This window comes from Echiichthys vipera (genome assembly GCF_963691815.1).
Source record: "Echiichthys vipera genome assembly, chromosome: 17".
NCBI classification, from domain to species: domain Eukaryota; kingdom Metazoa; phylum Chordata; class Actinopteri; order Perciformes; family Trachinidae; genus Echiichthys; species Echiichthys vipera.
The window spans coordinates 7,042,110-7,114,198 of record NC_139842.1 but is presented as its reverse complement, the minus strand read 5'-3'; the positions used below and the strand labels follow the sequence as shown (position 1 = coordinate 7,114,198).

Here is a 72,089-nt window from a genome sequence, read left to right as displayed (position 1 = left end):
ACTGTACGAATTAAATTCATTCTTTGCTAATTTTAGAGTCAAGCTGAACTTCTGCCAAATTGGTTGTCATTTGACGTGCAGTTTGAGGGGGCTCACAATGCCTCTTTCATTGCCGGAACAATCACCTTTCTGGCTCTCCGAACTTTTGGCTTTGCAATTTGAGCAGATCTACAGTCCCACATGGCTGCTGTCAAAACATCTGTTATAAACGGTGATGAGCATTGTTTAACTAGAATACTAATTTCCATGGTGTGGCTAAAACTGTAGTCTTGAGACTGTTGTGATGGAACAGACTGTAAATCTACCCAGACATCTGCGGTGGATTTGCACAAAGTACTAATTCTCTTCTCTCATTTGTCAACATCATTGAGGACGTAGTTGTCTTGTTTGAATAAACTTTATTGGAATTGTAAATGGACAAAACCAACCGGGTGTTCAGTGTTTTCATTCAATCCGTTCTCATCTACACATACGGCTGCTTCGTGAGGAAGCTCTTGGCGTCACCTGTCAACACGCTTGTTAGCCCTACCTGTCAAACTTCTCCACTACTGTAACTGTTTTACTGATTGGAGAATTCATCGGTAATGTTGTGAATACAAACAAAACTATGTGGTCAGGATTATGAAGACTGTGGGCTGGGTTAAATTCAGTACATTTGTAGTGTAACAGTGTCGCATGGGACGCACAGATACCAACCCTTGTCTCCTGGGAGTCCTGTGTTTTTTTGACCCATCCACTGTGCCGGACCTCGTCCCAACACAGATTTTAACACTCTACTTCTGGAGACCTTGACCTGAGCATCTAAATATGCGGCGGATGGAGGCAGAGGGTCGTGACAAAACGGCGGTATTTGAAACATCCTGACAGCTCAGCTGATCTGTACCAAATGAGCATTTAAAGTGCAATTCTGCACGCTCTCATGCTTCTCTCGTGGCCAGGCACTTGGGCACGGGTTGGAATCCGAAAGAACACATTATTATAGGTGGTGCCTTAGAGGCTATGACAGTCATGACTAATCACATTTATTACTTCCACACCCTTTCATCACAGATCTCTTCCAGTCATGGAAGGGAATCCTGTCGAGTTTTCCTGAGAGAGAATTGTTTTTAAACTGTTTTGAACCCGTACAATCTCTGTCACATCGTGTTGCTCATCAAAGCCACACATCTGCCTGTATTATATAAAGAAAAAGTGGAGATCCAGACGCCATTTTGACCAGCCTCAATTAAAAAAAGATGACGCAGGCAGACATGACCCCAGTTACCCGGTGCTCAGGATGCAGACACCGCTTAAAAGGCATGAAGGGAGATTCCTGTGGGAGTTATAAGCGGAGCAAGGAGTTTTAAGTGATACACAGTTCAGTTGCTGTGTCAAATGTTCTCAATGCATCCACCTCCAACACATCTGTTTGATGTGCAGAAGAAACTGTAGAATCATTCGGTAAAACACATTTGCACATAAGCATGTGAGGTTCGGTCATTTGGTCATTTTTACAACCATCTGCAGAGTTTCCCCCAAGTGTACAGCGTTGTGGGGGGGGGGGTCAATGACAAAAGAATTTAAGGAAAGACTTTAGCGGATTGCCTGAATGTTCTTTTTAGCATGCCAGTTGGTGTTTAATCAAACAATTTAATGGTTCAAAGTTCATATTAAAGGTCAATGCCAACATGGATAAATGAATCAATGTTAAAAGGCGTTAAAAATCACCAGACAGAAGGAACACAATTATACAACAATAATCAGAGCCACAATGCAAACTCGGCTTAAATCAGTGGATCACACAATAAGCTACACTCGGCATCAAAAAATGTCTTTGAAATAATCAATGTCCAAAAGGTCCAAATAATGTTCCCCAACAGAAACAGACTAAAGTTAAATCAAAAATCAACAAAATGAAGAAAGAATTTCAGTTTGTTAAATTCTGTTTTAGTTGTTTTTTGCAGGAGTGAATCATCTCCTCAAACAAAATAATAAAGGATCTCTGATAAGTTTCAGATTAGTTTTTCCCCATTAGGAGTGAAGCATCTTCCCAAAAAATTTATTAAAAGACCTTTGAAAAAGTGAATCTCCAACGCTGTCGGTGTTTTCTGAGAATTATAAACGCGCAACCATGTAGAGACCGAATTGACATGTTGTCGTGTAAATAAGATAAATAACATAAGGCTGTTTAGTTTGTTTTGCTGAAAGGACAAAGGTATAGAGCTGTTCTATAGGAAATGGATCCTTAACTGACTCCTGTTGGGATCTGACGCTATTCAGAAAATAGCCTACAATTAAAAAAAATTAACTTGACTTTCAAGGGGGGCGGGGGTCCCCTTATATAATGGTTGGGGAAACACTGATCTGATGCTGGGTGCATAGAATGTAACCAGCATATCTGCCATGCATAATTGCATTGACAGTGTGAAACATCACTCCAGTTACAGTTAGAGACCACAGATGGAACAGATACCTGCCGACGTCAGATATCCAAATTTAGTTGGAGTATGCAGCCTCATCACGACATGCCGTCTAACGCTCAGTGTCCAAAAACAAATTCCTTTGACATAAACAATGCTACCGAAACTCCATTTTTTCAGCAAACCCTATACTGTACGTCTTCCACATACATATTTGTGTCTAATAGTATCTCAAACATTAAAGATACAAAAGGAAAAAGTTATCCAAAGTAGCACTGTCTCACTGGAGGTTTTAAAGCCATTTCTGGACTCTCATCATTGCAGCTCTTAAAATAAAAGTTTCATTGGTGGATGAATCCCCCCCATGCGGGCCAGCTGGGTCTAATTCCCGTCTGTGACACTTTTTGTACTGCGATCCCTCTTTGTCTGCAACCCTCTCAGCTTTCCCTCGTCTTCAATCAAAAGAAAGTACACAAAGAGCTCACCCTGCCTCTCCCTTGTGTCAGATAGAAAGAAAAAGCCTGCTGTGAAAGGAGAGCCCTGCTCTAACCTCTCTGTAAGACAATGTGGGTCAGGTTGATATAAAAAGAAGAAAATCTATTGGGTGTCTTGAATTTCCTGTTGTGTTTTATTATTGGAATGAATACATTTGGAGCGGTGCTCTACTCTGTATCTAGTGTAGTGTATGTACTATCCTCTATTTCCATAGTATCTCTCTTTCCACTATGTTCCTTTGTAAGACTACCCCAATCAATGACCACTGCTAATGTAAACCGATCTTTATTCACAGCAACTTTGATTTCTATCCATAAATTAATGACCTCCTTTCCATTAGAGAAAATGTGCTGTGGACTCGTTCATGTCAGACTGCAGGAAGGAGGAGGATTGGCTGATTTGTGGCACATGAGGGTCATGATTGATTGTCTATACTTGTGTCCATACTCTTCCCTCTTCTTTTCTTATCTGTCACTGCTTTGGTGTCTGCCATTGATGTGAATAGTTTGTGTATAAATGTTTGTGCCTTGTAACAGACATGGTGCACCTGCTCTATGTGCGCTGAGATAGGCTCCATCCCCATGCAACCCTGCAGAAGCAGGTACAGATGAGAGATAAGCATGAGTCAGCAGGGAGCGACCAATAAGCTAACCAGAAGGAACGAGCCACCAGGCCGGATAACTAGTCGTGCAGTCAGCCAGCAGTCGTTACGGGTGGTCAGGTCCATGTCATTATTATTCATCTCCGTTCCATCCTAGTGCAGTCTGAGTCCCCTGCAAAGCCTTTCACTGTGTGTATCTGTGTGTCAACAGGGACAGCCGCAGTAACCCAATCAGCCAGTCAGAGATGAGACCTGTCCTCAGAAAGAGTAACAGAGTGAAGAGAGATGTAGAAAAAGAGAGTGTTAGGGAGAAAAACATAGACGGAAAGGTCGCCCAAAGGTGAACAAAGAAAAGTTAAGGTAGTGTTGCTGACATGGGGAAACAATAGGGAAGGAAAGGAGCTGACGGAAAGGGGGGATTTAAATAAAGGAGGTGCACAAATGTCAGGCATGGACAGATAATGAGACAGTCGGCATTGGGTATAGACATGTAATAGGCCCAGAATTCTCCTGAATAAGATCCACAGATTAAAACTAAATTATGGTTATAAATTTGACATGTCTTTGTGGTCAATTGGTGTTCCTATTAGGGATTAGCGTGAGTGATTGAAGGAGTAGTCCTTGTTTCAAATGAACTCAGTTGGTAAACAACAGTACTAGTGTGTGTACCACTTTTTAAATCTCATTTTTCTCTGTAAATGTTTTGTGTCTCTTTTTTATTATTTGGGTCTCAGTTGTCATTGTTGGCGTGTTTTTGGAGATGTTTCAAGTCTCATCATAAATCTCTTTGTAGTCATTTTGCATCTCTTTCTACAGTTTTCTGTTTTTCTACAGTTTTTTTTGTCATTTAGCATGACTTTCTATTCCTTTTGCCTGTCTTTATGGTCATTTTGCATCTCTTTCTATTCTTTTTTGCATCTCTTTGTAGTCATATAGCATGTATTTCTATTCATTTTGCCAGTCTTTGTTGTCATTTTGCATCTCTATTAATTTTGCATGTCTTTTTGTTCATTTTGCATCTCTTTCTATTCTTTTTTTGCATCTCTGTAGTTATTTAGCATATCTTTCTATTCTTTTTGAGTGTCTTTGTGGTTATTTTCCATCTCTTTCTGTTAGTTTTGTATGTCTTTTTGGTCATTTTGCATCTCTTGTAATATTTTGAGGTCTAGTTTTGCATCTTTCTGTGGTCATTTGAGGGTTTTTGTCATTTTGCATTTCTCTGTTGTCTTTGTAGTGGTGTTGCATCTCTGTAGTCATTTGTTTAGCAAGAAATGTTAACAGTCACTTCAAACAGATGCCGTCACAGGGACCCAATGACCACTAGGGCCAAGGGCCTGTGCTGGGTAGACCCGTTCAATAATCCATCTAATATGTCCAAACTGGAAATGAGAGTTGGCTAGAGTTGCAGGAAGGAGACCTTGTTGATGCAGAGACATTCACACTTGCCCTCGCCTGCTTCTTCTCTCTGCTGCTAAAGTTTCTTGACACAAAGCGGATTTGTAAAATCCAGTAGGCCTTTATTGTAGCTCACTAATCTGTGCATGCATGTGCATACACAAGTGTGAAGACTTTAAATTAACATGTTTGAAAGCTATACAGTGTCAGGTCTATAATTGACACATCTATTATCAAATAGTATATTCCATAATTAATCTCTTGTTCATCTATGCAGGCACCACTTTGGTTTAAGTACGCGTCTATGCTGTGTGTGTGTGTGTGTGTGTGTGTGTGTGTGTGTGTGTGTGTGTGTGTGTGTGTGTGTGTGTGTGTGTGTGTGTGTGTGTGTGTGCGCGCGCAGTGAATATGTGGATTTCAGTGGATTAGCCTAGTTTACGGCTGATGTTTTCGTCACCGAGGCTCCTAAACTTGTGGATGACTCATATCTCGTCCGGTACAGCTGATGACATCACCAATCTCAGTGCTTTGCCCTGGAGCTGTTTATCCAACTCTATATTTATCATCTTATCGTATGTTGAGAAACACACTCCAGCGTTTGCAGTGGATTACCTACGTGCCATGAAGAGCCCAGGAGCACCTTTAAGCTTTCGTGAAGGGCTGTAAACTAGAGAAAATCCCATATATTTTAAAGCGTGTAAATACATGATATATATTGGAAAGTAAATTGCCTCTGGGAGGATATTTTTCCTGATCTAATCTAAAATGTTCATGCTGAGATGGCAGTATCAAAGTCAGGGCTTCCTCTTTAATTTGATTCTTTAAACTTCTTCAAAGGGAAAGTCGGGGCAAGGAGGCTTATGGCAATGCCCAAGTTACTGAATTCTCTTTTTTTTCTTGAGGAATGAAACTATCAGAATGTTTAATGGTTGACTTCGTAATATGAACACTGAAATATTCAAATTTAGCCAAAATTATTCATTGTGTCCATTCAAATATTTATTCAAAGAGGTCCGGTATTCATAATTCATCTGAACAGTCCTGATTTAGTCACCATATGTGTGCAATTTGTAATTTTGGGCTGTAAACGTCCAACCCATCTCGTGTCAGTGAGCAGTGGGAGCTGAAACATGTCTGTTTGTTATTGTTTAGAAACGATGTAGTCTCCAACAAAGTAGCGTGAGAGCACAACTCTTGCAGTCTGAGATTTTGTAGCTACTTTACCAAGAGATATCTCCTTTTATTGGCTAGAGAGGATCAAAATACTCCACAAGGTAACAATGCATATTGTGTGCACCAGAGAGTTATTAGGAACAAAAGTGAGTTTGTGGTCCCGGTAGATCCCTGATGTTGATAAGTAACTGTTTTCCCCTTTCTTTTCCCATAGATAGCATGCTTTGAAAAGAAAAGACTTGTTACACTAAAAGCACCTTGGGTCTAACTGGATTTAACTCCTACAAAGCCTAGTCTCCGTTTCTCTTTTATATTCCAAACCCGTTGTCTTCACTTTGCTCCGAAGCTATAGGAACAACCACGGAAAGGTTTTCTTCCCCATCATCAAAGTCCGCCGCACTGACCTCATTATCCCTTTCAAATTTTTAGGCTCTTCTGAAATGGGTTCATCACAAAATCTGTCTCCACCGATCACAAACAATCTAAATCAAAATCATGAAATGAGGTTCTCCAGCCACAGAGAATGTCCTTGTTCCTAGAAGAGGAAAATGGATGTTCACTATTAGATTTGATTTACAGTCAATTGTTGTGCACACAGCAATATCCATCTGAATACAATCTTACTGTAAGACATGTTTATTACTTCTTCAAACCCCACAACTGCAAACCAATTCAGATTATCATGTTATTTGCATCTCAAGTGTACGCGTTTTCACTTAGACCATTTATACAATTAAAGTGAGACATTTTAAGACTAAACGTATTAGCATTGATGTATTGCTCAGTGTATTGCCATGACACTGAATCTTCACTGTGTGTCCATAATTCACCTGCTCTACAATACACCTGCACTGAGACATTTTGATCTGACTCCAGTGGCAGCCGGGTGCATACTACAGGGGAGCCAGGGGAAGCTCAGCTCCTCTGAAGAAGAAATGAGCTCCCCTGAAAACAATGATTTGAAAGATTGGCATGCATGCTATTCTTGTCATCACCATCAGAGCGCGCAATATAAATCAGAGCGCGCAATATAAAAAACTTCACTTACGTTAAAAAAGGGTATAGGGGGGAACGTTCCTAGTCCCTCTCAATCTGCGCACTGAATCGCCATTATTAATTTCTCTGCTTTGTAGTCAGGATACAAATATGCCAAAAGAAAACAACGAACCTTTCTTGCAAATTTTGGATTTCCTAAAAAAAAACCTAAGCCAACCCACTGAAAAGCAACCACAGGCAACAGCATCCTTTACCGCAATTATTATCAATTGATGCTACACCTGCTGGGACACAAACCCGCCAACGGACAGTATATGCGATGTTTGGCTCTGGTACCCATGTGGAAGTTTGATGTGGTAACTGATTATCATATGCTGTATCAGATGTGCTGAAAAAAGTGGGCTCCCCTGAAGGCCATGGTACACACATAGGGGTTGTATAAGGTTAATTGCTCATGTCCATTTACACAGAACAAGGCCAAAAACATATCTTGTTAAATTATTCTAGCAGTAATGCTGAGCTCCTAATCAGAGCAGGATGTACTGTATGTGGGTTTGGATTGTTGTCATATTAAAAGAACACTTGATGGATCATTTCTGTCTCAGCATGCTAACATTTCGAAATTTGCACTAAGGCTGAGGCTGGTGGGAATATCATTAGTTTTGCAGGTATTTTTTTGTAATAAGTATTTCAAATCTTCACCTGATGACGGCACTCAATGAAAAGCAAAGGGACCACCAAAACTATTACAATTCAACCTGATGGGGTCTTGAATACCTGTAGCAAATTCCATGTTAGCCAGCAGTAGTCATGATACCAAAACTATGAAACCTCATGGTGGTGCTGGAGGAAATGTCAGTGGATCATTAAAGTCAGTAAGACGAATCATCTGGGGTTGGATTTGGAGGATTGTTTGTGTATCATTGAATTGTATTGTTATACTGACAGCTGTTCCTATTAAATTGTCCACTCCGTTTAGATTAATGAGGGAATGGTAATTAACAGAGCATTATAATGCGCACGTCAGTTATGGCATTGCCTTCTGAGCTTGAGTATGTAGCTGCTGAGGGGATGGTGTAACCTCTTAATGCAAAGTATAAATGAAGCTTAAAAATTCCTAATTTACTTAATCCTCTCCGTCCCCTGTGGGACATGAGGCCACAATAAGCTCTTTCCATCATTCCCTATCCTTGGCAACACATCGAGCCAAGTTCAGTTGATCTTGGCTAGCTCGTCCGTCACAGTTCTGCGCCAAGCTATTTTTGGTCCTCCAGGTTTTATTTTCTAGAGGAAGTGGAAATGACAAAGAATATTTTCAAAGGGTTAACTAGTTATTATATTTCATGGATTACAATTAAGGCCTTCCTTAAGGTTTATATCCTCTTTTGAAAATAAATACAGTGGGAAAACGATGTAGTGCACTGGCCACATGTAGTGCACTGGCCACATCTGTCACTCAGGGGTCCTAAAGCAGATGTTTCACAGACAGACTCTCCTTCCTGACATCTCTCAGTGGATTTCACACACACACACATCGCAAAGAGAGCAAATAGTGAAATGTTATTTCCATCAGACAAGTCATAAGGAATTCATTGCATTCAAGGTAGGGGGTGGGGAAGAAAGGAGTGTTTGAGCAGACTGGGATGGTTTGTCTGGGAATCTGAAAATATCTTAAAAGAAGAATTACATGCTGATCAAGTGCATCATCTCATTGTTTCACCCGTTATCAGTGCAACATACTGCATAACAATAGATTAGAAATATACGATAAGATTGCACGTGACTTGGTGAGATGTATTCGACGCATCTTTATATATCACATCTCATTATGTGATCGCACACACACACACACACACACACACACACACACACACACACACACCTTCCATCAGTTTTCACACTCACACACAGGAACACACACACCATATGACATTTCTATATAAAGCATAGGAAGGTGTCTGATGCTGTGGATGTTTATACATGGTGTGTGTCTGCTTTTAAGCACACACAGTACTGCCTCTCTCACACATAACGTACACACTCTCCCTTTGTATCCAGTTAATCCCCAGAGCCATACCGTCATTAATGACCCTTACAAGGTCATTGTACTGTCTGTAATGATACAGAGATAAATTGAAATACACACACACACTTTCTCTCTTCTAAAGACCTTACATTTTACACCGCATGCATACAGGTTTATCGCAGCAGTAATCTGTAGTAGCAGTAATATAATCACATCATAGCCTCTGAGACAAATGCAACACACAATCCTTCATCATCATATATAGTCATCGTCATAATTGTTATTGATGTTTAAAGCACAGGGAAGGACTACACTCATGAAAGATCATTTAGTTTCAAGATCTGTTGAAAGAGCAGTAAAACAGTTTCCAATTACATGGGTGAACAAACTATGGCTGTTGTGTTTTTTTATGCATGTTCATTGGTGCAAAGAGGGGTTAAACATGTCAGAACAACATGAAGGGGAGAATCTGTCTCATGGGAAGAGTCACTTAACAACATGACATAATCAACCTCATCATCAGTATCCACTACGTTGATAATGGACAATGAAGGTATATCACCTTGATGAGGTTTCACTCAGAATAAGTGAATATTGGTTATATTTCTGTATTTATTGGTTCCTTTCATGAAAATGCCTATCCATTACATTGTACACACAATGATAAATTCATTTCACAATTACAATACATTTAAACATTTACATGAATGTAAAGGAGCAGATGAGAAGAATACAATTCTTATATTTGTCTGCCCCTTTTCTACATAACACAAACACAGATGACCTCCCCTGATTTCCCCGACCCTCGCACTGTTATCACCAAATTAAATACTAAACCTATAGAACAGTTTATACAACACGTACATCAAGCTAGTCGTCAAGTTGATATGATTCAATATGTTTTATTAAATACAATCTTTTAAATAGAAAAAATACTTTTTTATTCATCCTCCTGGGAATTCCACAGTTTTTACACCTTTAACAGATAAGCACATTTGTTTTAATGTTGTCCGTGCACGCTGATGTTTAAAGTCAAACTTCCTCCTATGATTTGCATTCTCTGATGTAAAAAACAAACAACTTTTGTATGTCCTCGGGTAGAATTCTGTTTCTAGCTTTATATGGAGAGTGTTAAAGTTGGTCCAGTTGGACTTTATAGTAATATCTAGTATGTTCCATTAAAAAACTCTCTAAAAACACTCTTAATAAGTATTCAGGTGCTTAAAATAAGTAAAAATAGCAATATTCTGTTTCATGTAAAAAAAAAAAAAAGATTCCAATAAATTACGCATGTAGTAAGTACTTAAGCATTATCAGCTAATGTGTTAATGTCATTTTCAAAAGATCTTATAATGCAGAATGGCTAGCTAGCTAACGACATAGATTGTGCCAGTATTTCCCCTCCAGCCCCACCTACCTGCACGCGTCTACAGAAAAACACACCATCAGATATACAGTAAGTGACACAGTTGTGTTTACCGGCCAGTAGCATGTGGCTATAGACGCAGGGTCTACCGTTGGCTTACCAGGAGCCTGCATGTCCACTGCTGGAGTTGTACGATGGAGAAACAACAGAACTGAGAAATCTCCTTTCCTGAAGACACCGCTGACAACATTTTGCCTCCCCTCATGTTCAGACCACAGGTTCAGACCATAAGCCACCCACAAATGCATGATGCATTCAGGTGCGCCTCGTTATTGTGGAATTACCATCAGTGCTGGGGGAGAAATGACATTAGAAAATTTTGAATTGGGACCATAAGATCAAAATTCAAATTCAATCGTAGATTTGGAGAATCTACCCCTATAAGATAGACTCGTTCTTTAAAATAAATGAAGCTAGGTAGAAGTACCTCAACGCAATGTGCTTAGTTATATCCCACCGCTGTGTCATCTGTCAGCCCTCACAAGTTCCTAATGCTATTTTTTTTTCTGAAAAACACAGTTTGTCTATGTTAAACATTTGACCTGAAATGACAGATAGTCATGGGCTAATCTCTGTGAGAAAAACTCCTCAGCCAGCAGTTAACCCAGGTTAAAATAACCCCAGGCTACTAGGTGTGTGTGTGTGTGTGTGTGTGTGTGTGTGTGTGTGTGTGTGTGTGTGTGTGTGTGTGTGTGTGTGTGTGTGTGTGTGTGTGTGTGTGTGTGTGTGTGTGTGTGTGTGTGTTGTATGAGGAGCTAGCTGTATGGCTGCTCATTATATATCAATAAGCAGACTAATTTTCCGATATAATGAGGTGCATATCGGATCCTGTGTAGACGTCGGGGACATGGGGCCTTGGTCAAATTGACGGGTAATTTCCATGACAGAGTTATTGAGATGAGGTCAAGAGGCCAGCGTGTGCACACGGAAAACTAAATTCACACTGAGCTCGTCCAACAGAGACCAGAATCCCGCAGCATCCTCATACATCTGCGTTCTCCTTATGAGTCAACGTATGTCAGGACAACAATTCAGTATCAAGGTTCATGTGCAAGGCTGAGGAGCTCTCAGTGGACCTTTATTCCTTCCTTTCATCCTACAGTTCAACTACAGTTCAATGCTTCCGATACATTTCAAAGCAAGATGTCCCGAGATGATGCCAGACAAAATGATACAGGCATGAAAGTAAAGCACATTATGTATGGATGAAAGTTGTGAGTCACCGGAAGATGTTTTCTCCTAAAACAGCCGTGTTTTTAAGGATGGAGATTAGCACTATGTTCACCATAAAGGAAAAAAACAACAACTATCGCGTCATTTCAGGAGCCATTTGCTGCGTACGTCACGGTTGATTGTCTGTATGGGAGACAGAAGGTTGAATCCTATCAGCTGAGTGTGGTGCGGGGATTTAGAGCGTGATTATATTTGACATCCTGCTAACAATCCCCCTGTTGGTGAAACCATTTAAAGGTACAAATAGCAAGATGTTTCACTTTTAGCTGGGGGCATATAACACAATAATAGCATCAGCTGTCAGCTGTGAGGACACTGTGGGGCGAGCGAGCGTTCAGCTTGTTGGATGAGCTGTTGAATGAAGGGAGGCGAAAAACACAAAGATGGATAAAGTGTAAAGAGGAGAGGAGCTGAGGGACAGAGAGGACTGGGTGAAAAGAAGGTGCCTTTCAGTTTAATTAGCGGTGGCAAATTAATTAGCAGCAGGATGTGAATTCATTTGTGTTCCAAAGGCAGTTAAAAGGCAGCGCCATAAGGAGCCACTGTCGAGGTCCCATAGGGCTTTACAGTTTGTTGCAGTCCAAACATTATCCTATTAATTAGCAATTAAATGCTTCTTGAATCCAACTTTCTATCAATCTCTGTGTTTCGTCTTTTCTATCTTTCCTTTTGGTCGCTGTGTTAACTCTACCAAACCTTCAGCAGACAGAAGTATAACCCCCCTTGCTGATGTCTACAGTGGAAGTCTTTGCAACTTGCAGTATTACACGTTTGTGCGACTCACTGATTTTGTTTCAGTTTATCCAAACAGAACTGCAAACTGTTTCCCTCAGGGTTTTTTTCAATAATAAAACAGCTAGAGCTCCAGTTTAAGAAATCCAGGGTTTTTAGATTTCTTTCTGAAGATTTGATATGCTCATTGATTTTTAAAAGCCATCTCATTTACCATTCTCTCACTCCAGCACTTTCTGCTGGCTGCTTTACAGCCAACATAACCAGGTTGACGTGTGTGAGTGGGTCAGTGCACAAGAAATTGGCTGGTTTAAAGAGAGGGGTCCCTGCTTTGGTTTTCACACACACACACAAAAACGATTAGGACTGCCGACGGTATTGATGCAAAGAGCTCAATTCAATTGCCTCACTTTACGGGATTCAAAACAGCACAGTGAGGGAGCATCCTGGGGCGTCTCATAGGGACAATGTGGTTAAAAGTTGTGGCTTTTGTATCCCATATCTCCCTCCTTTTCTCTTTTGCCTGCAATATGAAACAATGTGAAATTGATTTTACATTTAAAAGGATATCAACAAGGAGATATCAAATGGAAGTGTATAACAAAATATCTTTAGTTTCATGAATATACAGTAGGGGATAGGAACGGATCCCCCAGAGAGTTGCTGCTGCTGGTGGAGTAAAGCCTGCATGTCAATTATAGAAAACCTCAGTTAAATCTACATGAATACCCTAACGGGAATGATGATGGGTTGCAGAATAGTAGGCCTCAGAATTACAACGTTACTTAAACAAGACCAAGAGTACAGCCATAGTAGCCGCTCTGCACAACAGTGCTTTGAGCTTAATGCTAACATCAGCATGCTAACTTGAGCACAATTCTTGCTCATCAACTTGCTCAGTAGGTTATCCTCCATTCAAGTGATCGGTGGTTTGATCCCCGGTTCCCCCGGTCTGCATGTCGAAGTGTCCTTGGGCAAGACACTGAACCCCGATTTGCTCCCCGTGCTGCGCATCGGAGTGTAAATGTGGTGTGAATGGTTACATTAGATTAGATGGTATGTAGATGTCCACTGCCATCAGTGTGAATCTAAATGGGTGAATGTGACAAACACTGTGAAAGCGCCTTGAGTAGTCAGAAGACTAGAAAGCGCTATATAAGTACAAGTCCATTTACCATTTACCATTTAATATTTACCAGGTTAGCGTAGGGTGTTATTATGTAAAATGTTCATAATTAGCATTAAATAGAAAATACAGCTGATAAAGATGGTATTGTGTTACCAAATTAGTGGACAAACACCAATTTGGACCTGAGGATTTTACCAGAGGAAAAGTTAAGGGATATCCAAAAATTCATCCTGAGGGGAACATGAATAAGATTTCACAGCAATCTATTTCGATAGATGCCAAGACATTTCACTCAAAACCATAAATAAACCATAAAAACTAAGAGGAAAGTCATTAGGAGGATGCATCATCTGGGAACAATGAATGTCTGTACAGAATTTCATAGCAATTCAACTAAAAGTTGCTCAGTCTGGACCAAAGTAGTGGACTGACCAACAATGCCATCTATAGAGCCATAACGCTAAGAACAGCATCTGATTGGCACATGGAACGCAGGAAGAAAGATCATTTAAAGCATGTGTTGATGTCAGAATTGTGCATGTAGGGACTTTTACAGCGCAGGAAAGAGCAGAGCAGGAAGAAGTCAAAGAGGCTTTTTCTTTGAACACAGAGCATGTGAGCAGAGGTCAGAGGTGAGAATTTCCACTCCTTGCTCGCAGAGTTGTTAATCCCCCCTCTGCATGCACTGTTGCGCTGCAGTAACAAAGAGACAAGCTAGGGCATGCTTTGAACTCATGTTTGGTGTGTCCGCCGCGAACCTGATGCAGGAGATATAGGTGGCGTTCCAACTTTTAAAAAAATCCCTGCTCAAACTAAAACTCACTAAATTCCCACAATACATTTTCTTTTCTCAAAAGAGAAAACTGAGACTGTTGAGGGTGGATTGATAATACAAAAGGAGGTTTGTATTATTATAGCATCTAAAGGGAGTGGATTGGTGTTTTGGATTCCAGTGCAGAAATACCAGCTTTCATTTTCTGTGTGGGATTGATTTTCTGTCATCAGCTAGAAATGACTGCTGGGGGAAATGGATGCGAGAGACTGAGAATTGCAAGTTCACCTCACAGGCTGACACAATGCTCCATGCTCCATTGATTTGCTCTCCAATGCAATTATGATAATATATTTTGATGCCTCTGTTTACAACAAATACAGGCATAAATCTAGTGGCATTGGTGACACACACAGTGTACATTAGTCTGTTCTCCGGCATCTGTAGGTCATTTCAATGTACACTTACTGAACAGTACGGCTCATTGCCCTTCACTCTTTTCCCTTTAGCTCTCCTTTCTGTCTCAGCCATATTAACATTGTTTTTCTATCTTTCTTGATGATTATTCTCTTTGGCCCCACTTCGCCGGAGCATCATCCACGTTGGGGTCAGAGAGTTGAATCTGTCGTCATGTTCTGTTTCCTTCTTCTCTCCCTTGCTCAACCTGAAGACTCGGTGCACCCTCTGCCCTTCCTGCCGAGAGGTGATTGGTGGCTCTCAAGCAATGGCAAAGTCATCTCCATGGAAACCAAGACGACATAAAAGAGAAGAGGAAGGGGCTTTCTGAGATTTTCTCTTCTTACTCATTATTTCACTTGAATGTGTTTTATTGTTATTCATGTAGAAAAAAGATCAAAAACAATCTCTAAATGAAGGAGATAGAAGCAGTGAAAAACAATTAAAGCTACACTGAAGTAGACACCACCTGTTCAAATTGTAATTGTTCTTTTATGTTCAATTCACCATCAGCTTCACCAGCTCAGGCTACATGTTTTCAGCTCATCAAGATGAAGGACGAGTGTTGTGAACTAACCCAACTGAGCGTCAGGACTAATAATACACTTCCTGCCTCGAGGCATGAAGTTGCAGTATTATAGCTTTTAATTCCTAGTGAGGCAACTCTCTGCTGACTTTAGGAGAAAGTGGAAAAGCAGGCAGTATGTGTTTATTCCCCCCTTTCTGGATCAGAATCAATTTGTAAAAATTTAACAGGCTGTAGCTTGTCAGCAACACAGTGTAATAGGTTACAGTGCTCTCTTTCCCTTGGGGTCTCACATTTCTGAGAAGATATACAAATATTGTGGAGGTAATGAGGATCAGTTGTCACTCACTGCATCATCAGCCAACTCCTACTCTACTTTAAGACACTGATACAGCACAAACCCTCATGTAGCAACATCTCTTGTCTCCAGAGTTGTGTAACATCAGGCTGCAGCTGACCATCAGTTCTCCCAGCTGACCGTGTGCAGTCACGGATGGTGCCACCCAATCATTGACTTCAGCAGCCTCTGATCAATGTTATGACACTGCATGTGGGACATTGCCGCAACTTTTACACACTTTTTGCTCATTTAGCACTAGCACACGTCAGGGGAAAACTCCAGGGCAATCAATCTTGGATGCCTTTTACTGATCAAGGGATGCTGCTGATCTGTGTGCAGTTACAGTACTTCTATCTCTGAGACAGTACACAGACAAACACTCTAATAACAGTACTAGTGTCAGGATGCACTATATGGCAAGTCACTCCTTCTCTGTTGGTCACTACAAATGCTAACCTGTCTTCTAATGATTTGGTTTATATGCTAGTATAATTTTTTTCTACCTGACCATTGAGACCATTGAGTAAATGTTCTTAGTTTTTTATGTTATAAACATGTACAAAAAATAAAAAATAGAGCACACATGCTACTATTCCCCACACATTTACATCCTTCATAGGCTCTTCCGGTCAGTTTGACCTGCACACACAGAGACACGCGGAAAGAATTCTCACACACATATACACAAACACACACAAACATTCACACACACAGATAATGTTATATTATTAGTATATTATTAGCACAGAGGAGCTGTTTGCTCTCACTGTACCCTACTCTTTACCCTCCGTCATGTGACCACCTCCACCACAAAAATCAATCACACTTCCGTTGTTAATTGTGTGCTAGTAGATACTGCTTGCAACTATTAAACATACGTATATGTTATCTTTTCGTATATGTTATCTTTAAGACAATATATGTTAATATATATATTTTTGTGGTTTGTAAGTAAAATTTTATTTCAGACTGGTTTTTAAAAAAAACCTAATATGTCTCGGGAGGGTCCCAAAATTGAAGACCATACAAGGGCTAAGACACTGGGTAAAAAAAAGGGGTTCTGTTTAATTATTGAAGAATAAGGATCTTGTGTTTTAAGTTGCCTTAGCCTAATCTCATGCAGGACACGTCTACTGTCCTATTTACAATCACAATCCACCTCATTGAGACCACGAAAAATGACAGCATCACTTATTCCGACAAATGGCCCAAAACTACATATTTTTATCTTCAAGTGACGAATATCTGTAGTGCCTTCAGGAGTTGTGACTCGTGTCCATTGGGAGAAAAAAAGGATCTACTGTAGAGGGCCTAGGGTTGGATGACTGAATATTGAAGATGTCTAACTACATCTCTGTTGTTTTTTTATTATTATTATTTATTTATTTTATTATTTTCAACCGAACCATTGTTGGTGATTGTTGGAACAATGGAAAAATGTGCAGAGACGGTTTGGTGAGTTTAATTTGAGTTTGTTTTACAGCAAAGTTAACGTAGCAATTAAGCCAACATCTTAGTTCAGTAAAAGAGAGGGTGTACACTTGTATTTTTCCGTGTTATAAGGAAAATGCAAACAAATCTGCACGAATATATTGGCAATGGTCGTTTGCTGGGTGGACAATGGCCCGTTGGAAAACTTTAACATATTGCCCAACCAAGCAAAGGGCCACAAAGTCCACATACGGAGGATGTTGGACTGGTAAGGATGAAAAAATTATGGATTTTGACATAACAGACCATTAATTTAGCCATGACCACAAAAGTTATAGTTGTTTCAAACTTAGCCATAATCTTTCCCCATAATTGACATGATTGACATGAATCCTGTCCGCTGTTCACTGATTGCAGGGTCGGCAGTTCAATCCCCGGCTCCTCCTGTCCACATGGCGAGGCGTCCTTAGGAAAGACACTGAACCCCAAATTGCGTCCGATGGTTGACCAGCACTTCGCATGGTACAGTAGCTTGCTTCCATGAGTGTGTGAGTGAGAGGCTAAAATTGGAAAGCACTTATAATAAAAGCGCTATATCAAATCTGACAGTGTTCAAATTTTTGATGGAGATTGATGTCGTTCTGCCAAGATCAGGGCATCATATCAGAAAACACTTCATTTTAGACAAGGCAAATAAACAGAATTTAAGCCTATTTTTGACATTTACAATGATGTTTTTTCTTAAATAAAAACTCTAAAGGGCACCTTTACCATTAAATGATTGCTTGCGACATGCAAACATGTTTCTAACACTAAGTACATTTATGGGTGAATGTACTACAAACATACACCCTCTGCAATCATCTTCCATAATGGTGTTTATGTGCCGTCTCAGACTAAATTCTTATTAAATAAGGTAAAAAAAAAAAAAAAAACAGGTGCCAGGCCACCATGTCTGAGAGATTGGAAGGGATGAAAATAATACTGTACTGGAGTCAGCAATAAATCACAGACTGATAAGGTCAGCTCCTGAATAATGATCATAATAATAATGTGATGAGCTCCAGCCATGAGCTGGTGGAGAGGAGGTGTCACACACACACACACGCACACACACACATACTGTGGAACGGTGATATATATATACTGTATGTGTTTGTGTGTGTGTCTGTGTGGGAAGGGGGGAATCCTGGTGCATCTGTATATGGATTTGCATGTGCATGGCTGAGCAATTGTGCACTTTGGATAGGTTTACTGAGAAAGCTCAGTTTGGCAAGCCATGCGCCTTTCCCATTTCCTCCCCTAGCCAGAAAACAATAGCTTCTCTGCTAAATATAGAATGTCTGCATTTTACCTCACTCTTCTTTCTCACTCTGTCCCACCTCTCTCTAACACGCCGAACACACTTCTATCTAATTCTTCTTGCAATCTCTCATATTTTTGGCCACGATAGAGGGCTGGCTCATGGGCTGGTGATGTCAGCATGTGAATTCAACACTTGGACCTTAAGCTTTTGGATTGGCACGACATATGGCACAGAGCTTTACGGTCACCAGATGATAAATCGATTCAATGACACATCTTCCCACTTATCCATTGTTTTAGCTCATGACAAGATGCCTCAGAAACTACTTTTTATTAGTCCTAAATATTAATCACGCACAGTTATTTCAAATCATCGTTTAATTATTGTTCATGAAAGAATGTCAAACATTCACTGGTTCCAAATCCTCAAATGGGAAGCTGTGTTTTGCTCTTTTATATCATTATAAATTGAAAACAATGGCACAGTGCCTGTTCAAAACCTGCCTGTTCAGAGCGGGCTTATTGCTTGGCCTCCACAATTGCCACTTGCAGCTTTCTCAAGAAAGGTCCATCCCAACTACTCCACACAGCGCTTCCTTGGGTTCTGAGCAAAACACCCTCCATGACATAGTTGAATCCCCTAGCATTGCTACAGTATTCGAGTCATTTGCTTACAGCTAGCTATTTAGGACCAGGCTCTCTGCTGGAATAAAGCTACAATGTATCATCTCCAGCCTCTCTTTCTTTAATTGTCCTTGAATGTACTGTAGCGAGCAGTCCGTAGCGAATCCGACCCTGCATGCTGTTTGGCGGTGTTAACAGGATTCTCCTTTCAATAAATACAGTTTCGTGCACATAACGCACTACATCAAGATCACAGGAGCTCGCACTCAACACTGCACTTCCTCGACTGCTCAGCAATTCACCCGCCAATTGTGAAATCGATCGGATGAACGGATGACACACAGCGACTCCTTCCATTGTAGTGAGATTTGACTTGTGGATTGAATTGTTGGTCCAATAAATCAAGCAATTTAAAATGTCCCTATAATTCATTGTATGCCTAAAACATCATAAATTACCCCACACCTTTCATGCTTAACCCCTTTAACTTGTATACACGCGTGTAGTCCTTGAGAAGCCACTCTGTATCCATGCTAACATGTTGGTATTATTAGCATGTTAACTTGTTCCATCCTCTGTTTCTTCCAGCACTTCTCTGTGCTGTTGCAGAGCAGCGATCGGTGCGAGCTCGGCTTGTCGTCATAGCAGCCAATGAGGTCACAGAGATGCTAATAGCTTTGATGAGTGTTTTCTCGGAGCTCTACACTCAGTCCCACTGCCCCATTACCACCCCCCTACACACAGGCTGTGTCAGCATTTTCTCAGCCTGTATGCCGCATTGGCATGTGCAGGAGTAATGTGTGTGTGTGTGTGTGTGTGTGTGTGTGTGTGTGTGTGTATGTGCACGCATGTGTGTTCGGTTTTACCACTTGGCTGTCTGTCGATGCACATCGATTCAGCCGCATGCCATTTGCATTTTGTTTTGTGTCTGTGGTGTGGGAGCATTAGCCTCGCTGCAGCATGACATGAGGCACATGCAAAAATGAAAAGCAGCCAATTAAAAATAGTTGTAAGTAGGACAGCCTCCCTCATCACTGTTATGAGAACAAGAATATGCTGATGGGAAGGATCTCCAGTTTGGTCTTGAATTGCTTGCTGTTACAATTTTTCTCATTTCAGTTAAAGGTTTGAAAATAGGAGAACGTTAACTGCAACAATCATCCAATTTAATGTCATTTTCCTATGCAGCCATAACTGCAATCTTTTCTCTTCTCTTAGTGTATCTCAGAAATAGTCGAAACATTTATGATTCAATTTTGAAGAAAAAAAGTGTGTCACTGTTCACTGAGTGTGACACTCAGTGAACAGAAAGTAATGTGGGCCTAGAGGAAGACATTTGTGTCATGACAATAATGGAAGTCGCAGCAGCTACTCACAGCTTAGTGTGAACCTAATTGTCAAAACTCATATTTAGTCTCCTAAAGTATTGTTTTAAATTAATTGTGGCTGAACTATTGATGATGTAAATAAATGTGGCTGTAGAATTTACAAATACGCTACCTGCAACTTCCTGCAAGATCATTGTGGCAGTGGGGTGTGGTTAAGGTGTCGACTGCTGGAGGAGAGGGAGGAGTGGCTCGGCCGGTGATCAGACAGATGGACAGAATCAGGTAATCAGTCAGCTATATAAGCACGTTTGTAACCTGGTTCTGTCTCTTGCAGTAGACTGGGTCCTATGAGAGGACCAGAGCGGGGACCGAGTAAGAGGCAGCAGACGCCGGACCCCGGCCGTGAGAGGGACGGCTGCTCGTCCGTACAGCATTGTATGACGTTGAGTCACGTTTGGGGGGGAGAAGAAGCCGGGAATAAACGGTTAACCGCTGACAACGCTGTCTCTCTCATTTACCGTCTGTCCTGTGAGCAGGGAGGCTCACAATCATCTCTTACTCGTTAAATTACAAGCACCAGTGACCATCATTTTACACTCTGTTCCCACTTTATTAGGTAGATTTGTACAGTCTACTATAATATATATGTATATCTGTTCTGCCATAAAATCACATTACAACACATTACACAGCTCTGTAAAGAAAGAATTTGTATTAGGGCTGGGTGATATGGTCAAAATCTTTCTATCTCTCAAGGATAACGCTATACGTAGCATGTTTCCTGGTTATTCAATAAATAGTCTAGATGAAGTGACCGCATGGTAAAGCTTTTTTTGTAAACTCATACATATTTGACAAATGAAAAGTGTATTTTCTCATTGTATTAAAAACTTAGCAAAGCAAAATAAACAGTTCAACAGTTTCATTTGAAAATACAGAAAACTTTTTTTCCCCAGCTGTACGCTGACTGTTTACATGCATGCAGAGGAATACTGTGATGTAAAAACACCAAAACCGGGATATTCCCTCAAAATATTTCACATCAAATTGAAGAAATTCTGAGTTGTATGTGCTCGTTATTATAATTTTAGATAACGTAATTGTACATCCCGATATCTCACCATGTGATTTCATTACGATATGATTCAATTGAAATACCATAAATTATCATATTGAATTATTGCCCAGTCCCAATTTGTATTAAATTGCAATAGAACAGCTGTGCTTCATAAAATGACCACTAAAATGACCACTTTCACTTTAATGAAAAATTACCGCTGAACTTCTGACCATGTAAAGCTTTGATTGAAGAGTCACGCAGTGCCACAACAACTGTTGAGTGGAAGATTATGTGGGAGGAGGTGATGGTCTGGGACTGCAGAAGAAGAAGAAGAATTCCTTTATATGTCCCGCAATGTCACTCTATTATTATTTTTTTCATTTTACACACACACACACAGGCCCGAAATACACACACATGCACAGACAGGACCTATATACATGCAATTAATTTAGAGATGCCAGTGACCGGTGCCCCGAGCAGTTGGGGGTTAGGTGCCTTGCTCAACAGCACCTTGACAGTGCTCAGGAGATGAACTGGCACCTCTCCAGCCACAAGTCCACGCTACATTCATGGTCCACACAGGGACTCGAACCCCTCGAAGAAGCGGGGCAAAACAGACCTGAGACATGTGTGTTAACATTTTGGAATCATTATAATATATATATATTAGTAGTAGTAGTATCCTCACTTTTTCAACGTCACCATCCTGTCATGGATTTACTCACCTGCATCTAGAATAACAGCATTACTGTCTACAAGCTAATTAGCACATGCCGGTAAACCGCCTTAACAGCATAGTGTCGTATTCACCTTAACAGACACTGCAGAGGATTGTGTGTTATGCCAGTCTGTTTGACAGGCTCCATTAAAATGTGACATTTTGTTAGGTAGAACGGTAGAGAGGATGGTCATTTACTTTCCTGTCAGGAGATTTTAAATGCGATCCATGCCGTTAACAGAGCACAAACAAAAACTGAAGCTATTCGGAGAACATTTAGCCATATAACAACCTCCTGGAAAAACACAACGTATCTCCACATTCAAAATCTAAATGGTAGCAAACGGGAATGTTTTTGTCATGGAAATCTGTTAAGTATATGTTCATATGAATCAGATAGAGATCAAATGGTTGAAATACTTTGGTTTGCTGACAAATCCCGTTTATTCATCCACTTTCACTTTCTTTCCTTGTAGGCACAAACCTCCCTAATTTATAGCATGACAGAAGCACTTTTCAGGCCAGTATTTGCAATATTTTGATGCTGTGGCAGTAATCAGGATAACAAGCAGGAGTGGGTGAGAGGAAAATGCAGGCAAAACTGTTGGTTCCTTTAAACAGCAGGGCAACATTGAAGCAGAAAATAACATTCGAGAAAATATTTGTTTGACTGCAACAAGTGTGGTGACAACTAATGACAATCCAAGGTGATAATTGAAGAAAAAAAACCAAATAATCTTCTTTTATCATTCATTATGATTCTCATAATAAGAACCACTGAGACATACTGTATGCAGTCACACATGGGATCCTACACGGTTGCGTGCTAAATTGCAGCATCACTGCTAGTTCTACTGTCAGCAATAATGGGCTAAATTGGTACCTTAAGGGGTACATTGGCTCGTTACTGGGGCACTACCCTCTGGTACATTGGGTTGGGAACAATTAGTTGCATTGAGGTCCAATAATTAGCCATACAGAGTACATTAATGTGTAGATTATACCTTGGGGGACAGTAATGCTCGTACACTTACTGTATTTCTGACATGCACTGTATGTACTTGTGGTATGCCTGATACTGTGCTTGCTAGTTAAACAGCATGCTGTCTGGCACACATCCCCCTCTCTGCTGATGCATGTATTGGAAATCAATTATGCGCAGGCAAACTATACAGGCAGCACTGCACTTGGGCTTTCCAGTGTCCCTATTGTACCTTATGTGCTTGAGAGGTAAACACTGCTCATGATTGCCAGAATCATTATCGAAATGTCTGTATTAATCAACAGAGCAAACCAGACACAATAGCCATAGCCGACCGTTCAGTGGAGCTAAATTTGGCTCAAGATGATGGCAGAATGGCAGAATACAGAAAAAAAATATTGGACAGTTCCCTCTTTAGTTTGCTTGAGCCAAGATTGTGGCTAAAGTATCTGAAAATTGCACTGAGAGAAAGAATATAGTAGCAATTCGCTTTTACGGTCAGCACATTTTGAATTAAAGGATAAGGCAGCGGATATTCTATGGTTTCGTTATTACCAACAAATCCCATGAAAAGACCAAAACTAACAATAAATTGTTTGTCTCTCAATATTTTCTGACTTCCCTATTCTGTGGCGTGCTGCGAGCCCATTGGTTCCTACTGAAGACGTAAATCTAAAAAGGTTTTTTTTAGAGGCTAAATAATTTCCTAAAATGTTACACAAACTGTTAATAGTGTGTTTGTTGGACTCGTATTTACAGCACCAGGAGAGTGTGTGTGGGGTTGACTCAAACAGGTTCACCTTAATAAGGGAAGATGTCACCTAGGTCTACAGTAGTGCAACACTAAGACTCACTCAGCCTCAAACAAGCATGGCTGTAGACTCTTACAGTCTTAAACTTAGTCTTTTACAGTATATAGTATATCATGCTTTAGCTAACTTATGAGAAGAATCACTTAATTATGGTTTTGGTCTTTTCATATATGTTTGTTCCTTAATGGCTAAATCTGCAGCCTCCTAGTTTAGCCTTTGTAATGAGGTTTCACTTAAATGTTCATTAAATTCATATTAAAATCAATGCTTCATGTCACTGCACACTTTTTCTTTTTTAAACCAAGGCCAGGACACAAAACTAAACCAGGTGCTACCAGTGCCTTAACACAACCATCAAAATGCTCAATAATGTTGAGATACCTTGTGAAGGATGACTGCTTTAAATGTCATTGATCCTCCTGAACACACCTACATTTTTTTTTTCTTCTTCGTTAAGTTTGTTTACCTTCTAACATCATGCAGATTACATTCACATTGCAGAGAAGCAAATACAGGAATGGTAACAATGGCTTTTGTTTCATACATCCCAGTATGTTCACGATTGTTGGCAGTAGGTCACATTAGTTTATTTCACTTCTGTACAGTCACACTTGGTTTGCCTTTGGATACGTTTGCTTTGAGTCCTTTTACTTTTGACTTACCAGTGGTGAGGGTGATACTGCTGGTTGTTGCAGCTGGAGTTGGAGGGAAATCTTGTCAGGCCGAGCAAAAGATGCACTCCCTAAAACAGAGCTTTTAAATACAGGAATCAGAATCAATCAGAATGTACCACTTTCACACCACATGATGGGGGAAATTGGGATTTACAGTTTGATATTTTCTAGTTAAAATGATTATACTCATTAACTAGTTGTCATGTTTTTGTTCCTTTTGAAACGTAGTTTAGGTGTATAGTGTCTGTCTACAGTAGGTGCTACCCTGTGTTTTAAAACTGGTTTGATCAGCCATCCTATACAGCAGGGCTGCCCAACCCTGCTCCTGGAGGGCCACTGTCCTGCATGTTTTAGGTTTCTCCCTGCTCCAACACACCTGAGTCTAATGATGTGCTCGTTATCAAGCAGCTGAAGCTTGTCACAGGTTTGAAAATCGTTAGACTCAAGTGTGTTAGAGCAGGGAGAAACCTAAAACATGCAGGACAGTGGCCCTCCAGGAGCCGGGTTGGGCAGCCCTGCTATACAGTATATGTATGTTCCCCTTGCTGTTCAGTTTCTTGGGTGTCTTTTGTCTGGTTTTATTCAGTTCATGCTAAGTTTGCAGGTTAAGTTGACCTCTTTTATGGGTCCAGAACTTGTTATTTTTGGGTAATTAAAACACGGTGACCCTTTATGCCGGTGAGTCTGATCCCTCACAAAATCTGATATTTTAGGAAAACAAATGAAATTGTCATCGTCGGTGAATGCTGATCTGTTAATTATCAACATATTTGAGACTTGTCAGAAGCATTCATTTGCAACATTTCCTCATTATGTTAATAGAAAATATAATCTGGCCAGCATAACATTTCCTTTGAAACATATTTTCTTTTGCAAATTAGTGTCTATAAATATGATTTAAGGAGACAGGGCTGGAACAGAAGAGAAAGACTACAGTTGAAAATTAGCCAGCTGGCTAACACTGGCACATTTACAGTAATTCTGATTAATGTGTTTTGTCCTTATGAATAAAGAAATGAAATGAAATCATGCATCTTGACTTGTTCACAAGCTTTGCTCATGTTATGAAGCTAATGCCATTGAATGTAACAGGGAACAGAAATTTCAATAAATTACAGCTCATGGACAATAATAGGATATTTTCTGTGCTCATTGAGCCTTACCACAATGTTTTACTCTCTGTGTCCTAGAATTACATGGCAATGATACATGCAGCCCTCACTTACCTGATTATTCACTATTAGGATTTAAGCACATGCATGCATCATGTGAAAGAAAAGCTGACAAAATACAAAAAGGTCAACTGCTGTGTACAAGAGGTCTTTGTGCACAGAGAATAACCTCAAATGTCCCCGCTCTCTAATTCTCTTTCAGTTCCATCTCTCAATAATAACTCAATTTCCTGATAAGTGACTGCACCACACTCCCTCCGACACGGACAAGCACCACAATACTGACCCTGCTAAAGCTCTTTCCCTCCTCACAGCTCTTTCCCAGCATTGACAGTATTCTGTCCTATCTCCGACAAAATAATTTAAATAGGCTACAGTGAACTTTAGACACAGCTCTTAACATTAGATGTGATTAACTACAATTGAAAAACACACACAAAAAAACTGAACAGTGCCAAAGAAAAGAATAATTTGTAGTCTGACAGTTTCAGAACTGAAGACTTGCAAAACTGTCGAGCTGTCATTCTGATCCAGTTTAATGAGAACAAGTGCTTTGGAAATTATAAAGTATCATCTCCAACAAAACCACCTGTGGTTTGTGCATGGGAAGCTTTGATCTGTATGTTTGACGTAGCTTTAAAAGAATTATGTCATTTGTTTTCTTCTTATTATTATTATTGCTCTCATCAGTGCAACTTGTACCCATTTTTTTTATTTTTATAAAAATAACAATTTCTTTATAAAATCCTTCCAGTGTGGTTGTGTGGGTGTGTTGTCCAGCATGGGAACCAAAGAAATCTGCAAGTCAATGTTTTATGTGCTCTGGCATGGTCCCCCTCCCACCAGACAGATTTCCCTCCAATCAGATCCTCGTCAGGCCAATGCCAAAATACATAATGACATAACTTTTGACACCTTCACACTGGGGACACTACAGGCATATGTCGTATTTGTGTTCAGTCTGTTGTCATTCAATTTTATTCTAAATCATAATTTAAGGTTGTATAGTATTTTTACAACTTCCATCCTTCAAATTTGTTAACTATGACGGTTTAATCAATATAATTGCCAACAAGAGAGGACACAAATGCACCAACTGGTAGGCCTACATCTGCTTGTGTTGATGTTTTATACAGTATGCGGTCACTGTCTTGGTATGAAATCCATGCTAAATAAGCTTGACATATATATTGTTGATTTGAGAAAAGAAACAGATGTTTTAAAGGTAAAAAGTCAGGGAACAAAAGTCTCATCAGAGATAATGTGAAAGATTGAATGCCTAGTCTCACACACTGCATGTTGGACAGCGAAACAAATCTCTGCACCACTAACAGACTCTGTAATCATCCATCTCACTGTAACACCTCTTTTGTGCATAACCATGATAGTTACAGGCAGCCTCTGCAACATCTAACAGGCGATTACATCAGGCAGATACTGCCCGGCAAATTAAGAGAAAGCAGAGTTTGTGTGGAATTTCAGAGCTGAGAACAAGCAGTGGCGAGATGTGCATTGTGTGGTTCTGATTGCTTTAAGTCGCAGCCTTTAATCTTTGAGCAGCACTTCCTGTATGCCCATGTGTGGAACCAGGTTTAAATTTGGAGTCAGGATGAGAGGGAGTTAGACAGGCGGAGGAAATGAGGAGGATGTCTAAAGAGCGGATGATTAGACTGGGGAAGAGAAAATGAGAATGAGGGGTGTGAGAGGACACAAATATGTTGAAAATAGAAAGAAGACAAAATTGAGATGCTTGTGTGTGTCTGTCTGTGTGTGTGTGTGTGTGTGTGTATGTGCGCTCACATTTCTACATATAGTAATCGCAGTGTGTGTGTGTGTGTATGTGCGCTCACATTTCTACATATAGTAATCGCAGTGTGTGTGTGTGTGTGTGTGTGTGTGTTTGTGTGTGTGTGTGTGTGTGTGTGCGTGTGTGTGTGTGTGTGTGTGTGTGTGTGTGTGTGTGTGTGTGTGTGTGTGTGTGTGTGTGTGTTTGTGTGTGTGTGTGTGTGTGTGTGTGTGTGTGTGTGTGTGTGTGTGTGTGTGTGTGTGTGTGTGTGTGTGTGTGTGTGTATGTGCGCTCACATTTCTACATATAGTAATCGCAGTGTGTGTGTGTGTGTGTGTGTGTGTGTGTGTGTGTGTGTGTGTGTGTGTGTGTGTGTGTGTGTGTGTGTGTGTGTGTGTGTGTGAGAGAGAGAGAGAAGCTGACCTCATTATTTTGCCACTCAACCTTCTCCCTACCCAGAGAAGAGTTTGGACGTATAATGGATCAACACACATCCAAAAATTAAGCATTCACTAGGAGATTGGTAAAATACTATTTTTGGATGCTTCCCTACCCATATAGTGTTCTATAAGCACAGAATACCCACACACAACACATGTTGCACACACAACACAAACACATAGACAGACTGGGAGAGAAGGCCTGGGCCCACATAACTGCTGTTTTACCGTGCAGTTTTTTAATGCATGCCTGTCTACCCAAAAGCAGGAGGTAAAACAACTTCACGCAAAAACCCTATATTATACAACCAGCTGTAGTGTAGGTAGGACATAAAACTGTGTCCTGTAGAAAGAAAGAGGTGATCAGAGAGAGAATAATACGATTTAAACTCTACCTTCTACGACTGTCATGGGAAATGTGAAGTTTGCCAAACAGGAGGTGGATAAGCTCTTAGCCTTGATCTTCACTCCTTGGGAATATCACAAAATGCCTCTTAATATGCTTGACTGAGAATACAGGGGGAAAATAACTGACTCATTGATTATGCCGGAGGGTTTTCAGAGAGTGTGGGCAGACTGAGGGTAAAAACAGAAACTGGTTGCCAATGTGGTTTGGCTTTTTGTGTTCATTCAGGAAAGTGTTCGCTGTAGAGACAGGGACAATGTCTGCTGTACAGGAGAGGGATGTGGACAACAAGATATCAAGGTAGCACAGTATCCACCACACTTCCCATTGTAGTAACTTGATATTTTTTTCTACTCTTTCCTCCCCTGTCCTTCTCTTGCCTCTTGTCGTTTTGCGGGTCGAGTGTTATGTTTTTTCATCAGTGTGTTCGTATATCTTATGAAAATGTATGAACAACAAATTGTATGATATCTGATCATCACAGTTAAGTTTAGGCAACAAAAGGTGACGGTCAAATTTAGGCACCAAAACAACTTGGTTAAGATTGGAAAAAAGGTTGTGGCTTGGCTTAGCATTCAAGGATACGAACATCGGGCCATTAGGTCAAAGTCCTGTGTCCTGTGTGTGGGACCCATCCACCACCGCAACCCTCCCCCCTATCCAGATTTTAGAGCTCTTAAGGCTCATTTATGCTCTATATTAAATACGCATATGAATAAGGACGGAGCCTTCTGTCCGTACTCTGACACTGAACGTATCCTGCAAGCTTGCGGATACCACCGGAAATCGTGGAGGCAGTGTCGGGCATTGTACAAAAAAAGTGCCGTAAATATCAGGCGTGAGCAACTCATCAAAAGCCCTGATGGACATCCTAAAATACTTAAAAGTGACATTCGTCATCAATTTCTCTCCATCCACACTCTGGGATGTATTCAGTGGTCTCTCAGACCACCGCCGCCTACAACGCTGCCTGCAATTTTGCCTCCCTCTCAATCATTATCTTCACCATCGTCGCCATGTTTGTTGTTGTCACAAAGTTTTTTTTTCAAACTTTATTGGAGTAACTTTTTTTTTTTTATTATTATTATTATTTTGGCAGTTTTCAAGCGGTATATTTTCTACTTGAGAGAGAGGTGGGGAGATATGCAGCAAAGGGCCGCAAGTCGGAGTCAAAACCGCGGCCGCTGCCTTGAGGACCTTCAGCCTCTTTACATCTGAGTGATGCCCTCTGGAGGATGTTTTGCTCAACGTACATCCCAACGTAGAAGACACCTGAAAGCATGAGGGCAGTGAAGATTATAACATTGCTAACGATAAGTCTCTATTTACGCACGAAACGGGAGCATAAATGAGCCTTTATACCCTGTCGCATGATTTCCTTCTTTGCTCTGGATGTAATTTCTGCAGTCATAAAAACGTGGCTTACATACGAATTACAGCACATGACATTTTCGTAGGTATATGTACGAACATTGAATAAGGACAGCCTGACGTGTTCCATTTAAAAGAAGGCAGGTCAGGCAACAGCTGCATCAGAGTTATTCATCTTACAACTCTAGCCTGTCGTCACATGACAGATAGGCTGGAAAGAATACAATGGCTCTAACGAGGATAAAATGGAGAGTCTAACGGAGAGAAGCAGCAGGAGAACTGCATGTCTGCATAATCATATAAAGTTTGGGGTTGCGCCCAATTCAATTCAAACTTTAAATTTAAAACTGCTCCAGGCTGGATTTCTGTATACGAATGCACATTTCTGAAGATCATGAATCACAAAGTGGGGCTCCCATAAAGAAGAACATACTGGTTGTACTGCAGAAGTGTGGGTTTCATTCAGTTTGCAAATTATTCTATTTCCAATTTTCATCTGATTGTCAGAAAAGGTACATGGTGCATTGGATGAAACTGATTAATTGAAATTTGACAGCAGAGTCCAAAACTAGCTCTTAAAACAATCACTAACAAGTTCACCACATATGTAACTATGGCTGAATGATGGCTATATTCTAACTCTCTGTCAGGGCTTTCTCACTAACCCAGAGTGTAAGCCCGTTATTTTCAACAACACCTCCTCAAATCTAAACAACAGAATAAGGCGATTACCAGTGACTCCACTGACTGTTATATTTAACGCTGTGAAACGTGGAACGCATTATAATCAATATTTTTTATGCCTTGAATCAAAAAGCTTAGACAACAAAGGAGGAGTTAGAAAAGGATCATGGATTGGCTTAAAATAACATCATGACGTGACAGAGAGAAGTTGGGTTGAGTTTAAAAATGTCACCTTTCTCTTTTGGTGTCACATGGGGCACAGTGTGAGAACAGCTGTGTTCTCCCAGGCAGCTGCATGAGTCATTGCGTCAAGCACTCACTGATTGCCCCTGGGCTGTTTAAAAACTATAATAACTTGTGAAAAAGGCACAAGCACTTGAGAATGGCAGTCATGCAGCATAGACTTTATTGATTAGCTTCAAGCCCTGACCCACTAAACATTGGAACTCGGATAGACGGGCAGATCATGTCTGTATTTGGTCAATCGGTCCACGACGAATTCTATTCAACGTCCAAACTAGGTTCACTATTTGGACGTCCAAGCATGACCCAACTTGGACGTCATGTTGCCGTTCATTATTTGACCTTTAAACTGGGAACATTTTTGGACATCATTTGGATGTCTATGACAGGTGCAGGATATGTACATGAATTGTGTGTGTTTTTTTGTTATTTTACATTTTCCTGTTTTTCTTTAACTGGTTATTTTGAATAATCAAGTTATTTATTTGTGCACGTATTTTTGCATTTATCAGTTTTTTAAATTTGGAAATGCAATTTGTGGAAAATAATTTCATGGTAGCCTGTCCAACTTATTATGACAGAACTCTCTGACAGTCAAATACTACCGAGCCAGAAAATGCAGGCCGGGAGCAACAAGCTAATATTAGTAATATACTAAATTTGATGTTGAAAAGACGATCACATTTAGACTATAAATAGCCTTTACACTATGGTCCCATGGACGTCAACATTGGACGTTTGGTCAGCCTCGAAAAATACGACACCTGGTGTTACAAAACAACCCCTTCAGTGGACGGAAATTGGACGTCCAAAAACGGCATAGAAAATACGTCACTCCCACGTCACATTGCGCAGTGGGGAAGAAGGTAAATCGTTGCTGAAACATCATTACCATTGTCAAGCGGATGTCAAACCCGATCCGATCCTATCAAGACTCAAGAATCTCAAGCGAGAGGACGTGGATACCAGGTTAGAAAATGATAATTGTTCACGTTCTGCTGGAGCCCGCATCATGACAGTTAGCTGATTTGAGTTGCTGGATTGGCAAGCAAAGTATGTGCTCTTGCACATTTGGTCTGGCGCAGCAGTGTAGACAGCATGACACGGGTTCCTTTGCATCCACTGTGCAGCATGTGCAGTATCATCTATCGTATAAACCACCAGAGGAAGCTGATGTTCATTTGCCAAGCAGGGCCACTGATAACAGAATCACACCAGATGGAAAACAAGAATGTTTGAAATGAAGATTTGATTGGAGATGACCGCAAAAAAGTTCAGCTGTGGCTCAGTGCTTTTTGGTCAAGTGTCTCTTACCGGGACAAGGACAAAAAAGGCTGCTGTGTTGCACACTGTTTCAGCACAGGGTATACAGACTGAACATGTCATATAATAAGATCTCTGGGAACTGAATTGCCTATTGCAGCCCCAAAGTGGAAAGGACCTACACAATACAAACAAGGCAGGTAGATACATACGCCTGAAGCCACTAACTCCACAGCCAAAAGACAGATGGACATAAACACAAGCAGATGGACATATCAGCTTAGAGATCAGACATATAAACCTGTCAGAGACCCTGACAAGAAAAACTGCATCACCATAAACAGATGGGAACCCCGGATGCAAAGCTGCCTGTCCATGTCTCTCTCTCTCTCTCTCTCTCCTCTCTCCTCTCTCACTCTCTCTGGCAAAGGTTCAGCAGTTTTGTTGTGCAGAGGGAGAAAGTATGGAAGCTGTCAGGGGCCATATGATGCTGCCTCTGCAGTTTAAGCATGGAGACAAAAAGATTGATGGCAAAGGACGCAGAGACATCCCAGAGGACAGGGAGTTTCATACATAGGGTTGATGGTAGACATAAAGTACATAAGAGAAACTTATGCGGACGTATTTTTCCACCCTCATGTGTTTCTTCTTCATACCTGTAGTGTTTTGCCAGGTAATGTGTGTTGTGTCATGTGCGGTAAAGGTCAGTACTGTCTCCACCACTCAGATGACCTAGTTTCAAATGGCCCTTTATGGATGATGGTGTGACACATTTGTGTGTGTTTTGTGTGTGTGCGTGTGTTTGTGTGTGTGTGTGTGTGTGTGTGTGTGTGTGTGTGTGTGTGTGTGTGTGTGTGTGTGTGTGTGTGTGTTTGTGTGTGTGTGTGTGTGTGTGTGTGTGTGTGTGTGTGTGTGTGTGTGTGTGTGTGTGTAGGTGGGTGGGTCGGGTGGCCTGCAACTGTCTCTATATAATCCCCCTGGTAGCATTTGGTTTCCAGCATAAGTCACAAAACAGTCCGGGACTCAGTTTTCAATACGCCTGACCTACATCGGCTGCTCAGTGTGCTTAAGACGACACATTAAGTCACAATTACTGTATCCTCCTGCAAAACCTCTGCTTTCAAGGGTGATCATGTGTATGTATGTGTGTACATGGTATGCTTAAACATAAACACACACACACACACACACACACACACACACACACACACACACACACACACACACACACACATATATACACACATATACACACACACACCAAGGCTCAACAGTTTAGTAATGATGGTAGTTTCACAGAAAATGCAGCTGTCACATTAAGGCAAGGATTAAATTCTCTTTAAGCTTCTCTCACAAGGCTGCCTCTCTCCAGGTGGTTAACAGGAGAGGTATAATCTCTACACACACACACACACACAGCGACACAAAAAGAATTACAGGCACAGGAACATAGCACGTCAACGTACAGAAAATTTCGTATAGGCACATCATGTACTTGAATATATAAACTGTACTCAAATGCATTGACACAAGAACAGTTACACACACACACACACACACGCAAACACACACACACACACACACACACACACACACACACACACACACACACACACACACTTCCCTGTGCTATTCGGAGCGACGTGGCAGCAGTAATTAGAGGTGCGACAGCCAGACAGGTAGAGGTGACGATAATGGGCCGCAGCTATTTCTGTTCTCAACTCTCTTGCTCTTCACCTCTCTGTATTCCCTAGCTCTCTCTCTCTCTAAAACCTTTTTTCCCCACATTACCATCTAGATATTACTGTACCCAGATGAGCTGTATGTGAGAATGCAAATGTCTGGATATTTAGGATGGGACATTGAACGGGCTTTACCCTGGCACCTACCTTGTACAAAACCATGGGATGTCCAGTTGAGCCCATGTGTGAATAGAGCAGGTCATTGGCCCGAGTATTCACAGCAAGCGAGTGGGTGTGTCGATGAGGTTTTTATCATGCTGCTCACGTGAAACCAGAAGACAACAAACAGCTACAACACAACACGACAACAAAAATGTTGATAAGGGCCGACACCAAAATCATCTGACAAATTTCGAGGAAAGGCAAGAGACTCTGATGTTAATGACCAAATTAGTAACCGGCTTTGTGACCGTGATGTAATCTGTGTCATGTCCAGCCTCCTGCACACTCTACACTGGAGCCATACCTTGCCTGAACCAAAAGGAGTATTTCCAGTATGTGAGAATGTGTCTAACAAGGACAATCTCAGTACTTGTTAGCTACAGTTGTGCAAGTGATCCATTATATAAGTTGATATGGCTAACATGTTAGAAAAGTGATGCTAAATTACACTTTAAGCAGACACAAAATAATTAGCATTCATTTCAAGCTAGTTTGTGTCTACCTGACTGACAACTTGTGGAGCATTTGCACTTCACACACAGTGAGCACAAACCTTGATTAGTAAAGAGGAGTACCGTTGAGGCAAAAACAACTAAATGGCTGCAGCTGGTGGAACTCTCTGTTGAAGTACTATTTCTAAATTCTGATGGCAAAAAATGGCAACACTGACATATTGGTGCTACACCATCATAGCTCGTCTTTGCACACTGTTGTCTGTTTACATTTGTACATCTGCTCAGCAATACTTCACACATTACGTTGCTCTGCTTGGTTGCAGGTCTAATGCGTCTAGAGGCATTTTGGTCTACGGATGATGATAACTCCCCTTGGAAATCAAAAAATGGGCGTTCCAGACTAACTCATTAGCAGTGTGAGTGCACCAAAATAATACATTTATGGGCCGAAAAACAAAAAGGAGTTAGCTAATTAGGAAACAACCAGGCCTAATTGTAAGGGATGTCTCTGAACCCATACTGATATGGATGAGTGACATGGACACATAAGTAGCCACACATTATAAATTGGATACATTTTTGACATGTTTTGCTAATTCCCTTTTGTTTTTGCAGTTTTGCAGCTTATTACCTCAATGTAGGTGTCACATTCAAGTAATTCCCAGACGTTTTGATTGTATCCCTGTGGCTCTATAGAACTAAAGTAAGACACTTGGCCAGTGTGTGGAAACCAGGACTATTTAATAAACGATGAATTAAAATATAATGAATCAGCTATTCTTCTTTATGACCACACTGGATTGCTCCCTTTAATATGCCATGTAGCACTACATCGTGATGTTGCTGCAAAACCTTCATTGTCATTTTATTAGCGTTACCCTATTTCAATAACACAATAAATACAAGAATACACATATTGTGTGGGTGTCTTTTACCATGTGCTTGCAGCTATGTTTTACTTCTTCGCATGCGTATCTGACAGCCGGTGTCAGCATTTTCATCTGTACATGCAGCTCAAGCTGAAATCTGCCACTTTAGTGTGTGTTCCTATGTGTGTGTGTGTGCCAGTGTGTGTGTGTGTCTCTCTCTCGCGTATGAGCATGTCATCACAGCAGGTTTCCATTAGAGCGGTCGAGATTATCAGTCATCTGGAGTGAGACTGCTTTGACCTTGAGGATTTCACAGAGAATGGCGTACAGTATGAAAGGAATTTGCTTCAGCACACAGATATCCTTCATCCCTCTTGCTAACCACAAATTAATTTCACTCTACCGTGGAGATGTCAGGACGTTTGGTCTGAAATAACCTGAGCTTTCAAAGGACTGTCATATCTAATTAAGAGCAACAGCAGCTCCACACCCCGTCTCAGATTTTTGTACTTTGTGACTGTGGGGACTTTTCACATCACTAGCTTGGTTGGCTTAGTCATCAGCAACATGTAGTTTAGAGGTGGATTGGTCATTTTGGTCGATAAATCGGAAACAATCTCACTGAGACATGTCCTCCCAAGAAAAAGAAGAGCATCAGTTGATCCGCAAATCCCTAAAATGATTCAAACCCTCCAGCGGCTGTAGGAACTATGACTCTTAAAGTTAGAAGAAATTCTTATAGAGGCACAGGTGCGTAAAGATTTGAAGTCGGGGCATCTCTTAACCATAGACTGTATAAAATATCTTGGCAGTGTCATGACTTCGCCGAAAATAGGCAAAGCGGTGAAGCTGAGGCAGTCTGTGTCAAAGCTCCAAGCTAACAAGCTAACAAGACTTCTTTGTCATTGAGGAAAGCTGAGGGTGGCAGCCAGGAGATAGAGTTACATAGGGAGACAGAGTTACGTAGAGTTTCTTAAATTCAGCCAGCACAAACAACAGCACAGGGTTTCACAGAAGACTGGAGACCTCTCACAAATCAAACCAGTCTGACGGACAATCGTTAAAATGTTTGGTCTAGGGGTTTAAAGGAGATGCTACGTCCATTTAGTCCATGGTTTCAACCCCCATTCAGCACGCAGACAGTGGCATCTTTTATCTCACACTGCTTAACCACGCCCACAGCATCCCAAAAGACAAAGAAAATAGAGATAACATGAACTCAGAATTGTAGCCTAACATGAGACAATATATTGGCAACTGACAAATGATAGTCTACATTGCTCAATGGAAAAACTGTGTAGCCCTGATCTTAAACTTCTGGCTCACGACAAGCTATTCATGCTAGAGAAAGTGTGTTAACAGGACATACAGTAGCAGAGCACAAGGTTGTAATTTTTTGTTTGGTTTTAAAAAAAAGAGAAAAAAGAAAAAGATCTGCAGAAGAGGAACCACCAGTTTCTTTCTCACCCTCCATTTTTTCAAAGAGCCAAACTCCTACCCCACTGCAGTGCCAGTTTCGGTTGGGGAAGCTTGAGTGATGATTAAAAAAGGTTGGGTAAAGAAGAAGCAATGGAAGTGAAGATAAACCAGCAGGGAAATCCAGCTATTTGAGGCTTTCAAATTCACATAACAACGTTACATACATGGTTGTGCATGATTGCGTAAAGCAGATCTGGGAGCTGTTTATTCACTCTCTCTCTCTCTCTCTTTGTTATGGGCTTCAGTGGGAGGCCTGGGAGGCCCACTGTGGAATAGATAGCCTGGCATCCTCTGCTTCCCTCCATTAGCAGCTAGAGAGTTGTTATCAGCCAATCATCCACCTCCCTAACAAGCCACCCATATCCTGGTCTGGCAAAGATGTGTGTGTGTGTGTGTGTGTGTGTGTGTGTGTGTGTGTGTGTGTGTGTGTGTGTGTGTGTGTGTGTGTGTGTGTGTGTGTGTGTGTTGTGTGCGCGCATGCACCTTCTCCCCAGAGCAGAGTGGTAACCATGCAGTCATTTTCCGCCCTCTTTTGATTCACTTATTACAACACTACACTAGCGTCATCCCCCTGCTCACAGCCCATTTTAACCACTAAACTTTGTGTGCATCTGTCTGATGGAGGCTTGGGCGTTTGTGCATCGTTCTGTAGTGACAGCATGTAACATGAAGACAGTGTTGCATCGCTCACTCACTCTTTTTGGCTTACAGTGGTGTGAGCTTGCTTGTTTTTATGTCTGTGATTTTAGGCGTCTGTAGAGACAAGCAGGGAGGTTGTGGGTGTGACGCTAAACATAACTGCACATATCAGCATGCAATCATCTTTAGCTATGTAGTTCAATGTCATTAGCTTTTCTAATATCACAGAATGTTGCAGAACATCAAACAAAGGCCTTGTGGACCAATTATACCGTTCTAGTATTCTTAAATCAAAGTGTCTTGCATTGATGACAGCTATATGGTAACGTAAATCTTGATTGCCTCTAACAGTAACATTTTTAATCCAAATCTGAAACATGTCTTGCTGAAAGCATGTTCTGTAATACCCGGAGACAACCAGAAATAGCACTTCATATTTACCATGCAGAAATGAGAGCGGTATCAATCTTCCTATCGAACTCTTGGTAAAAAAGCAAATAGGCACATTTCCCAAAAATATTTCACTTTTTCAATAAGATTATTGCACAATAAGTATACAAAGGGGTCGCTACCTGACGGGAACAATGTGGAATAAGAGGCCGAGGTAATATTGTTTCCACTTTGCAGGTACAGTGAAGGTGGACAAATGCAAGTAAAGTAGCAATGCTCCTACCAACCATGTTTATCTCATTATAGAAATAATCAGAACTTGCCACACTAGACCTAATTATCTTTTCTTTTATTAACAAATACCCTTTGTTTTTTAGAAAAAATAAATCACAATTGAAGTACACAAAAAGCTCAAGCAATTTGGCCAAAATATCCAATGTCTTTTACCGAATCCCCTCAAATCATTTACATGAGGTGACTCAACACTTACAGGGATAATACAGCAGAATACAGACACTAGATATGAAATATTTCATACTGAAAAAGGTCAGTTCATTCTCTTTAAAGGATAGGTTCACATTTTCACATCACTTAAAGCTCATTAGGATGGGCTCGTTGAATAGACAGTGTGAACAAGGGGACTGATTACAAAAAGAAAACCCTGTTTCTATGGTCACGACAGACTTCTTTTGTTTGTGGACCTACTCTTTAAGCAGCTGGGCTCAAAGAGAAGTCAGGCAACCACAAATGCATTAAAGAGTAAAATGATTAATTCATGATCAATTCAACGTTTGTGTGAATCAAAAATGACGTTGTGTGGATGTGTTTATGTTTGCAGTAAGGCTCCGGTGTTTTGGATCAAAATTAGTCACAGTACTCACAAACCTGTATTGCCAGTGTTCCATCGATAACATCTGAAAAACTATACAAATAAATGCATCTTATAATACATTTTCAGTGTGTAAACTGATATATTACAGCACAGTCAAATCTCAAAGAGGGAAAAGTCATAAATAAATCCCCACGGGCAAAAGTACTGATGCAGTACAGGACAGCAAAAACCAAACTATCACAAAAATCCTTATGAGGAAGACATTTGTGAAAGAATCTAAAAAAGCTTTGGGAGTTTCCCTTTCCTTTTATATTATGTGTATATATACATTGAAATAAGTGCAAATGGAAAGGGAATGAAACAGTATGGCAGTTTTAAAGTGTCCACACACACACGCACACATACACACACACACACACACACAAGCACATGCACGCGCACAGTATTGTCTGCTCCCATATGCTTACATTCAGAGGATTTCCTACCAAAGACCTGCATAAATCCACATGGTTGCATTATGTCAAATACTACAGTATATTAAAACACTCGGCTTCACATGTAACGTATTACGTGCAATTCTAGAAATGGAACAACATTCTGAATATGCACAACTAGTAAAAATGTATATAATATGAACGCTTTGTCCCAAATGAATTGGACCATTACACTGTTATCATCACTTGCAGGACTCTGAAATTGTGTAAGTCACTGTGCTCTAACACTGGAGCTTTGTGAAACCTTTAAACTTATATTTTAACATTTCTTTTTTTTTTTTAAGTATTTCTTAACTTTGAGTTAAAATCTATTTATTTTCAATTAGTCAGTACAAACTTTGACTTTCCTTAAGAAATGTTCTCATCTCTCCTTCTCTAAAACAATTTGGCAGATGTGGAATTCATACACGCGTCACAATGACATTTTAAATACAACACACACACATTCCTTCAGCAATTAACTGGAACAAATATAAATTGATGAATTATTAACTGGGCCTGCTGTATGTACGCGATACCAGTTTCATTAATACTAACTGGGATACAAACTGTATTCACACTCTTAGTGCTGTAACCTTCACAATAACCAACATTATGTCTGAAATGTTGACACTAACCGCCACAATGTCTCAAGAAGTCATATGGAAAACACTCAGTCTTTAGAAATTATCCACAAAGATCTCTAATCCATCCTATAAACTATTATGTTGCAAGAAAATCATTGAAAATCATTGCATTTCACCCTAACTTTGGTTAGTGGTAAACTATTGATTATCTTTACCACAAAAGGCAACTAAGGATTTACACTTCTAATTAGACAAAGGTCAAATAGACTGATATGCTCCTTCACTGTAACATGGCATAAAATAAGATGAATTTATATGTAAGCAACAGGTTTAAGGCTCAGTTAAAAAAGGTCTCATCAATTACCAGGTCCAAATTCACAGAAGTCCCTCTAATGTGTTGACAAAACTGTTGCTAAAGCAGCAAGAACAGATATAGGACCTGCCTAATAAGTCTCTGCGCAAAACTCAATACACAATTGTGTTAATTAAATAAATAAAGGTCAAAGTGCTTAAAGATTCAATACACTAGTGTGTGAGAAGATACAGAGAGAGTGCTCTAATCAGATACTGAAGCCTCAGCAATCAGGTACGCGAGCAAGTGTGTAACTGTGTGAGTGTGTGCAACTAAGCCCCTTATTTGTTTTCCCAACTGCTATTGGCTATAGGAAGGAGTCCAAGTGTGTCTGCAGGTCAACACTGTCCAGGAAGTCCATGGAAAAGACACTATGGGATGTTTGGGGGCACAGTGGGGGCAATGTGGGGGTTTCTTCTCCCCTCTCTCCTCCCATATTGAGGTCAAACCAATCCATGCCATCTAGCCCTTGCTCCTCTTCCGCTGCTGTGTCGAAAGTATCCATGGGAGACAAGGGATGGTCCAGGATGCTGGGGGTGCACAGCATTTGACTGTGGAGGTCATCAATCAAAGTCAATAAGCCTCCAGGCTCCACACCAAGGAGAGGCTTCCCGATGGTGCTTTCAAGAAAGTCCTCCAGGCGTCCATCCCCAGCGTTACTGAAGTGTTTTCTTTCCATGGTGTCGACCAGAGTCTGGAGCTCAGTCTGCACCAAAGAGGCTGACTGTGGGGTGTCACAGCTGGGTGGGATGGGGGGCGATAGCAACAACTGGAGTGGGGAGGGAGGAGGAGACGAGTGTGGATTTAGTCGGTCCAGAGAAGAGTCTGGTGCTGGTTTGAAGGTGGGGGACATTTCTGAAAAAACAAAAACAAACAGAGTTTAAAACAATACACAGGTCGGGTGCTCACTCCCACTGCAATAATCCTCAAGCTGCTGAGTAAATAATAAAAAAAAAGTCATGACACGACAAACAGATCAGACTGTTATTGCATCTTACCTCCTGTCTGCAAAGTGATGTCAATAAAATCATCTTCATGCTTTGTATCCTGAGGACACACATACAAACACAGACACAGACACACACACACACACACGCACACACGCACACACACACATAAAGGGACACATATTACCCTTCAAAACTGTGTGTAACGTTCACATAGCACATGTGACACGAGCAGGATGATGTTAAATGTGAAATGATGCAATGCAAAACGGAATACAGAGCAACGCAGTTTAGGTTATTACAAGTTTGGAGTATGAACATTTCATTCATTAAACACAATGACATAATCAGACATGCGGTTTGTCATACTTTGTTATCAGGCGATGAGGCAGCTGCCTTAATGGAAGCTGGAGACAGGGGACTAAACAAGACATCCAGATTGGGGCCCAGCTCCCCAAGTAAGTGAGGCCATTTATTTTAGAAAAGTTAGATTCTTGTGCATCCAAAGTGATCACAAGATCATTTAGTGTGACTGGATGATACAAGTCACCTTGAATGATTATCCATGTCATCTGGCGATTACTTACAGATTGAGAGGAAGGTGATGAGGTGTTGTTCCCTGAAGGAGAAGTCTCCTGGTCCTTGAAGAAAGGCTGCAGACTGGGAGGTGCTGACAAACACTGAGCAACGCCCTGCTGAGGCTGGTCTACGGATACCTGACGTCTCCCATTCTTTGGCTACAAATCATTACAAAGAGTGGAAAGATAAGTTCTCCATACACAGAACACTATTGAGAGGTAGCAGTGCTATTGCTAGCTCGGATCACACCCGTTTTCGAACTTTTGATCTCAACTACACACCTTTAACATTTCGTGACTGTAAAAAATCAGTCCACAAACAGACAGTAGGTGTCTCCAGGACCACATTTTTCCACAATGACAAACACACACACACACACACACACACACACAAGGGGAAGACAATAACAGCATCGCTGTTGCAGCTTGTAATCACTTATACATTATTTCTATTAAGAGTGCGATAAGAGGGGTAAAAAGATCAGGAAAGACTGCCGATAACAGCAATGTGCAACTATCTTGACACTTCCCAGCACACCTGCACTCGCCGAGAGATACTGTACTGTATATCTCCATTAGCCAAGATGCGATGGGAGTTTTTGTTCCTCCTCTGTTAACAACATAGATCATATTAATGGACAATATCGTTAGAGTAATTAGCCAGGCAATAATAATCGACATTGGGCTCGTGTCTGACATTCTTATCAAAGACTGCTGTCACTGTCTCGAACAGCATACATCATTAATTTCCACTGCTATTGGAGTCACTGGAGCAGTTCTCTTACGCTCTCATGTTTTGCTCTCTCTGTTTGGAGCATGAACAGACTGTTCTGTTATTGCTCCAGTGACAATGGCTCTGGGGTTTGTTTGAGAATGAAGTGTGTATGTAGTATTAAGGGTCCATGAAATGTGTAAAAAGGATGATTTAAGGCTTAACATCTGCTGTTGAGTGACTATTTATGGTGGCAGAAATCCCCCATCCAGCAATTTTTAAATGCCTAAATAGAAACACACACACACACACACACACACACACACACACGCACACACACACACACACACACACACACACACACACACACACACACACACACACACACACAAACACACACACTTTCTCATGTACCCCTTGACATAGCTAGCCAAGTTGAGACTTTTTTTTATCTGAGATTTATGCTACCACCAACATACAATGGTAGTCATTGAATCTTTGTTTATTGCAATTAAAGCATTGAAAACATAGATTTAAATACAGCTTTTCAGTATCAATGTCCTTGTTACTACAGAAAATCTACAGACCCCCCTGAGGACACTTTCATGCAACTACTATTGTACTTTACTAAAGAAGAAATACTCCATATGAAAACTCTAGAGCATGACCAGTGTATACACTCAAGACCGTTTTCATATGGAGTATTAGTTATATACATAAAAGATGCTACTTTGAATCTGCATATCATCAATGTCTTGCTTTAAACTGCACCTTTGTCTCTTGTTTCAAAAATCCCACATGTATGCTCTGTTTGGATTGATTATCAGCTCTAGGCGACTGAACAGGGTTGTGGCTGGGTAGCTCGGCTGGAGTAGACTGTAGTCGCTAGTGGAAAATGAGAAATTAAAACATTGTAATTATGATTAGCATTGTTAAGAGCTAAATATAATAATAAAAAGAGTACACCAGCAGAAAATAACTTTTTTATTCATCTGTCTCTGCATTCACACACTACTGTATATACTACTGATGCTTAATGCTGGCTTGGTTGATATTAATGTTTGAGATTACGTCCCTCTGATTTGGCAATCGCTTGATCTGTGATTATACTTTTTTACTATTATACATACAAGCTGTCAGAAACAAATTCTGAGCTAATAGTGAAGTCTTTTTTTTTTTTAATGGACTGCTGAAAGGGAGTAATATACCTTCAGTGTGATTTGATCGGGACCTTTGCTCCTAGGTGCATCAGTTCTTTGGTTCTCAGTGATATGACTGCTCAGCGCAATCAGGAAATGGTTGCCTTTGCTGTCAGTGACCAGAGTTGGGGCCGTGTCCCTCTTGAGGAAATCCACTGGGAAAGTGGGGGCTGGGCCTGACAGCTGGTTCAAGGACGCTTGTGACACCTGTACAAAACCCACAATAAGTTTTAGTGGAATACTTTTTGCTCCATATTTCATATTGGCATGCTGACAAATTCAATGCTGGCCAGCTGCTCTCGTTACACTCTATGTGTTCTAAAACCATTGTTCAAGAGCATCCCTAACTGCACAACTTTACTGGCATGATGAGGAAATCTGAAACCAAAGTGTATGTAGTGTAAATGATACTGATACTGAACTCCTGACCTGTGCTCTTGGCTGCTGCGCCTGTTGTTTCTTCAGATGCATCTTGGTCTGTGTCTGCATTTGTTGCACTTGCTTAGTCTGCTGCTGCTGTAAAAACGACTTTTGTTGCTTAAGTAGAATCTGTTGCTTCAGATGCATCTGCTGGAGAAGCTGTTTTGACTGTTGGTGCTGTTGGGACTGCAACAGTTGCTGCTGCTGCTTTAGTTGTTTGAGCTGCTGTTTGTGAGATTTCCTCTTTCTCTGCTGAGAAAGTTTCTGCAGGTTCTCCGACGTCTGACTGCAGTTCTGAATGTTGTACTGTTGCTGTAGCAAAAGTTTCTGCATGGCCTGTTGCTGGGCGAGCTGCAGAGTGGTTTGTTGTTGTTTTGTCTGCGGGTTCATCTGCCCTGGATTGATTTGGAGCTGAATCTGATCCTGCGCCTCCGCAGTTTGTGTCACAGACTTTGGTAGGTCATGAGGCTCTGGTAATTGCATAGTTGTCTCACATGCAGCCTCCTCTGCCTCAATGGCTTCCTGTTTGACAGTTACCTTGATACCATCCATCTCACATGAAACAGGTGATAGTGGAGGGCGGAATGGTTGATGGCCAAATGAGAGAGGGACACTGGGCTTATCAGGGGGTTCTTGTTTAACTCTTACAAGAACCAGCGGCTCTGGTCCTCCTTTGTTCTCATGCTCCAGTTGCATCCTCAGCACCTCCACCAGCTTCTGTTTCTGCCTCAGCATCCTCGTCAACTCCTCTATCTGCTTGTCTTTCTCCTGCAGCATCCTGTCTTTGTCCACAGTCACTACTGGAGCTGTTGTTGTAGTAGTGGTGCGAGCAGTTGATGAGACTAGGCAATGTTTCTGTCGAGAGGCTGACTTTAAAGAGAATTGACAAGGTGCTGGGGTGGAACACTCCACCTCTGCTTTAATGTGGGTTGGAAGCTGAGCAGCTGAACATGGCTGAAGGCTCACCTGGGTAAGAGGTGAACCCATCTATACAGAACAAGAAAATAAAAATAGGTAAACATTCAGTAGGAAACCTTGAAATGAAAACCATGAGCTTGAGATTATAAAATCACATTTCTTAGTATGTATAAACAGCCATACTAGAGCAAAATGCTAATGTCTGTATGATAACGTGTTCACAGTGACAATGAGAACATAAACACAAAGGACAGCTGAGGATAGCAGAAATGTCATTAGTTTTGAAAGTGTTAAACACCAAAGATTTGGACAAATATTGACTGTGCAATTTTGAGACACCATTAAGTTATAATTAATTGCATTCAATGATTTATTATTGTTTGGTACAACGAAGTATATATTTTTCTTCTTTTTTTTACAAGCCTACAATGAAGTGTCAAGTTTTTTATGTAATGGTTTAAGCATGATGATTATTCAACATGCAAGATCTGACACGAGCAGTAAGTCAGGAACTTTACTCAAATGTGTAAGATGACAAGGTTCAATGCTTTTCTGAGCTTATCTATGATTATGTTAATGTATTACAACAACAACAAAATAAATGCAGACCATAACCCCCAAGGGGTCGCTGTTAAAGCTTGTATCTTCTGGGCTCATGGCATCTGGCGAATGGTCAGCAGGGGTGAGTGAAACGGTTGGGGGTGAGATGGTGCCACCACAGGTCACAAGCAGCTGAGGAGTTGCTGCACTGCTACCTGCATCAGCCATACAGAGGTTAAGAAAGTACAACGATTAAACATTATCTACACTGCTGAATCATAGATACATTTTCTGCCTAACTGACTAACCGGTCAAAGAAGATGTCTCAAACTGTTGCTGTTGTTGTGATGTGTTGTTTGGGGTTGTGTTTGCAGCAACTTTAGAGGATTGTTCTGCTCCTTCTACCCCTGGCTCTGTAGTACCCCCTGCTGTTGGAGAGGAGGTAGTGTCACTGCCTCCATTCAGCTCCTGGTAAGTCCTCAGCCTCTCAATGAGGTCGTTTTTGGTGCCGGAGACTGGCAAGCTGCGCAGCTTCAACTCAGACTTTAGTTCTGCGACCTGACAGAAGACAGAGTAACAAGGAAATTGAAATTGAAGGACAAGAGCAAGGTAAAGTAAAGAGGTGAGGGTAAATAACAGAAGGGAAATTAGAATGGAAACAGAATAATCCATCACTGTCCCTTGATTTGTCAGCCCTGAGTTTGGCAGGACACTTTTCTGGGACAACATTTTGGTAACAAGAGAATCTTTTACATATGTCAACTTCTATCCACCAGTTACTCTACGTCGACTATAGCTTGTAAACAGAGCTGTTGCTGTATTCTGTATTGACAGAATTAGACATGAGGTATGGATCATGAACTATCAATTAAGTGGTTTGGTATGTTTCTGTGCAGCTGACCTTCATTTCATCCAGGTTCGGAGGTAGAGACACTGGTTTTGTCCCATTTAAAGGAGCAGAACTCTGACCGCTGTAAGAGCCCTGGTTAGAGGGGGCTGTTGAAGGCGCATTGACAGGTCGAGGTGTGGGGGAGGTAGTCGTGGAATTGGAGGAGGAAGAGGAACATGGCTGCCGATCTGTCTGAGGTCTGTTGGGGAGAAAGTCAGAGAGAGGAAAAGGATGATGATCTCTACAGTCAGACTCTATAGACATTTAACAGAAGATACTGTACCAGCTCCTGTGTTTTAAACACTACACTGAATTCTGTTATCCAAAGCATTACTTCATACTACACGCTTGACCATCCACACACACAAAAAAGAAAAAAACATACTTGCGTGGTGCAGGCAGGATGGCGTGGTAGTTATAGTGCTGCTGCTGCTGATTGAGGATCTGGAGCTGCAAGAAGAGCTGCTGCTGCTGGAGGATTTTTGCATAGGATGAGTCCAGGCAGGGAGGAGGCTCGTTATCACCCTTCTGGTCAGGAGGGATGTACTGATGGTACTTTAACTTTTTAATCTAGAAGTCAACACATTAACAATAGAACAAATAATCATTGTATTGCTTCTTCTATGACTCATTTGTTTGTACTACCTCTTGTAGTATAAGCAACAGTGCTGTCTGCATGTCTAAAAACAGAATCAAAACTCTACCTTTGGCTTGTTGTCCTTTGGTTTCTTGTGTCTCTGTGCAGAGCGGTCAGAGTTTGGTTTAGGCTGGGAATGAAAAAAGAAAAAGCGTTCTGGTATATGTATACTGTAAGCAACAATATCAATCAATGGAAGTTTCAATCTCCTTCTACTTTGGTCGCTATCAGTTTTAGAAGGATATATGCTTCATAATAGGCTCTTCAGCTGCTATATGCTCCACTGTGTTTACCAGCTGGCAGAGGCGGGAAGTACCAAGTTACAGACTCAAGTAACTTTTTTGAGCAAATTGTACTTTGTCAAGGTTTTTTTGACTCCACCAAATCTTAATAATTTTCTGCAGTCGATCAAATGTAAGACATGACAAGGTGTCTGGGACATGGATGAGAGACCTTTCAATTTCTGATTCAGTGGGGCAGTTGGGAAAAATTTGGAAATTTTTAATACAGCACAGTTTTTACTCCATGATCTGTTAAGAGGCAGGTGGTGAACTGGTCCCAGCCACGCCTCCACATGACTTCAAAGCAACATGACTAAAGCTACAGCGGGAGTAATGTTAATATTACGGCTTTCAAAAAGCTAATGCAGTTCATATTTACAGAGGAATTAACAGTGCACGGTGCGGCGGGCTCTGGTTGGGACCGCCTGTCTGAAGTCAGTACGTCAGAGAACTGTGCTGAGACTGAGTTGACAGTGAGCATTAAGTGTGTTTATGCTGAGAAGTTTAATAACACATACACACAGTATACAATGCTTCAAAACAACTGCTATTCGTGCTTTCTGTCCCAATATAAGACACTTTTACACCTTAATTGTTTTGTAGGATTCGACAGATGTCACGTACCTTGATCTGTGAGGTCACCGCTGTCCTCTGACCAGATGATGTCACTGTTCCATCGATGCGCTTGAATGAGGGGGAGGATCCAGAGATTGGTGGGAGAGCAGAAGATGGAGGAGATACCTAATTGATAAAATAAAATCATAGTTTAAGCGAGCAACATGAATTACCCAGAGCTTACTCAGGAAAATATATAGCCTAATGTTAAGCTATTGATCATATATAAAAATTCCTGACTAATCAAATGATCATTTTCATTACCGAGTAATTTGTTGATTATTTTTTCGATTAATCAATTAGCTGTTTGGTCTCTGAAATGTCATAAAATGGTGAAAACGTCCATAATGTCCTCAAATGTCTTGTTTTGTCCACACCTCAAAGATATTCAGTTTACTGTTAAAGAAGAGTAAAGAAACTAGAAGTATTCACACATAAGAAGCTGGAATCAGATAATTTGGACTTTTTTCTTAAAGAATGACTCATCCATCCATCCATTGCAATTAATTTAATAAACGAATCGATCAATCGACTAATCGTTGCAGCTCTATACATAAGAGTTTGGCAGTGCAATGGAATTCACTTTGTACTCATGTTTTACAATCTTGCATCCATGAGACCCTACATGTTAGTCACACTGCCACCCTTTCTCAGGAGTGATCGTACCTGCGCACGAGTTGGGATGCTGCTTCCAGCCAGCGTCTCTGATGTAGAGGACAGAGGGAGCAGGGCCATAGGAGACTCCTGGCTCACCGGCAATTCTGGAGACAGACTGTAATTGCTGTCCTCGTCACATGATGAGTTATCCCCTGAAGCCTTTGGAAACCGTGTCTCTGAGAGGGAGAGGAGGGAGGAGAGAAGGAGAGGAAGGGTTGATATCTGGGCAGATGAAAACATAAAAGCAACTTAAAAAAGAACACTTTTTTCCTGTGACATGGAAAAGCTATTGTATCTTCCTCCTTGCCAGAGTGTGTGTGCCTTGCTTATGTATATCCCTGCAATGACAGCAAGCTTTAACGAACAGGTTTTGAGACGGTGGATTCCTCCAACAATCTAAACTGAACATCCATAAAATCAGCCAAAATTTTCACCAGTACATCCTTCACAAGTACTAGCAAACACATCACTGCATGTATGTGTCAAGGCCTATAAAATTCTACAAAAAGACAGATACCCTTCTTCTCTGATGTCTGCTCCAGAACTGCCAACCACTGCATTTATGTAGTAACCTAAATGCTTGTCCTCTCTGCCTACACATCGTGCCCATTAAATACACTTCACTGAAAATGCTTCTTCTCGTCCATAGTGTTATAGTTTCAATTCATGTGGTTCACTTTCAGTGCAGCCAAATAAGGCTGGCCACCTCATTCACATTGGTTTTGATGTGACAGATGGCTTCCCTCTAAGGAATGACGTTATAGTGAGAATTCTGGAGGATCAGTTGTTCAATTCATGTATTAACTGTTTATGCCAGCCTTCTGTGCTATTAATGATATCCTCTTTACAAAACATTTTCCAGGCTACAATTACATGTAGCTGAAGAATATAAAACAAATAAATCAGGCAAAGTATTTTGAAACTGCATAAAAACTTGTTAACCAAAGGACAAATGTTTCCATATTCGCCAGTGTCAGCATAGGGTTGAAACGTCCTCCAGCACAGGAATGAAAGTCGTCTTTTGAGCCTTTACAGGGATTTAAGGTATAAAGGAAGCCGCTAAGATCCTCTGAACTAGGATAGAGACTTTTCTTCTGCTGGTGGATGTGTGTTATTTAATTACAGGAGCTGCTGTGGGCTGCAGCCGACAGCTATGTAAAATACACCGCTGGTCATTAATCTAACATCAGCAGGATGATGAAAAGACAACATGGGTGTGATTTAATACCCACTGATCCAATAATGTGATGACTTCCCTACTGCTGCGCTGTGCCAGTGTGTGTCTGTGCATCGTGCTTTGTACGCTTGTATCTTTGCATGTCAACTCTGTGTCACTTTTGTGTTCCCGGGGCTCTTATGATATCTGTCGGTAATGCAATTGCGCTTTATTGTTTAGCGGGGTGGATAATCCACTGACACTGTACGTTATTGGATCTCAGTGTTCTTTCCTCCACACATCAATCAAGCAGCTGGACCCATCGTCTCTGATCTCACCATCAAATGTCTGACAGCACCGGACTAAAGATGTACAATAAAATTCAGATAATACTGTCCCTTTGTTTCTTTTTTTTGTTGCTTTCGTAATGAAACAGGGTGAAATTGGGGTCATTATATCTGTCACTATGCTTAAACTGCAACTGATTAAAATCCTATTCATTCGTTTAGAGTCCTAACTCTTCAATTAGCGTATAATTCTCCTAATAAAAGATAATGGGATTTTTATTAACAGAGCGACACTGTAGATTTAAAGCTGACAGCCGAGAGGGAAGGCATCACTTTAGTCTGTCAAGCAGGGATGTAAGGGCATACATGATTTACTATATGCTGGTTTAAGATCTGTGGCTGTTTAAAGCATGAATACTCGGGTGGGGTAGTTTGTGTGTACCATGTTCATTGTGTGCATATTGGATAGAAATGTGTATTTGTGTCCAGTGTGTGTCTCCTGGCATCTATGTGGATGCCTTTGGGTGCCTGTGTGTTTGTGTGTGTACTGTATGTGAGTTTGTGGTGAGCACAGCTGAGGCACCTGACAGAATGTGATGAAAGCTGGAGGAGGGAGCCAGGAGGGACATCCTGTCAGGAGCCTTAAACTGTGGGTGTGTTGTGATATATTACAGGTCAACATTTATATTGTGCCTCCCTCCTCCACATATATGCAGGGATTATTGTATTTAAAGGTTTATTCTGTATTTTGTGGCCACTAGGGGGCATAAAACAACAAAACAAGCAGAGAGATGTAGAGCACCAAGGCTTGTAAAGTTGTTATAGCTAACATGACCAGTATACGTATCCTTTACAGCCGTAGCTTGTTTCTGCCTCATTGTTGGTGTTGGGTGTTCAAGGTAAAGGAGCTCACAGCCAGCATAATCAAACATAAATAATTCAACACTTAAGTCAATCCTATAGTTGGCTTCACTGTGACAGGAGTTGATTGTAGCCCAGCTGAAGATGGCTACAGTCCAAGAAAATGTTCATCGGATGAAAAATATTTGTCGAAGCATCGAATTGTTTCAGATGGACTCCTTATGTGACTTAGACACCCAGTGGGAGTGTAAAGGACAAACAGAATCTGACACCTGGCCTGGCTTACCTATGATGGCCTGTTTAATGCTGGAGTGAACAGGTAGAATGTTTTTGTGGATCAGCTCCATGGGCCCCGGCCGGTGGGAGATCTTATCGTTCAAATCATCGGCAAGGCGAGCTCTCTTCAACTGCAGCTGCTTGGCCTGAAGTGACGGCTCCGCAGACGTCTCTGGAAGCATGCGGAAACCACACGTTTTGCCAGTTGCCTTAGAAGTTATTTGTTAATTGTCTCGACTCCAGACAGACAGGAGACGATGTGGCACTCACCCTCCAGGATGTGCATTCTGATCAGTTCAGAGCGCTCCGGTCGACTCCTGATCTTCCTCTTGAGATAGTCCTCAGTCTGGAGAAAGAGAGAGGAACTGAAATTACCGTCCTGCTGTTGTACGCCTCCACCAACCAGCCAAGTTGCAGTTTACATCCAAACTGTCCAGAGTTACATAATAAATGTAGTGAAGACTTTGAAGAAATGTAATAAAAAAAAAGGTATTAAGTGTATTTTTTGGTGACACGTGGATGCTTCACACATATTTTCAACCCGGCAGGAAAGAATCTATGCAATGACCACAGTTTGGTGTTGAAAAATGGACAGAAAAGGGTTTTTTGCAGAACATTACGATGTCACAGTGAAGTTAACCTTTTGGATAAAAAGTCATCACTTCATCATTTCATCCTATTAGATATTTGTGTGAAATGTTGTCATATTTTATGTTGGAATTCTTGAGTTATGGCCAAAAATGCATTCTGTGAAGTCACGGTGATCTCCACCTTTGACCTCCAAAATCTAATCAGGTCATCCTTGAGTCGAAGTGGTCATTTGTGCCACATTTGAAGAAAATACTTCTAGTGGTTCCTTAGCTATTGTGTTCACAAGAATAGGACGGACGGACAACCAGCGCCGAGGCACACCAATGAGACTGTCGCTCACTTTTAGATTTAAATCAAATGCTTATAGTTTTTCCATAACTCGTTCTCGCACCAGCATTTAATCTGCCTATGACCCTTAAATTCTGAACTAGTTTTCCTCTTTTGCAATCCTCATCACCTGTGCTACAGGAAGTACCACTTAGTGCAGTGGCTACCAATTATTTCTACCTCCACAGCCCCCTTCATCGACCGAAATGTATTTATTTATTACTTTTAGCTTACTTTGGGTTATGTTTATCCATTCCTTTAAGCTATTATCCATTTCTAATTACCAGTTATTCTTTTATTTTCCTTTTCTTTTACCTCTTCTCCATTTATCCATTACTGTTTACTAGCAGTTTCAACTATTTCACGTATCATTTACTTTTCAATTTAACAACTACCTACCCTTTATCCATTACTGTTAGCTAACTATTCCCAACATTTATCCACTACTTTTAGTTAACTGTTTCATCCATTCATTTCTTTCAGCAAACTACTTAGACTTTTCTGCTTGCTAATTAGCTTTCACACATTCTCAGCGTGTGGCGTTCAGGTGTTACTGCTGTGGTGGAAATATTCTGGAATATTTGTTGAGCTACCCTATAATGTTTTCAATGTTACCCCCTGGCAACTGCAAACATACCTTCTAGGGGGGAAATAATCCCTGGTTGGGAATCGCTGATTTGGTGTATATTTTTTGACATTGCCCCTATAAACCAATAAGGGTATTCAACTCCTGTGCAGATGGTCTTCTTATCTCAACGTTTACATTTTTAGGAGCTGCAGTAATGTCAGATGTTACAGAGAAGATAGAGACTGAATGTCTGCTTGAAACATACCAGTTTTGACTCCAGTGATTGATTCAAGGATGACATACTCACCCGTGCGCGTTCCAAGCTTCGCTTCTGTTCGCGGAAGGCAGCGGAACTTTTCAGGGCTAAAAGATGAAAAGAGCGAGGGCAGAGAGAAATAGAGACCGAGGAAATTAACATGGCAGTGTGTACATTCATGCCACAGAGGGTAAATATAGTGCAAAATGGCTTTGCATGGCCCTTTGCTTCTCCAGGTCAGTTTGAATGACTTTATTGATGGTGAAGATTATTGCTCTTATATTGCCAAAGCTTTTCCCTTCTCACATTTTGAGTGTCATGTCAGTGAAGTTAATGCTTCCTCTTCCTTTAAAAAGGCACATATGTATACTCCATGATAGAACAAAATGCATAATACTGGACAGTGGTCCCATTAACAGGTGAAGGGAGACATGTAGAGAGATGGACTCTGTGGGTTCCAGTCTAACGAGCCTCTTTGCAGCAGTGGAATTTATGGAATCTATTCAGAATTCACAAATAACTCAAGCAAGTCTTGCTGTAGGCCTATTATTATGCAAAAACCCAGGGATTAGTGGTGCCAAACACCTACAAGCCTAAAGGGTTGTGATGACACCAAAATGCTGAGTTAAATGCAGCATATCAGTACAGGCATTATGATTTTGCTACTAAACCTCAACTATTAAATAATAGTATATTGCATGTAAGAATACATATGCAGGCAGGTTATTGAGTAGCAACGTACACAACTTGAGCATGATGGGGATCAGTGTAAAAGCCAGAGTAGTAGAGTCAAGTAGAGTCCATTTCAGAAACATGCCTTTCATTCACACCATTTAAGATTTGATTTGCTCAATGACACTTTCGAGATTCAGTAACCGTACACAGCAGAGTTGTAAATTGAACTTTTTATACCTGGCAAATGTTTATTTGTTGACCAAGCGCCTATGAATGAGGAAGAGGCTGTAAGACAAAAAAAGATAAGAGGCAGTATTGAATAAGGAAGTTATTGAGGTACTGAACATAGATTAATTGCTGGTGTAAAGTACTGACTCTATAAACGTCACACATTGGTTTGTGGACTACCGTTGCTGTTGCCATCTTGTTTGTTTTTTTTGGAACCAGAAGTGACGAGGACAGACAATCCGAGGACACTATGCAAGGCACCATGGCAGGGACTTCTCCAATCACAAGGTAACCATGCCCTAGAGCACAATTAGGGGTCCCTGCTTAATTGTCTATTTGATTCTAAATGTGACCATCATTTTTTTTTAAATGAGCAGAATTTGGACATTTTAACCTCTTTTTGTGGTTGGATAAAAGTGTGAACTGTTTGGGTGCGGGGCTGCAAGCACTTAATGTCTCTTAGACATAAATCAGGCCCGCCACCATACCCCCAAACCAGACATCTCAAGGAGGTAAGAACTCTCTTTAGTTTAGCCTTGCTTTTATTCTTGCTGTGAATGCCATCCATGTCTCTGTGAGGCCTCATCATTATTCATGGCAAAGGGAGCACACTGCAGCATAATCTACCAAATAGCACTGCCATGCAATTTAAAATTATAAAAGCTAGTGTGCATGAAAACTATACCTGTGGGTTGAGATGTGTATTAGAAAGTAATTACGTGTATTTCCAACACAAGTGCTTGTCATGGGGTTGCATATTTTTGCATGGTTTGACTGCCAGTCTCAGTCAAATTGTGTCAGAGGCAGAAAATATGTTTATGAAACAAAGGATGCTTAGTTGTAGTCTTTTAGCATGCAACATCTTCATACAGTATTCCCCACTCAACCTGGCACTCACATTCACCACTGATCACCTTCAACCTTATACTCCATGAGCCAGTTTACGACACTACTACACAATCACACATACAGGATGTGCACACTGCTGGGTACAGAGAAATGTCTATCATGGTTTTGGCTCTCTGTCAGTACACTGGAATTGAAATGAACCAATGTCAGAGGTTAATGAGGGTGTCCACATCCATATTGGGTGGGTAGTGTGTGATTTGTCGCCCTTTGAATCACAGTTTCACAACTTTGGGACAATAGAGTTGCCTTGTTTGTATCTCAAACATACAGACAAGGAAACTTTGGCCAAACAGTGGGGGATTTGTGACTGGTGAGTCATTCCCCAATGGCTGCAGTACACACCTGACAAGGGAAGATACCACCTATATGGAAGTAAACACCTTCAAATTAAAACTGAAAGTCAGCACTTTCATAGTCACTGTTTCATTTCAAATTCAATGTGCTGGAGCTAACACAACTGAACATTTGTTGCTGCCCTAATACTTTCTGACTGCAGTGTGCACACACACACACACGCACACACGGTGTGACTAGATTAGAGACCCATGGGCAAGACTGCTGGTACCTGCTCAAGCCTGAGTTCACGTCGCTGAGCAATGTCACACTGCTGGTACACACGCAGACACACACAGACAGACACACACACACACACCCTTGGGACATCAACGCTCTTAGACCTCTCACCCATCCGCAAGGGGGTTTTGAACCTGCTTGTCAGTCAGCTACATGGGAAATGAGTGGTGGGATTGGGGGAAGGATGGATGGATGAGCACAAAATGAGGTTTTAGAAGCGGGGACAAACGTGAAAGGGATGGAAATGGATAGGAAGAAGATGAAGAGTCATAAAACTGAATGTAGGGAACATGGGAAGAGGAGATAAATGAGGAGAGGCAGCTGGTAGAAAAATGGAACAACAGACCAAAGGGCAAATGGAGGAAATAGAGTGGTGGGATGAGGTCTGAGAGAAAAGTGAGTGATAAAGAGACACAGAGCATAGGGGGTGGACGGAGGATGAGGGTAGAGCATGAGGGAAACACCACCATTACTAAGAGACATCAAATGGCTGTTTGTGAGACTATCGACCCAAAACAAGAAAGGAAGGCTTTCTCTGAGGTCTAATCTGATGTTTTCTGTAACAGACTGAAGGAAGGAGCTGAAAGATGAGGGCACTTGAGAAAGAGGATAGGATGTAAGCATGTGGATTGTCAATGAGAGGAGGAAAATAAATAGGAGAAACATAAACGGTGTAGAAAAGATAAGTCAGAGAGGGAGAGCAGAGGCGGAAATTGTTGTGCTCCATTAGTTTACTGTGGTTCTACCGCATGTCTTGTCTCTCTTCCAACCTCCATGAGAGACACTACAGGGACAATGATGATACAGGTGTGACACAATGATTTGAAAATAGGACATGATGGTAAATATCCCGAATTCTTGAAAGGTCGGGATCGACCCCAGGTGGCCCCCACCAATAGGAGCAGGGATACATCTTCAGTTGCATTCCCCACTGTCATTGGGTGTTTCAGCCTTTTATTCACAATACACCCTCTGCTGAGGCAGGCCCACCGCAGGCTGATCAGACCTGGGTGTGTGTCCCTAGCTTCTTGGAGCCCACCTGGGGTCTTTCCTCCCTATCCATAGCCACTGGCTGCAGCACTCAGCAGTCTCTGATGTTTCCCTGATGGTATGGCACAGAGCTTGGCGGCAGATCCCCAGCTAGAGGTTACTATTTGAGGGGGTATTGTGAGCTGTTGGTCTACGTCCACAAGCATTTCCTGGTCCCAAACGCCCTCCAACCAACCTGGAGTTCTTGGTTGATGCTCTTCTTCACGGATAAAGGATACTGACAGGAATGCTGGAGGTGTTCTGAGTGGAGTGGAGATGATCGCTTATCTTTTAACCTCAACAGATGCGGCCAAGGATTTTAGGACCTGATTATGCCTCCAGGTAAATCTGCCCTGCGAGAGGTTCACTTTGAAGCCAGTGAGGATGTGCCTGAGTGTTGCTGGTGTCACGCACAAAAGGTACGCTGGATCCTCACCCAACCACTGGTGGAGATTTGTGGGTGAGGGAATAACGTTGTATGTAGCTCTGAGAAGGAAACTAATTCTACCTGCCTCTATTTGCCACAGATCCTTCCAGCTGATCTTCCTCTTCTTGACACCTTCCCAATTCATCCACTGCCCCTGAGAGTGAGACCACCTTTGCGCATCCGGACCATGTACTACCATGTCCTTACTCTGACATTAACCATATCAAAACCCATACCTGAACTTAGCCATTTCTAAATGTAGTGAAGCTGCAGAACAACAGCCATTGTCACCTTTGTAGTACTTGTAGTAAAGGGAAACTAGTGTGTTTATTTGTGGTGCAGAACAAAATGTATCCCTGCAACAGGAAGTTGATTGCATAAAATAGTAAATAGTTTGCAGGGTTGCTAATTCAAGCATTTACCAGTTGAACAGATAACAAAAGGAAATACTAGCAGATAAGGTCGACAGCAGAGTGCACTTCCTGTGTGACAATGTGAGACTATGATGAGATCAAATGTCAAAGGGGGATGATGAAAATAAGCTGTACTGGTTTTCTTAAAAGCATGAAATGAAATGGGATTATCAGCATTCATGTGTAGGTCATTTAGGTTATTCGCTTATGCAAAAATGTATGTTCCCATTAAATGATTAACATCAGAACATGATGTTCTTCTCATGGTATTTGATGAACGGTATTTGTGACACGTGTACTTGCAGGCGCATGTTGTAGATGTCAACAGGGCACAAAATGAACACCATTTACCAGCCAAATACTGGTAAAATATGGGACTGGTAAATGTGCTTCACTCACCAGCCAAAAAAACAATGTTTTTATGTGGAAGGTAAATGTTTAACATTCACTAGCCAACTTTGCACCCTGGATGTGAACTAAAGGCCAAAAGCGTATAAGAACCACTAACACGCTGTAATCAAATGCATCTAAACATTTTGAGTTTTGATGATTGACAGGGAAATCTCTCAATCCCATAAGCAGCAAACGGATGTTCACAATGGCAGTTGAAGTATGAACTTGATTGAACCTTCTTTGAAGACTGAAACTGCTGTCTGTCGTGAGACGACGACACCGTCTTAACCACAGTCCAAGGCACTTCAGCGCACGGCTGTGTAGAAAGTAGTGAGGCTAAAGCGACATGACAGATTCTCACAGGCACTGACTGAATGAAAAAAAACCTCTGCATTAAACAAAGTCGTTTTATGAAAGGGATAGAAACTCAGTTGCTAGGCTTATTTTAGGCACACCTAGCTAAACCTAATGTGGTTTAAGGGAACAGCAATTGTTGAAAATGTTTAAAGAGGTATCATTCCAATTAATTGAGTTTTGTTGCATTATACTGAGAATTCTCATATTTATTCTACCCTCATTAGCTAGGCGTATCTAGATAATGAGGCTAAAACTGGAAATGATTAAACTAAAAATAACTTAGCCACAACTCTTACTTCTCAGTATAATGTCTTATGTTTTAAAGTTTTATGTATTTCGTCTCTATCTTTTACTTGTGCACTCTATACTTGCCTTGTGTTTCCATTTTTTTTGTTTCATCTTGCCACATTTTTCTATATACCGTATTACTCTCCTGCTGATTTTGCTTTGGTGAGACAAAGAAGACAAAACGTTCCACAATATATCACCTAGGGCTGTATGACATTTTTTTACTATTTAGGGAAATTTTGGGGAATGGATCGAACAAATAATCTGAATGAAAATAATCAGAACAGGCAACAATTAATTGTTTAGTGAAAGGTTGGACAAACCAACTTAACCTTTTTTTTAATATAAATATCATTTGGAATGAATGTGCTCAACAAGAGTCATTTCCATGTAGCGTTTAACCTCAGGGGCTGCATGATGCAATTAAATGATTTTAAAAATGGAGAAAACCACTTGTTTGCTGACAGGCTTATAACGTATGTTCTATCTTCTGTCCATTGTCACATCATTATGACATGGTTGAGAACATTTGACATGCCCCATGAATGAATGGGCCATTTACTGTTTTCTTTAAAACACATTGCTGTCTACTTACGTGGCATGATCCCTTGCTTGACCAACTCTTCTCTGGATCTTCTCTGTTGTAGCTTCAGCTGGAGAACTGAACACCAAGGCAAAGACAGACAAAAAGAAGAAGAAACAAAAGTCAGTCACTGCAGAATGAATAGAGACCAACCATACATCAACTCTACCTCACTTCTCACCCACAGAAAGCAACAAAAGTTGTGACATTACTCATATTATCGGACAACATAAAAAAACAAGGCTTACTGTCTAAAAATGTTTTAGTAATAATGGGGACTTCTAAGGTGCTCTACAGAAGTCTGTATCTACCCGGTTAGCTGCTGCTGATCAGAATTAGTACTCTGCGGTCCTCTGTGAGAAGATGTACAAAGGCTATGTCAAACACTACAGAGGGAAGGGTAACACACAAACATGAACACACACTCACAAAAACCACTGCGCAGACACACCAACCGTTTCCTGTTTCAAGTATTTGATTAAATAGCAGCACACACACAAAAGAAAGAGATCTACATCACAGTGTTCAATGCGACTTCATTCATACTGATGTTTATCACTTTCAATTATTTTCCCGATTCAGGTGTACGGAGGCTCAGACACTGACAAGTTTCAAAATGGAACTATAATTAAAACTCCTAAAGCTACCTGCTATTTGGATTCTGGGGTCATGGCGCCATGTTCACATGCTAAGTAGTTATCTGACTCATCACGTTTTTTGGCCGACTTCACATTTTCTCTGGCAACATATCAGTAAAAGAGTTTGAGGACCAAACTTCCTCAATGAAAAAGATCAATTACCAGGAAATTATCTTTTGCAGATTTGCAGCTGCTGTGCTGTATATCTGCGTCATGAAGTCAGCATGCAAGTGTAATAAAATACGGCATCTAAAAACATTTCTGGTTGAGGGCTCTTTTACCCAAATCTTGCCCATCTGCAGCGACAATATTAGCTCACACCTTTGCACCGCAGAGAGAAAAGTGGGTTACATGTTTTGGCGACTACCAGTAATAAGATAGTACTTAGAACACATGACCTTGCCTACAGTTTAAACTGTATGCTGTTAATATGTAGTTAAATACCCGTTACAAATTTTCTAACCATGCAAACTTACTGTAAGTGTATAATTCCCTCCAAGGGACATATTGTTTTTAAGTGTTACGTAGTGTGAACACAAACTTCATTACTGCATCATTCTCTTGGATCAGAGCTTATGTTTAAAGGACAAATCCATAAAGTCGAAATTTACTGCTGCCCCTTCTGGGCTGCAGCCAATCACCCCAATGACATTCATACTGTACTGTAGCTCAACTTCCCTCAGCACAGCGTTCCTACACCACATACTGAGACCTCACATGGGGTCACTCGATCAGAATTCAGCTCAAGTTTATAAAGCCGACAAACGAATATTTGTCTGTACAGGAACTGCATCTTAAAGGAAGGTTGCATGCCAGAAATGAAGCAAATGATTCACAATACTGTTATAATACATTTCCACATTTTGTAAATAAATGTAGATGTTGCCACACTATAACAATGAATTAATGAGTAGTAAATTGTTCTAAAACTACACTTTTATGACACAACACAAAAAACACATACATCTTTTTAAGCAGTTATTCTATGTGATCCAACAAACTGTAGTTGAGCCTGAACTTTTCAACCACTTGGGAGCCATATTAGGGTTCATTTGGAGTTGTGTTTCTGGCCACCTGCTTCATGTAAGTCCAATATTCACTCCGCTTTTAGCTCTGTTTTGGTCGCTACCAACTCCCGAGGGAAAGATCTGACCTTAAGGTCTAAATTCTGCACTATGTTCAGAGTTCATCTGCTAAATGTGTCTGCTGTTTGGGCTGGGACATGAAGGGTACAATGGGATTTCAGGCCAAAAACAAAAGCGGTTAAGGAAAAGCGAACCCAAACAGTAAAGTTGTCTGCTGGAAAACCGAACAAATGAGCTGAAAGACATTGAGGGGAACTGCAGAGTCAGGTTATAATTCTGTGGTTTTCGTCACTATGAGTGATGAAGGCAAACTGACTGCCCAGTGAGTCAGAGAGTTGGGATTACATTAAACTTTTAATAAAATGCACTGTGCACTGTATAGAGGACTGGCCCACAACCTGCCTGAAACTGCATCCTAAACTCATTCTCTTAAACCTCTCATCTACTTCTTTCATCCTCTGGTGCACATCCCTGGTACTCTTACCATCTCTACACAAAGAGACAAGAGAGGAAAGAATGCTTATCTTTCTCATGCATCTGCCCCTCTTGTTCCTCTTTCTCAGTTACCGCAAGTATGCAGAGCTGTATGCTTTAAAGTCTATGTTCTTGATTTTTTAAATGTATGTTTTTCTAAACAATAGAGAAGATTCTTGTTCTGCTGTGGCCTATTGCAGGCAAAATCTGCAGTCCCTCTGTGTGTGCTACAGTAGCCCGAGATAAAAAACATTCATCTTTCTTTGATTTCTGTGATGAGGACGGGGCTGACGCAGGATGGTGCAGTTTCTCTCCTTGGCAGCGGGAAATATTTCACTGGGTCCTGCAGGCAAACATGGGTAGACTAACAAAACAAACACTAACACTCATACTCATTACGAGCATGCAAAACATTTGCAGGCATACACGTGAGTGCATATTAAAAATGCAGAAATAAACTCACATTTTAATGCCTCAGCTTACGGCTGCATCGTGTGAATATACACTCAAAAACACACACACACACACACACACACACACACACACACACACACATAGGCAGATGATTTGTGCCAAGAGATGACAGGCAAGTCATGCAATGTGCTGATACAGAATGTATTCTGGGAAAGTGAGCTCATTGCTCTAATGCCACTACATAACAGCAGGTGTAACTTGAAAACAAGAGCAATGCTCATAATCATACACTTAAGGCTACTACATACAAGCTACATTTAAGAGAAATCCTTGATTGCTTGTACAAAGAGCAAACAAAACAAAACACCTTATGAAAAAGTATGTGAACTATGAATTCCAAATAATAATTACTACAGCAAAGGGGGGTCATTTGAAACAGGGATTCTCCAAAAGATCTGTGGCCAAACTGCAGCCGCTTTTCTCACGAGAGACAATTCCAACTCATTAAGTGTGACAACTGTCTAATGGTGTGAAAATATTGCAGACACAGGCAACTACTACGATCTGTGTAAATGCTGCTTCAAATAGATTTGAAGTATATCTCTTGCGACCCGTGTGGATTAACTTAATTTGCCCATGATCCCATTATTAAGAAGTGCTATACTAATAGACTGTACTTCCTTAACTGCCTGCTTCTGTACTGCAATGTTTGCCGATGTTTCTGTCAATTCTTTTTCAGATTTCAGTACAGCACTTCCTGTACTTTCCCCCTGCTGTTTTCATCTTTAACCTGTGGTCCTCCTCTCTCGCCCTCTCACTCAGTCTTCTATTTGTGTCCATTTTGTATCTGCTTCAAACTCAATCCTTCTGGACGGCCAGCTACATTAAAAGGAACATTACTGGAAATCGCCAACACACAAACAAACACAGACACACACACACATGGGAGGAGAGACAGTTCAGAATAGTGTGATCACACACGGGTGATCACCCTGTAGAAATATGCCTGGCCACAATCCACAATACATACCTCTGTAACAATCAAAATCTTGAAACAAGCACCTCTTTCAATAAACTGTTGCTTACACATATCTAGTCTTTCAAGTATAATTACATGTAAAAATAAGCAAGCAAAAGCAACAAAAGTCAAAAATGAAACCTTATTAGGGGCTGATTCAGCCCATGGGATTACAATTTAGGCTTCTCTGAAAGTCTCTTGGAGTTCGCAGAGTTCCCTTTACATTTATTATTAGTTTCCTTTTCTAAACTCAGTCCAAACCCTTCTCAGTCCAGCTCATGTCGCTACAGTCAACAGGTGGTTGAGTTCATGTGCTCGTGGCAAAGTGTGCTGAGCCCCGGCTGGCTGAGTCCCAACTGTAACCCGGCCACATGAAAGTATTTGATCCACTTAACACCTGAGCCTAGAATATAAACCTGGAAGACATTCTGAAAATGGACTATACACTTGAAACAGTCGATGCAGTTTGTAATATGATGTGTTGTTAATTCACATTAAGCTGATTATATAGCCTGAGTGGACATTTCGCCAATCACCACATTTGTTCTCCAAAAAAGATCCACCATTGAAGTCAACGTATTCTCCTGACAAGTTACATACGTTTAAAGTCATATCATTTGTTGCACGTTTTACTGTATTAAGCATGACACTCTACAGTTATCCCACCTTGTCTGAGACTCTGACAGGCCTGGCGCTCTAACTCAAACCGTAGGGCTCTCTCATCCATGCTTCTGCTGATTGGCGGAGGCTTGAGAGGGGCAGGGTCAATGCTGACACAAGGCAGCTGTTCCAGCATGGCGATCAAATAGGAAATCACTCTGAATGAGACTCAGGTAAAGGCACAAAGAAAAAACAAGGGAACACAGGAAGTGGGCTACAGCTGAGTCCGAGTGTTGGACTGTTGGTGTCCATACATCCGCAAAACGGAACAACGTAATCCTTTTTGTCGACTGCCAAGTTGCTGGAAACAGCTGTTATTAGTGAAAAGAAAGAATATTCCTCAAAGCAAACTAACAGAAAAGAAGGGGTTGTGCAAAGTTTCTGAAATAAAAATTTGTTTTAAAACTGTATAAATACAAAGCTACTGTACTGCACAACTTTAGAAGAGCTGCTGCTGTGTTTGCTGCAGCTACAGGACTGACTAAGATGTGTGTGTTCAAATGTGTTTCAAGTGTCAGTGAATCCGTGATCAAGCAGTCTGTCCCAGCTGTTGCTGCTCTCAGTCCTTCAGCTGCTGACAGACACAAACAGGCGCACACGAGCACACGCACATGCACGCACACACGCACACCCACACATACATTCTGATTGGAGCCCCTTTCCTCCTAAAACTTACTTACTCTGCACTTCTGATCTGAGATCAGTGTTGTGTCAATGAAATACACCCATGTGAGCACTTCTCTGCCCTCATACATAAAATCATTACAATCACACACACACACACACACACACACACACACACACACACACACACACACACACACACACACACACACACACACACACACACACACACACACACACACACACACACACACACACACACACACACACACACACACACACACACACACACACACACACACACACACACACACACACAAACACACACACACACAAACAAACACACACACACAACCACACACACCAATACAGATGTCTTTCTGCTCATATTTCTGACTTTTGTGTTTGCCAAACTTAGGGACTCAATACGTATACTATTGTTCAACATAAGTTAAGAGGTCTGTCTCCGCCACACAGCGAGGCAGTGCATATTTCTCACATAAAGTGTTTTAAGAAACATATTTTTTGTGTAGTGTTTAGCTTTAAAATGATAGAGTCTGCCAGGCCAGGTGGAGGTAGAGGTACATTACATTTTCAAAGATCTTCTGCCCCACATAGATGTTTTTATTTCATATAATGAATCTTTATTTCTAAAATGACTAATAAACATTTCCCATTCGTATCACCTATAATTTTCTAAGGTCATTAAGAAATTGTGCCACTGGATGAGCCAGAAAACCCGAACAAGTGAATACAAAGAAAATCAAACCCACCCAAGTATAACCCTTTATACGTTTTTAATACTACAATGATTTTCAACATAGGATGACCATTATGAAATTTAATATTAAAAGCCTTATCTCTTCTACCTCTTTTGAGAAAGGTTTGTCTCTGAAGCCAACAGCTAGCGAAGGTTTAGCCATTGTGATTTTTTTCTTGGGGCGGCACGGTGGTGTGGTGGTTAGCACTGTCGCCTCACAGCAAGAGGGCTGGGGCCCTTCTGTGTGGAGTTTGCATGTTCTTCCCATGTCTCCCCGGGTTCTCCGGCTTCCTCTCACAGTTCAAAGACATGCAGGTGTTATGGTTAATTGATGACTCTAAATTGCCTGTAGGTGTGAATGTGAGTGTGAATGGTTGTCTGTCTCTGTTTGTCTCTATGTGCCCTGTGATAGACTGGCGTCCTGTCCAGGGTGTACCCCGCCTTACGCCTGATGTTCACTGGGATCGGCTTCAGCCCCCCCACGACCCTGATAGGGACAAGGTTGAAGATGGATGGATGGTTTTTACTTGGAGAAAAATAAAAAATAATAACCAAAAAAAACATAATCTATATCTGCAACCATTGTTCCAGCTGACTGTTCTCTTTCAGCAGGTCATTAAAGTGTCTCTCTCTCTCTCTCTCTCTCTCTCTCTCTCTCTCTCTCTCTCTCTCTCTCTCTCTCTCCTCTCTCTCTCTCTCTCTCTCTCTCTCTCTCTCTCTCTCTCTCTCTCTCTCTCTCTCTCTCTCTCTCTCTCTCTCTCTCTCTCTCTCTCTCTCTCTCTCTCTCTCTCTCTCTCTCTCTCTCTCTCTCTCTCTCTCTCTCTCTCTCCCTCTCTCTCTCTCTCCCCCTCTCTCCCCCTCTCTCCCTCTCTCTCCCTCTCCCTCTCTCTCAGCTACTCCTCTCCCTGCTTGTCAGTATAAAACACCTGTTCCCGTCCATTGACAGTTTCATTCATCTCCATTATTAAGGGTCTGTCCCAGGCGGCACCAGATAATATGACATGACATTAAAAGGTGAGAGAGGGCCCTTTCAAGGTGAAAAAAACAAAGAGCTCCCTTCTCATCTGTCGGTTAGCATTACAATGAACTAATGGTGCTTGTCATGTTCACATTATGTTGATGAAACAAATTAAGCATTAGCGGCACTGCTTCAAAAACAAAGAAATTGTTGGGGGCATAAATGACTGGAAAGGGATCTGTGTATTTTTGTGCAAATGTTAAATATGCAGGATGATGCGTTTGTGGGTGCATTTTTGTATCAGAGGGTGTTAATATGAAAGATGAGGTGTCCCCAGGCAAAGAACTCCTCAGTCTTACAAGAGAGGGGGGAAAGAATCGGGCTCTGATCCACCATTACTTCAGATAAGGCCCCAAAACAATAAGCTGGCAGGAATAATCCTGTTTTGCTCGGTGTGTTTGTGTGCATGTGTGTGTTTATTCTTAGAAAGTGTTTATCTACATGTATGTGTGAACAAATTGACTGACTAATACATCAGTATATTTATCTAACAGAACGAGTATCCAAAGATGTGTTTGCACGTCTCTGTATCTGACTCAGTTAAGTATTTGTAAAGTGTGTGCTCATATCAGTAATACATTACATCACAGTTAAAGCTAACAAATTGCTCAGGGCTCCAAGACGACTGTGATGGACTGTAACTATCTAACTTGCTGTCCCACACACAGAGTTCGAGCCTGCTATGTCAGTGGAAGCAGATGTTAATCACTGTTTATTAATAAACAGAAACAAAGGTATCAAAGTAGATGTTTGGAGATAGGGTTGCTGAGGTCCAGTGGAGGTGAAGGGGGTATTTCCTCTTATGTCTGTGCAAGTGCTTGAATATCTCAACATATATATAGTAGAAGTTTTCAAACTGTGGAGGACGGAAGGAGAGATGTGAGCTAAAGATACTGCGTGACAAGAGACAGGCACTTCCTAAATGTTCAACATTAAGACAAGCATTAACAGCAGTCACTGTGCAGAAAGCAATAATGTGCTTTCACATACGGTTAGTCTTGCATTGCCAGTGCTGTGTCAGCACTGGAGAAAAGTCTGGCTGCACGAGTTAACATTCTGGGATAGGAGAAAGAACTGTTCCTGCTTGTTTGTATTTCTTTAAGCTAATCACAGTGGTCTTGGGCTGCACTTAGCTCCAGACGCAGCAATGGTACCCTTGCAAAAAAGATGGAAAGGGAGGGGAATGCCAGCTGAAATAGGCAGCCAAAGGCAGTCTACATTCAGTGAGTCAGACTTACATACAGTATCCAGGCCCTCGTGCAAAATGGTCAAAAATACCAGAACAACTTCCTACTATGCTACACAGATGCATGCAAACAAGGCCTGAAAGCAACCACCATCGACACAATTACTTGGGAACCCTCAGACAAATACAGAGTCACCTGGAGGTTCGAAATCCAGAGGGGTCTGCAGAGCTTTAAAGAGCTGCACCAGTGGGACGAGATTTTGCATTGAGACTTTATAGTCACAAGGGGCGCAGCGGGAAACCAAGAGCGCTGATCTAAGGGTCCCGCGGGACTTCAGGGTGCATAATACGGCACCCCTAAAATCTACGGAATACTTTGTTTCTATTTGAACAAAACTATCACCTCTGTGTTACTATCGTATAAAAAGTAGCAGCATTGGTTAAACTGTACTGGTAGAAAACCAAACATTTTTTGAATCAGGGGATCACCAAAAGCTCTCAAAGACCATGAAATGCTTTACCAAATGTTATGGTAATCTACGTATATAGTTGTCAAGGCATTTCACTAATAAACAAAACTCTCAATCTTATGGTCGTGCTAATAGGAAAAGTCAAGAGATCACAAAAATCAGTATGATTCATTGTCTGCACACCATGAATGTCTTTACAAGTTTCATTTCAATCCATCCCATAGTTGTTGAGATATTTATGATATATATGATTATATGAGCTTCAAGATATTAAGCTAATGCATAATGGTATCTGGATACAGTTTACGGTATTTGTTATGTTAAGGCCAGGGATCTACAATTTTGTTATTGTGGAGAAGCAGTTTCATAGAAATGTGGCTTATGAAAAGCTGCATTATGGATTCAAAAATATCACCTATAACTTTTTCTTCAATTAAAGTCCTTGTATGATTACATTTTTATTCACTTAACTATTAATGGCTATAAATGCAATCTCCATATTTTCCACTGTTATTTATTGTTACATTCCATCTATGCTCTTCCTAAAACAGCACAAAGGTGTAAAGCACAAAGTCTCAAAGAAACTCCAGCTTGAACTCCTCTTCCCCCCTGGTGATGTTGTCATGTCTGCGAAAGTTCTTTGTAATCCTGTATATCACTTTTTTTAATAACTATTGGGACCGTACAAAATTCTATATGTAATACTTTTTATTTAGGCCACTAAGGAATAACTCACCTCAAAATGAAAATGTAGTTATTAACTATTGATCCACATGTCACTCAAACTGAAGTTCGTGTGCAAACCAAAGAAAAAATGAGTTAGTTACATATCACTTTTCCTACACACTATAAAAAAAGAATGGGATCCTAGTGTGTTTTGACAACAAAAAATGCTTAAAATGTCTGTATGGGTGAAGCACAATCCATGTTTTTTAGGGCCGTGAATTGTTCTTTTGGCCCAAAAGCCCAAAGAGTTGTCTTAAGTTGCCACATGAACACTGAGCCTCCTTAAACTCACACATGAACTCTTCCTTTGACCGTATAATCTATTTTGTTCTTCCTCACCGTATCCCCATTTCCTGAGCCAATGTTGGTTCTTCACTTAAAATCACCCTACACCAACCAACCAACCCCCCTATGACATTACATCTCTCTTTGCTCTTAACCTCTACTCTCTCCGACTGGTTTAAATAGCAGGAACAGCTGGCCTCGTTGCTATATCCAGAACCACTTCATCTGTGCACACTGTGGCTAGAGTTGCACACACGGCCACATATAAAAGGGTTATTCAGGGCTGATTCACAGGAGTGGAAGAGGACTAAAACTAAACCAAAATCCATCAGATGGCATTCTGCTCATGCACCACATATTCACATTTGTTTGTCTTAAAAAAAATGCTAGTTGTAGTACCTATATTTGACAGAAGATGGGGGCATGCACCGTTTTAAAATAGAGGGCTCCACAGTGCATTCCTGTCAAACCAGGAAAGTCCTTTGACCACATGCCTCAGATTATTGTCAGCTGTTTACTTCCTGTATCAGATGTACTCATATTGCATTTCCAAAACACACACACACACACAAATAAGATCTCTGTGCTGAAACTTTTTCCATTCAGCGTAAAACGGTTTACACTTAGGGCATCATGTCCTTTTGACTTTTTATTACGATTTATATGAATCTCTCTGCATAAATTAAATATTTATTTCTGCTCCAGACTTTACTTTAATTGGTCAAATGTTCATGTATAACACGTTGAAAGCCAAAAAATAATGCTATAAATATCACAAAGATTCCTGTGGCGTCTCTCTTTTTCATAGTCACGTAACATGGGTTGTTTTTTACTGAATTAAAAGAAAACTTGCCCACTAGGGGTTCATGACAGAATAAAAGTAGTTTAAATAATCTCTATGTAAAGGTCTCATTCATGTCACACAAACACAAAAATACTCAAAAGAACTTCAAATAATGGAAAACTTTGCCATAATATATTTCAATGTTGGATCAATATTAAACAGTACTTGTGAACAAAAAGCAAAAAACATTCAAATGACAATATGCTGTGATGCCAGTGTATGTTCTGTTTAATAGTCTTTGCAATCACTGCATAATCTAATCCAAGCCTGCACAACAAGACACCAGCTAAATGCCTCCAGCTGGAGAGGGCTGCATTTTAACTGTGGAAAGAACGAGCAGCAACCACAGCTATTATTTTAACTTTTTTGTTGGGGTTGCACTGTTAATCCAAAATGTGTTGATATTGCAATATGAACTGGTGCAATATCAAAATCACAGGATGGTGCAATATTTGTTAAAGGCAAATTTCAGTATGTGTCAAAATACCAGTGTGAATGAAGTATTGTGGTGCAGCAGAGAAGTTCCGACCTACAAGTAGGAATACACGCTGCAAAAGCAGCACCTGCTGATACCTGCCACCTCTGTGCCATCGGTGCACCTATCCTCCACACTGGGACTGATCAATAAAAGGTAAGTGTGACTGTTTTGATTGAGAATCATCATTAGATGTTGGGTAGGCTGTATTGCTGTGCATCATTATTCCTGCAGGAAGATGCATTGTGTTCTAAAAATAGATGTAGAAAAAGGAGTACTTGATCGGCCCTCGAGGAATTGATGCGATCCCTCGATCTTGGAATTAACTGCTCGTGCCCATCCCTACTGTTTATATAACAGGGGCGAAAGTAGTTTTAATTTTGCCAGTACTATCATAATGACCATACAGTCTGATACTGGCCCATAGTGTGAGGGCACCAAAAAATACACTTAATTATTTATTAAAGTCTACTTATAGAGCATTCACTCGGACTTCTGATCAGTCTTGGACTTTTTATCACACTAGTATCACTCTTTCATCTCCCTGTATCAGTTTTTGATTACCAATAAATTGCATACAATTAATTTCAACAACACAATCATTTTATTAACATTTTTTATCTGAACAGTTCTCAGTGCGCGTGTGCTCATTACTTGTGTGCCCAGCTAGGTGTAAATGCAATCTGAACAGCGTAACGACAATCGCAAGAAAGAAATCTGCCCAACAAATAAATAGGTCACATAACTCCACCTCGTTCTGCTAGCTTAAGTAAGAAAAAGCTACAAGTAGTAGCCATAGCTTGCAAACAATTATTTAAATGTGAATTATGCCTGTCCATGCATGTGCATCCTTGTGCAGTGTGCACATGGGAAAACAGAGACCTGCACTAAAAACATTTTTCCATAGCGTTACTAGTGGCAAAAAACTCCAAAGGGTACCTTTAGTGCCAGGTGTAAAATTGGCCTTAGTCATTAAATCTGAACCCAGTTTCAAAATCAAGAATGTTTGACAGCCTGCCTTAAAAGCACAGCTTTTTAAAAGCACCTTTCATCCTATGAGATGTACCTTTAAGAACTTCCTATTATATGTATTTTTCTACCCAGAGACACACAAGTCTTAGTGTTTGGGTCAAGTTTAAGGTCAACTTTGTTGTTTAACTGTCATTTCAAGAAGTGCACTTCACTGAAATACGGTATGTATACAATTTTTATCTCTACTCTGAGTGTGTGTGTGTGTGTGTGTGTGTGTGTGTGTGTGTGTGTGTGTGTGTGTGTGTGTGTGTGTGTGTGTGTGTGTGTGTGTGTGTGTGTGTGTGTGTGTGTGTGTGTGTGTGTGTGTGTGTGTGTGTGTGTGTGTGTGTGTGTGTGTGTGTGTGCGTGTATGTAAGCAAGCTCACCCGAAGTGTGTGTGCATTTGGCAGACAGCACTTGCTGTTTATAATGAGGTAATGGGAAGTGAGACCGAGTATGTCTGAAATGTAAACACTAGCTCTACAGATGCTTAAAAAAACATGGCAGACAAACACCCTCTCTCCTTCTGGGGACATTTGCGTCTATGCATCTTTATACGGATAAATAGAGAGATATTAGCCCCCACTCATGTCAGATGTAATCAAGTAGAGAATAAGCCTGCGTTTTTCTGCTTATCTGTTTTAAATAATTTCACAATGTGAGTTCCCTCCGATGGACCCTTTTACCAAACAAATCTTTGTTTAAGTCGAAGAAGTTTAATTTTGAGTGTAAAAACTGCCACTTACAGTCCTTCCTCTCCTTGACTGGCAGCAGGTTTGGGTAAGGCTGCAGGGACAACTCTTGCAGCTCATTAGCCACAACTTCTCTCTGAGGGCTGGGGATGAAGGCAACTGCATTTGGTCTCCCTCCAAACATGGTCTCCATGGTTACCAGGGATTCAGAGTGAGGCTCGTAGACAGGCCCAGTGAAACTCTAAAAGAAGAAAAAGATATGACGTCACTGGTGTGCAGGGTGGTAGGATTCTGCATGTATTCGATTGCACTGAATAATAGGTCGGACCGGCTCCATTTGGTCATGTATCACAATCTAGCAGGCATCTTGGACTTAACAGGGGCTTGAGCTGAGCTACATGCAGCTGCTGCAGCAGAGCCACAATTTGTGTGACGATAAACTGTATAACAAAGAAAACAAATGTGCACATTTTGATAAAAAAAACATCAGTCAACATCACATAATGTGTTTTCTTGTTTTGTGTGGAAGCCTTTTTCACTCAAAGGTGAAATAGCACAGATATGATTGTTTACAGTTTGTATTGCCATGCCCCATTAACTTCAATAGAACTGGCACTGAAGTCTGGCACCAGAGCATTCGAATGAGTAATGACCTTTCCTTCTATTAGAGTTTCCTTGGAGAGAACTAGAAATTGAACATTAAACTCACACTCGGAATGGTGTAAACCTGAGTTTCAGAGCCACATGTACCACACACACCCATAAACACTGTGCTAGTGTGACCTCATAAAGCCTCTTTTAATGTATATGCTCTTCTCCCACGTACTCCCCTGTTCTACACCCGTCAGATACACCACCTACTGTAGTTCTCTCCAACTCTCTCTATCTGTCTAATGACTAATTTTCTAGTTATATGAGCTTGTAGTTAACACTGAAGACATAACAGAGGTAACGGACACCCTGTGCCGACACTGGGTCGGCCACTCTGTTGTTATGGCAACTCACCATAATCCAGGAGAGACGCTGGAACAGTGGGGTCGACGAGCTGCTGTGTAAAAAAAACAACGCTCTCCGTGGCACCACATTACATAATCAGCCTCTTCTTACTCAAGGAAGAAAGGTAACCCAGATGACCAAG

The 72,089-nt window shown here is 41.0% G+C and overlaps 1 protein-coding gene across 1 annotated transcript; it reads right to left on the bottom strand.

Annotated features, from left to right (window-relative positions):
- Window positions 1-38,108: 38,108 nt before the first annotated feature.
- LOC310959761 (myocardin-related transcription factor A-like) lies at window positions 38,109-71,144 on the bottom strand (the record flags this gene model as incomplete). The annotated part of the gene is made up of 18 exons (XM_083931220.1): window positions 38,109-40,836; window positions 40,980-41,028; window positions 41,516-41,665; window positions 42,990-43,103; window positions 43,427-43,624; window positions 43,847-44,824; window positions 45,365-45,510; window positions 45,604-45,853; window positions 46,197-46,383; window positions 46,570-46,754; window positions 46,889-46,951; window positions 47,727-47,843; window positions 48,384-48,550; window positions 50,965-51,126; window positions 51,225-51,300; window positions 52,748-52,803; window positions 58,584-58,649; window positions 71,006-71,144. The coding sequence occupies 18 exons, from the start codon at window positions 71,142-71,144 to the stop codon at window positions 40,289-40,291; spliced, it is 3,651 nt and encodes a 1,216-aa protein (XP_083787346.1). The 3' UTR covers window positions 38,109-40,288.
- Window positions 71,145-72,089: the final 945 nt, after the last annotated feature.